The 72,089-nt window shown below is 40.4% G+C and overlaps 1 protein-coding gene across 1 annotated transcript; it reads right to left on the reverse strand.

The window, feature by feature from the left end:
* Positions 1-12,632: 12,632 nt before the first annotated feature.
* On the reverse strand, positions 12,633-56,886 carry MDFIC2 (MyoD family inhibitor domain containing 2). Its single transcript, XM_027700874.1, has 5 exons — positions 56,780-56,886; positions 56,012-56,099; positions 22,298-22,366; positions 17,119-17,340; positions 12,633-13,258 (listed from the first exon to the last, which is right to left on the reverse strand). The coding sequence occupies exons 2-5, from the start codon at positions 56,097-56,099 to the stop codon at positions 12,999-13,001; spliced, it is 639 nt and encodes a 212-aa protein (XP_027556675.1). The 5' UTR covers positions 56,780-56,886; the 3' UTR covers positions 12,633-12,998.
* Between the last annotated feature and the right edge of the window lie 15,203 nt (positions 56,887-72,089).

Below are 72,089 nucleotides of genomic sequence, written 5' to 3' on the forward strand. Positions count from 1 at the left end.
AAGAAGGAAAAAAGCCCCAAAGCTTTATTTTTAACTCCACATCCATACCTTGTCCGTTCCATTAAAACACACAAATGCCAGTGCTGGTCTGTGGGGGGCTGAATTGGAGCCCCCAAAACCCATGGCATGTGGGGTCTGTGGGAGATGGGGCAGGCAAGAAAGCTCCCTGATGTGCTGTGTCTGCTATGGACAGTGTGTAAGAGAGCTTGAGGGAGAGAGAGTTTTAATTTTGCATAATTAATTTTGTATTTTCTTCTTCTCTTAGAGTTACTTGCACCCTCCAGCAGATGAGCACTGTCAGGGTGAACCTGGGGCTGCCTGCAGTGGGTGACACACAATCTCATTTGCTTACCCAACACCCAGGTGAGGTCTGTGAAAGAGAAAAGATGCACCTGCAATTCCCTTCTTGCTCTTTTATCTTTTCCCTTTCCCAACCCAGATGCACCTTTGCACTCCTGGACCACGTGCAGATGCTGATGGAGGCTGTGGGAGTGAGGATGCAGTCCCCTTCCCACCTCACTGACCCTCAGGCAGCTCTCCTTCAATTCACCAGGAAACTGGGTTTGAATCTTTATCCCCATTGGAAAAATGTATTTAACATTGCTGAGGTTTTTGCAGGAGGGGCCATTGTGGTGTATATCTTCAGTTTGAAAAGTTTTGGGGTAAAAAAAGGTTTTTTTAAAATATAGAACCTGTCCATGTTTTGACTTCTGAATTTTTCATTTTTCTTTGAAATTGTCATTACTTTCCTCTTTAGGTTAAAAATAGTAAGAAATCTGTAAGGTAAAAAATTGAAGAAAAGGTTTCAAAATGATCAAAACTAGTGATTTGTTTAACTATGATTTTTTCCCAGCAGAGAAATAGGTTTTTTTTAACAATCCCTCCTTTCTTCATCCTGAACAGAGGCAGAAAAAAACACCAGGAGGTCAAAACTCCTGACAAGGTGGGAGAACCCCATCTTCCCAGGCTCTTCACGGAACAACCCTCCCATGAAGGTCTCAGGGTCTCGTCCTGCTGAGGGTCCCAAACCCCTGTGCTGGAGGACAGGGGATGTAGAAGTATGTTCCTGAAGGTGGATGATTCCTTCCTTCTGCATCTCTCAGGGCCAGAAATAACCTGGCACAGGGTTTGCTTGTCCACTCACCCACCACTTTGCCTCACCCTCTTGGCCTGTGACAGCCCCAATCCTGCTCTTCCCAACGCCGCTGGCAACCCCCCTACTGGCTTTGGCAGGAATGGGCCTTTTGCTGTTGATTTTTTTTTCCCTGTCAATCAGTTACTTTGACATCTAAATGTCAAATGACACCACATGGCATTTTTTTTTCCTTCCTCTTTTTTTTTTTTTGGTGCTTGTAATTTAATTGCAAGTGCAAAATGGTGGGATCGGCGCGAAGGGTTTCGAGAGAATGTATCATTAGCAAATTCAATTAGCTGGCACTTGAGCTTGCTGGCATGGAGGGCTCTGATGGTGCCAGGGAGGCTGCTGTCACGCAGAGGGGGCCACGGCAGAGCGGCAGCATTCCCAGGATTACTGGCTCACCTTTTCTCCCCACCCTCTAGGAGCAGGAGAGACGCCCCTCCTAAACAGCTCAGGATAAGAGGCTGTACAGTCAAATTCTCCCTCTGCAATGATAATAATAAAAGAGCCTCTCCTGCTTCCAGGAATTGTCTTACTGTACCAGCAAATCAGCATTTCTTCAATTGTAACATCGTTCCTGGAAATAGTGTTACATGACATGCCCTCGCTGCCTGTCTCACTGTGAATGAGAATACAGCAAAGCTCATGTTTTCCATTGTTGAAATACGAGCATAAATCTTTCACTAATGCACTGCTGTCTTTTATTATAACAGTCACTGCAGCAGAGAAAGGTACGTCAAATCTCTCCTTGTTGGTACAGTCAGTTGTTGGCATTGCCCTGACATGTTGTTTCTTTCCTTAAAATGGTTTTGTAAAGGGACTAAAATGAGTTGCTCAGCCTCTGGCAGCACCTTTGCATGTTTTGACAAATCTGAGGCTTCAATGTTGTACGTAAGAAAGTTCAAAACAGTGGGGAAACAGAGTTATAGTGATAGGTTTTGACAAAAGTCAGCCCCATGTCAGAAGTGATGGTTCTGGATCTCGTTATCGGGGCAGATTCTGTACTTGTGCCTGCACAAAGCAAGGGAGGTGATGTGAAGGATGAGGGCAGGCACTTGGGAAGGGATAACCTGTTGGTTGTGGGATGGCTGGGACCATTTGTCCTGTGCCTTCAGGATGCTTGTCCATCCTCTGCTTCACCTGTGGATGTGAGGGACCAAGTCCACCCTGGGAGTTGTTAGCAGGAACCCTCACTTCAGCTTGAGGATGACACCTTGCAGGAGCTAAGGCACAGCTGTCTAACTCAAAATCAGCTGCCCTTTGCAAAGGGCAGATTTGGGCTGACCTGTGAGGGTCTGATGTCCCCTGCAAAGCATTTGTCCTAAGTGTGAGGAAGCAGAAAGCATTTGGCAAAGCTCCTTGGCATTTTTTAGCTTTTTTCCCTGCTCTGCACAAGATATTTTCCAGCCTTTGTGAGTCCATAGAGAGGCTGGTTTTTGGCATGGGGTGTGCTGGAGGCTGCAGGCTGTGCTGGAGCCTTGGGAATGCAGCTGGTCTTTAAAACCAGCTTTATAGGAAGGAAATTCTTTGGTCCCACTGGAAGGAGGTACAGTCTTGTGACACTTAGTGGAAATAGAGCAGGTTTAGTTTGGTCAAATGGAGAGTATTTCCAAGGAAACATAAGGCTTTCTGGAGTGTCCCAAAGCCAAGACAAGTCCAAAACTTTTCAGTCCAATTGTCTTGCTTTCCCAGGCTAATTTTATGAGGAGGCCCTAAAATGTGAACGAGGAGTGATCTTGTTCAGCCTGAAAAATAAAATTAACACCAGTATGAAAAGGGCTAAAGCCCAGAGAACTGCAAGTGTCTTATTTTTTTTAATGGAAGGATGGGAAGGCTCAGCTCAAGATGTAACTGAGGTCCATTTGGAATAAAGTATTTTATACGTGTCTATAGATTCAAGCCCTTTTTTGGTGCAATAAAGGAGAATAGTGATGCTCTTTCTCTTCCTTCCCTTTTGAGACTTTCTACTCTATCCTAGGTCATTTTCCCTCAAACCTGCCATTTATATCTCTTTTATGTAAGAAACTCCATCCCTCACAAGTGAGCCTGTCCTTCCTTTTCTTTCCATTTTGTGCTTGGCACTATTACAGTTCTCAGACAAAGTTCAACCAAAAGCTGTATCCCACTAGCCAGGAACAAGCCTGGACTGTACCACCTCCCTCCTCATGACTGCTGGTAATATTTCTCTTCCTTGCCAGCAACTTTGGAGTTCATCTTGTGTCTCTGCACTTTTTGTTTGTGCCTTATAGGCATTTTGATCCCCTCTCTCAATATTTCCCACTCCAGCCCCGCATGCTCTGGCTGTAGGCATTCCTGGTACATCAGCTCTGGGGTTCCAGAGGGATTGTTAAAGAGCAATGATGACAAAACCTGGCTAACCTGGGTTATGATGGATGGTAGCAGTGGCTGCCAGCAGCAGCTGCTGTAGGTAATCCAGAGCACTGATATTTATACCATTTAAGTTGCCTCACTCCCCTGAGTGCATCTCCACAGAGTTGCTTTTCTAGGTGTGACTGTTTAGGGTACAGTCCTCCCTGTAAGTTAGATACTCTGCCATAAAACAGACTTCAGCAACTTCATTCAACTTCTATATATAAAGTTTCCCTCAAACCTTTTTCGAACTAAGCCCTGTCTCCTCCCTAGGAAGCATCTGCTCCCCATTGCCAAACTCTTCTGCGTTCCTGTCCCTTTGGTCGTGTTTTCTTTGAATCCTTTAAAAAATGTGCATTTTGGCTGTGCGGTCATGCCAAGGAGTGTGAGAGTTTGCACATTTCAAGCAGGGATTGGCCCGTCTCGAATTGGTGCATCCAGAGAACCTGTCACAAGTTCCTTGAAGCACTTCTGCCTTCTGTTGCGCTGGCACGGAGCTGACGGGCGCTCATTTTGCATGTCTCGGCTCCGCGCTTGGCTGGGGAGGATATTTGCAAGGCTGGATATTTCTGGTTCTACTCCACAGAAGCCTTAAATGGAGTATTTGCTGTGCCCTGCCTTACGAAAAGGAGCCTCATAATAAAACTTTGGAGGCTCCTGTTCAAAACCCTGATGTCAGACCTGCCTGGGTGGTGGTATGTCTCTCTCCTGTTTGCTGAAGGAGTTTCTGAATTTTTTGGCTGTTGTCACACTCCCTGAGCTCCCCTGCAGTTCTCCTTGCTTTGCCTTACCAAAAGCTTTCATAGGGTTTATTAATGTAATTTCTTCATATACTGCTCAAGCCCTTTTTCCCTCATGGATTCGAAGATTTGGAAGTGGCTTGCAAGGCAGTTTGGACTATTTGCCATTGTGCACTGATGCTGTTCCCTACACCTTGAACCACCACATAGGGCTGACAGCTGAAAGTATTTATGGTCTGAAACCCTAGAGCAAGTCCTCTTCCATGAAATGATGTCTTTGGAACCTTAAAAGCTACATTTCTGTTCAGCCTCTTGGGACTTTTCCATCGAGGCAGAGGAGAGCCTGTGCTGACTGATTAGCAAACATCAGCAGCTGTAGATCACTATCATGCAGTGTGAGCCACATCCCTTGAGGTTACCAAACTAGCAGAGATAGCATAAGGATGCAGGTCTATCACCTGTCTCATCTGTCAGTGGTGACTTAATTATCTGGCACCTGGAATCCTCTTACTTACAGGAGTAAGAGGGAGGAATGACTGATTTAAAACCTCCTCTCTGCAAGTAGATGCCAATCTTATGTTGCCAGATAGTTTTGCTGGTGCCTTCTGACCTTAAGGGAGATGGATTTAAGTTAAATATCAGGCGTTTGGATCTCGGCAAAGTTCAGATTGCCAAAATGAAGAAATACAAATAGCTAGAAAGGCGACGCTGCGCCTTCCCTGGATGGCTGAACAAGTGCCATTAGCGCTTGAGTATATTCCCAACTAGATATAAAAGGAATCGGGAGTGTTAAGGAAAAACAGAGTAAAGTGAATGCCTCTTACAGCTGTCGCAATAGGAAAGTTGCAACATTTGCTTGTAGGAAAAGATGCAGAAGCACACAGAGTACCTGTTAGTGCGAGCGGAGCCAGACTTGGGCAGGATTTCAAGTGTTACAGACACAATCCTGAAGGCTATATGCAGAGCAGCATGACTTTTCCATGATGCTGGTTAAGAAGACGTGCCATTGCAAAATTTTTTTCTTTTTTTTTTAAGGCTGCCTAAGTTTTCTTGGGCCTTTATAGAGCAGATGTAGCTTAGGAGTGTTGAGTGTGCCGGGGGACTGAGCCGAGGGAACGGCATCCTTGGCTGTGTTATAAACACGGCTTGTCCCTTGGCCCCCCTTGCTGCAGATCAGATTTCTAGCTGAGAAATAAAGTTCTCAGAGGGAAAAAAATCTGTCCTTGGTCCCTTTGTTCTGTTTTCCTGTGGCAGACTGTACAGTCCTGTAGTACTCCCTCTTTTGTCTTTAATATTAGGAGCTCTCTACGTCATAATCCCCGTGCCTACAAAACACTGGTTGTGATGGGGACATTGCACTTAAGGGGGTTTTATTCCATCAGAGATACTGGAGTTTGAGTTAAAATACTGATTCAGATAGGTTTCAGGAAATGGAAAAACTCATGTAGAAGGATTGGCAAAGAAAACTCTTTCTGGAAGAAAATGAAAGGTTTCAGTTCTAGTTCTCGTTTTATTTCTTAATGAAATGGAACAGAGGTTTGACTTGCATCTCCAAGACTTCCCAGGATCTCAGGCAAGGCCCTGGTCATTCCTCTTTCTCCGGACTGCCAAAGCCCTCCAGGGAAATGAGCAGTTGCCAACACTACCTTGTCCATGACGCTGCAAGATTTACTTTAGCAAGTGATCCCTCTGTCACGAACAACTGTTTCACTGGAAAATTTCTCCTCAGCCTTAGATGGGATAATTATACAGCTTCTAAGGGTATTAACAAATAATGTTGATTCTGGCTTTGTCTTAAGAAGGTTTCTACCACAATTAATCTTTGCCTACTCTCCATCCTTTCTTGTTTCTTGGAACACAGAGACATTGCTATAAATATCTGAGAGTCTAAATGTGGATTTCTACACACACATATAGACCCAAGTGCACAAATGGACATTTTATCATATCATACCATGCTGTGTCATAGTATTAAATATAGTATTGTCTGTCTGTAATGAGAAGACACATTTTTCTGTCCTGATTAGTCAAAGTGAAGCATCAAAGGTTAATTTCTCTCTGTCTGAAATTTGTATGAAGCAAGTTAGATCTGACTTTACTGTGCCACGATAAACTTTGCATAGTATATCTTGTATAAAGGTAAAATACATTTTCAATGACTTAAACCTTTGTGGATCAGTGCTATGCTAAGGGCAATTTGATTTAACATCCCTGGAAGCTCCAAAGGCATTTTAAAGGACTCGCTCTTTTGTTCCAACTTTAGCACTCAGAGAGACTGAGACATTTTTGGAATAGGTTTTGATGGACTTATATGAAAATTTATATGACTAAGAATTGGATTTGTTCCTCTGGAATATTATGGATTATTTTTATGTTGGAATTACATAAGTGTGCAGAGCTGCATGCAGTTGGCTTAATGTAGCTAAAAATACATATTCTGAGTTCCATTTGGAAAGGTAGCTGGATTTTTCCAGCTTCCCCTCTCAGTGATGACTTTATGGTGTGTACAGGTTATAGATTACAGGAAAAATTGAAATGCATAGTAAAATCAAGGGGTTTAAATGGATTAATATTTGATTATATCTTTGAAAATATGAATACTGATGTGCATCCTTCTCCATTCCTGATTTTGAACTGTGGTGAAATCCCTTACAAATGAAAACTTCTACCAGAGAGACCATCTGGATGTAAATGAGGACAGGAGTGGGCAGTGTGTGAGGAAACAGAAATCTCCAGGAGCTGGGGCAAAGGCTCATCCTGCTTTCATCCCATGGCTCATTTGCCTCTGGCGCAGGAGAAATCACAAAAATTACCCTGACAGGAGAAAACTGTTCCTCGGAACAATCAGAGATGACAACCTAGGAACAATTGCTATCAGTTACATTACCCAAAGCTACCTCACCTCTTTCTGCTTCTTAATCCTTTACCTCTCTCTTTCTCTCTCTCTTTCTATATATATGCAGTAGACCTAGTTAGACATGGTGCTATCCAAAAAATGCTTCTGGGAGAAAGATTTTTCCAGCTGTATTTTTGATGAAAAGTCTCATGAAGTGGAGGCTGAGCTCTCCCATTCCAAAAGAGAACAGATTAGAAAACCTGATCCTTTTATTTTAAACAATTGACTGTCCCATTTAACACCAACCTTTGGTACATTTTGCTTCGCCCTCTCTGTAACGTGTTTTACATCACAACACCCCAAAAGTTTTTAGGAGGTGGAATTGTGGTTCTGTGGGCAGCTTTGCTGTTTCAGTAAAGAGTTTGTGATGAGTGCATCAAGTGATACAGCACATCAACTCTCTGAGGGGATGAATGATGCAAATATACTGCAATAGAGATGAACAAAGGGTGTTGTTCTAAATTATCTGCACATCTGTGACTTACCTAGAACAAGTGGAGTATAAAATTGAAGAGCTGACAGGATGCTTCCATCAGGTTTTTAAATGCTGTTAATATGGAATGTGTCTTACAGCATAAACCCAAAATTCTACTTTTGTTTTGCTTCTTCTGTATGTTTTCTAAAACGGACATGTCGGTTTGGCTGTATAGTCTTATCATATTTAGCTTTGATTTAAATCCTGTCTTTTCTCAGCTGTGCTTGCTAATGGAATCATTCATGCTTTTTATACAGTTGATCTAATAATATTTTCTTCACTGCTCTCTGGCATTATTTTTTACTTTGTAGAAATCACGGCAAAACTGGCAATATAAATTGAGTCTGCATTTTAATGATATTGATGGTGATTTTCTTGTGTATTTGTATAAAGCAGGGTTTTTTTCCTCTCTTTGTACCGTGGTCACTTCAATATACTGTGGTATGAGCATGTGGATGACTGCGATTTGTAAGATTCTCTAATAAGGCTTTTCCAATATTACTTTGTTACTTAAACTGCTTTGCTCAGGAAAGCCATCAACCGAATGTCCATGAGATAACTTCATTTTTCTATTTTCTTTTTATAAACAAGATTCTCAAGTAACTTGTGAACTGGTCTGTTGGAAGTCCCTGTTCCATACAAGGGGAACAATGGCTTACCACTGGAAAGCACTGGGAGATGGTAAGTCAGTGACTTCCAGCATTTTCTGATTTGTAGATTTCTCAGATTTCAAATGAGGTTTCTTTTAGTGACAACATATTTTTTTCTGGATACACTCAGAAAGAGGACAAATTATGTACTGTGACAATGACCATCTCTGTTCCATTTTATATTTGCACAACCTTCATGATGACTTTAATGAGTGTGGGGGGAAGAGGCATCAGTGTGAGCCTTAGAGTGAATATTGTTCTTATTTATACAGAGGATCCAAGATGACAACTGCTACCTCAGGAGAGCGAAGCCCTTTACAGAGGCAACAGATGCAGTTCAGCATTGCTCTTTCTGTTGTGCTTCAACTCTGACCACAGAAGAGTGAGCTCTTGGGACAGAAAGTGCTCTGTTTACACTCAGACCTTAGCATTTTTCCTAAGGGAACCAATTATAGTGGTGTTTTTTGTGATATGGGCACACACCCATTATGAATTGGCTTGCACCCACCAAGTCATTTTGCACGGGCCGTGGAACATCCATCAGATGGCAATGATTCCCGTTTGTGTGCAATGTTAAGGAAATGTAGATCATTACCAGCAGAATAATGAATTCCATAGAATTGTTCCATTGTGCAATTATATGAACTATGCTAAGACAAAGTGCAGTTTCTCAATAATTCCCTCCTTTTTTTTTTTAAGCCACAGGAATGATAGATTATTAATCATGATTAATACTCAGTTACAGTGAATTATAGTGGAGCAGTGCCTGGAAATCCCAGTCTGCTTGGTAAACTCATTTTCTTGCATAATAGAAAACTTACCTTGCATTTAAGAGAATCCAAATAGATGAAGATGAAAGCAGTGGAACCACCCATTTCATGTAATTAAAAGAGAAATTTAATAGATACATACATTCCTAGTCCAACATTATTGAACTTTTTTTGATACTGTACAAGCATAGTAGGAGAAATACAATTGCAAACATTTTGATTGTTCTTGTACTTTGCTTTCTTCCTGAGAACCAAAGTCTTCTAGAGCTCAGCTGTAGCAGTCATCCTGAATCCCTAAGCAGCACTGGAGTTAAGGCAGAGTTGTGCATTGTCTTGACATTTGGAAGATGTTGGTTGTTCTAGTTGATGATTCCTTGAGAGAGTATGGATCATTAAAATGCTTTAGGAAGCAGAGGAAAGTTAAATGAGGTAATATAATATGCTCCATCCCTGTATTTGGGGGTGTACATAGGATAATTTTTTTCAACCCCTCATTTAGTGTGCATGAAGAGTAAGGCACCAGAACGACATTATAGAAGGGCTCATGGTCAGTCAGAGTATTTAATTTCCTTAGAGATAACTCATCTTTAATCTTCTGGAAGCACCCTGAGGCCTTTCCCGTATTTAGCAAACGTCAATTTCCCTAAAGTTTACATCCCAATCTGTGTCGTGTTCTGAGAACAGGGAAAGGAGGTGAAAAGACATGTTCGCCTCAAGGGTGAGACTGCTGGGTCATTTCCAAGAGGAGATCCTTAGAGAGCATCCCATGGGCCCCTCCTGTAGAAGGCAGCAATACAGCTCTTCGTTATTATCTCTGTCTCTCTCTTCCCCCAGCCAATCTGTCGGCGCATCCCTGGTGCTGAGGAGGGAGAGGCGTCGTGTCGGAGCGATGTTCCCGTTTGCAAAATGGTAACTTCTATTTGTTGTTCTGAGGAGCTGGTTTCACACACTGACATCTCCTGGGAGCACAGCTGAGTCCAACATGTTCCGAACAGCCATCCACCCAAACGCCTCCTACTCAGGCGCTCAGACCTTCCTTCCCAGTAAACAGAAAATACAGAGACAGCCTTAAATTGTTCCAAATGTTTCTGTTTCACTGGAATGTCTACCCATGTTCAAATCTGATAAATGGGTATTTTTCTGCCCTAGGAATTCAGCTTAGTGCGGGAATAGGATGGCTGTTCAAAGAGGAAACCCAGTTTCTGGAATAGTTAATGGAAAAGTCGGACTGACTTTCTCTGGTGTCAATATATTAAAATGTTCCTATATGCCATGAAAACACAATGTTGCAATTAACAATTTTATGACAGAAAAGAAAGACATCATAAGCTGCTGCTTCTGCTGCATTGTATGAAATAACACATTTTTCAAGGTCTCATCGTTCATACAGAAGGTCTCTAAAAATCTACTTCCTACAGCAGGAAACTGAGCAATGTGCCATTGTGCATTTTAGGCAAGGAAACATTGCTGCATTATTTAAAATACCACCATTCACTACAACAGCAGCCCTCAATACATCCCACAGTGTGATTCCATTCATGTTGTTGGGACATCCTGTCTAGCCATGGCTATGGCCATGACCACTGTAATTCTGTCTTTGACCTTACCCATGCCCTATAGTAGACATGACCTCAGTATCCCAACCTATGGGTTACAGCATGATAAAAAAAGATCTTTTGAAGAATAGTTCCTAGGAAAACAGTTGAAAAATACTCCACATTTGCGCCAGTAGTCCTTAATTCAGCTCCACAGCTGAATGGAGACCTCAGTTGCTAAGGGTGATGCCTGTGTGGTCAATGCTTATTACCTTACAGGCTCAAAACTGAAACAAGACTTCCTGGCTTGCAAGACAAGCTCTCCATCTCTGGGTCCCTCACTGATAATATTTTGGGGTATGCCACCCCCTGGTTTCCTGTCTTGGGTTCCTTCCAGCCATTGCACATGAAATCTCCCCTTTTGGGCAGCTGCATCAAGAGCAAGGACTACCAAGGGGCATCTCTATTGGTACTTCTCTAAGAAATGGTATGTAGGCCAAATTTTCCCTTTTCTGGCTCTTAAGTGCTTTGGGTCAGTGTTTTTATTCATACGCACCCACATACCACTTTGCCAAGGATAACCTGGGATAGAAAGGATAGAATGATCCAAGGCTCTGTGGCCTGATACGTTGCACTGAGAGTTTAGTTATGAGGCTCAGTATTGGAAAATTTAAGATCAAAAATCTGTGGGAGAATGGAAACTGGACCATTAAAACTCAACATTGCCCAGCCCAGGGTGGGTGTCCCAAACCAGTGCCTCCTAAATGGCAGTGGGTAGTTCTTTGGGGTTTGGATCCAGACCCAGCCAGCAGGCTGGCACTGGTGTGGCAGTGAGGGACTAATGATCTTGTTCCTTCAGGCAGCTGCAGCTCATAATGTGACATTACAATTAAAATAAACAAAACTCTTCTACTCCCCACCAGTGTCCTGGAAGGAGCACAGAAACAAGGCGTGCTGGGCTGCTCCGTGCATTGCTGAGGTTTGTTGTCCTCTGGTCACTAAGCTTTGTAAGACACCTCTACAAAAATTGTTAGTGGTTCTAATTACTACTTTTTGGTGGTTTGAGGACATAAATTTTCCAGAAGTGGGGGGCAGAAAAGGTAATTCATATGAATTTTTTTCTCATTAAATATTTGTCTATCGGGATTACTCTGATTAATAAACAAGAGGCTTCAATGATTTCAGCCATGCTCAGCATTCCAGCCTCTTGCTCAGGACCTTTCCTTGGGATTCCCCAGGCACTTCTGCACTGGGATCAGTGGGGTTTTGGGGAGAAATTTTAGCGCCTGTGCAAAGCAAACACTGTTTCTGGTGTTAGTCTATAAATATCTAATATGAGCAAGCAACTCTGTGTTTTCCTCTGTGCTTAATACCCGTGTTCTGCACCCTCAGGCAGCTGAATTTTCGTGCTTTTGTTGTCATATGTGTAATGTGCAATATGTATTTCCTTTTTATTAATCAGACCTGCCATCAGAAAAGAGATAGAGGGAGTTTGAAAGCACAACCAGGATAGATACTGTCATTTTGTAATCCTTTGTGCACAGGTGGAGATGCCTGTTTGCACTAAAATAGGTGGCAATATTCTGCTGCTTGCAGAAATCTCAAAATGAAAATAAAGCAAAGGAGTTTACTGGCTATCCACGGTGTAATTCTCCTCTGGAAGCATGCAGTCAATTCCCATTTAGGCTAATTACACTTAAGGAGCCCTTTCCTATAACTAATGAACAATAGGCATAACCTGTTATTACATAACCATAGGCACACACATTAATACACTGTCGAATGGCACTACCCTGTGAAAATGCTTCCTCCACAAAACTCACTGGAGATTTTAGCAACATTTGCTGTAATTACCACTAGCATGGTTTCTAATTCATTTAATTTTCTTTTCTGCCTAAACTGAGCATATAAGTGTGTTGTAAGAGATTGAATAAATAAATTTTTAATTATAAAATGATGCTATATCATAAATTATTTATAACAACCAACAATGTGTAGTACATGTTTAGGTATGAATCCATTAGGAAGATGAAGTAATATATATATCAGTCCTAAAATAATGTCCTAATTTGTCCTGTGTTTATGAATGGGGAAACCTGTGATTAAAGGAATTACAGGTTTATAAAAGCCTTGGATTGACTGTGGGTAAAGCATGTGGCACGCTTGGCACTTAGGAATTCTGTTGTCATCTATGGCAAAGGAGAAGACCCTTTTTTGTCCTTTATTGGTTTCAGCAGCTTGTGAAATCACACAACCGGAACGGTACAGATCTACAGACCTCCAGGGAGGGAGCAGCAAGATGCTCATAGTCCTCATTGGCAAAATCTCTGGTTATTATTAATATCTTTAAAAAAAAAAATCTGTTTTGTAATCTGTCAGTTCACTTTCAGGTAGTTTTGAGGAATTTTATCAATTGTTTTCCTATTAGCGATAGCAGACTTCAGAAATTTCCATGGCAAGTTCCAGGCATTCCCCAGTCTCATGGCAGGACTCTAAAAGGCTGCAATCAATGTCACAGTCACAGTTGCAGTCGTTGTTGCCGTGGTCTTCCTCAGAGGTCTGGTAATATCTATTGGATGGACAACAGGTATCTGTCAGCCAATGTTCACAGGTATCAGGCAGCATTACAAGAAAGTCCCAAAATTGGCAGAACAAGCAGGCCAGGATAAGAGTTGCACATTCATCTAAGAGAGAGGAAAAGCAGGGAGACATGAGAACAAGGGCATGCTGGATTACCCAGGTTTAGGCTTGTGTGGCTACACAGAAATGAGATGCAAAGGAGCACACAGGGTGGGCTAAAAATACATTGATGATAACTGCTTCCATAGAGACAAATGAAGTTTGTTTCCTCTGATATTTGTGTCTGGAAAAACAACAGCTGCATGAAAATAATTTGAATGGAAACATTCTGTGGCAGTGGAGTTCAGAGGAATAAGTACTTTGAACCAAATTTGTGGTTGGACTTGATGATCTTAAAGGTCATTTTCAACCTAAATTATTCCATGATTCTATACTCTTAAAGTGTTGGGGCTGTAAGATTCAGGCATCAGGGATGCTCTGAGAGGGGGTTGCAGCCTCCCAGGAGTTTGGAAATGCTGCTGGTTGGTGATGCCACATGTTCTGCCTGACCAACTGTCCTGGTTTCAGCTGGGATAGAGTTAATTTTAGCTGGTACAGTGCTGTGTACAGGATTTAGGATAAGAAAAATGTTGATATAGGACACTGATTTTTTAGTTGTTGATAAGCAGAGTTTATACCAAGTCAAGGACTTTTCAGCTTTGCATGCCCAGGCAGCAAGGAGGCTGGAGAGGCACAAGAAGCTGGGAGGGGACACAGCTGGGACAGCTGACCCCAACTGGCCAGAGGGATGTTCCAGTCCATATGGCATCATACTCAGTATATAAATTAGGGAGAAAATGATCAGGAGTTGCTGCTCAGGAACTGGCTGGACATTGGTCAGCAAGTGGGGAGCAACTGCCATGTGTATCACTTGCTTTGTATATTCTAATTCTTTTTTCATTATTATTTTTCTTCTTTTCTGTCCCATTAAACTGCATAGTGAGCTCTCTCACTTGTACCCTTCTGATTCCCCCATTCTGCAGCAGGGCAGTGAATGAACCGCTGTGTGGGGCTGAGTTGCAGCCTGGGATAAAACCATGACACGAGCACATGTGACACCAGAGTTTATTTTCATGTTCACAAGAATTCACACTAAAAATGCTTAATGACTAGCCAAGGACAGGGAGGTAGAGCAGGTCTGGAGAAGAGCATTCACAGAGGGCAGCGTGATCATCAAGTCTCAGCCCAGGGTCCTTCTACCTCCCCACCGAAATGGGGTTCTCACCTTTTCATTCACAAACGTCAATTTTTCGAAGGAGGAAAAATTTGGAAAATAGGTCACCTAGGTTGTGTGTCTGTAGCCAGTGAATATTCCTGAAAACTTGATCACCATGAGTAAAAGCTTCATGTTATGTTTGTTCCCCTGAAAAATCAACAAATTGACTCCCCACTGCTCAGCCTCCAGCATCTGGGGAGGCTGCTCGGGTGCAGCAGGTGTGAGATTCCGACTGCGTGAATCCAGTTGGAGCGCAAAGACCCAGACCTTTCCTTTTTTTTTCTTTTTTTCCCCCCCCCCTTCTTGTTTTTGGAAGGGAAAAATGCCTTCAACAATATGAATGTCTTTTCATTGGTTCTTTCGGGAAAGCATATGGTTATAACCACATTTCTTGCCCTAGGATGACTAACTGTGAACTCATTCAACTGCATTGGTTCTGTTGTGGCATTTTCTATCTCACGTAACATTAAGTTCACTGCCAGGAAGTTTCCGGAATTATGCTCTTTTTTTTTTTTTTTTAAAAAAAAAGCTTTCTTGCTGAAAAACAAAATTTAAAAAAATCCAGCTTCTTTATTTAAAAAAATAAGCAGTTAAGGCAGGTAGCAAGAATAAATAGCATATGATTGAACTTCTTTCTAAGTGTCATATCATCACCAATGTTATCAATTTTAATACTTATTTAAATATGTCAAGATCTATTTATGTTCAGACAGGCACAACTAACTTCTAAGTCAGTTCTGTCGAATAAGAATGACTAGATTTCGGTGATACTTGGTAAATTCATGCTTATGTTTTTTTTCAAACTAAATGAACTGAAATAATTATAAAATTGAAACATTTAATAAGATGACACCGCTGCATTTAATTGTATGAAATTTACACTGTAGAAAATGTAATGATTTTATTCAGCAGTCCTTGGTGTAATTAAGACTATTCTTTTTAGATCTTTATGTTTATGAAATTTCCTTCCTATACATAGATGTGAGAGACAGAATTCAAAATTATGTATTAATTAAGGATTTTTCAATTTTTTTTTCCCTCTCCAAAGATCTGTTTTCTAATAACAGGTTTTTTCCCTTGAATGTGTTAACCATAATGGTGCTTATGTAATCTGGAGAGAATAGATATGATTCTTAGGGCTTCATCCAGGAAAGAGAGCACAAAAAAAGCACAAAATTTTAATAATAAAGTAATGTTTCAGCACAGACTCTGTGTTGTGCAGTAAAGATGCTTTTAAATTCCCATCAGAGCACACACCATGAACTGTGATAATGGATGTAACACATTTCGAAAAATCTGCATGTGTGAGGCTTTTTGGTCCTGTTTTAAGTGGGGTAATGTATATAAATAATAGATATTAGCAATTAAACATCCATTCCTATGCATTCATTTATATATTTGAAAATAAATTAGCCACAAACTGCATAAAAGAAGATGCAATCTCCTGTTTTCCCCTCTGTTTTCCCTGCTGTTTGCCAAACAGCGTTACTGCATTTATCTCAGTGAGAACAATGACCTCAGCTCTCATTCTCTACATTAGTAGATTAATTAGCACAAAAGAAGAATTTGTAATAATTTTTCTAGCATGCCTCATCTCTAATTTTTCCTGCTCTTGTTTGGTGGCATCTGCTTATGGAGATGATGCTCTGAACAGCCATGGTCCAATGCTCACTGAAGCCACACTGGCCACACTTGGTGACACTTATGTGGATCTACTCCTCCCTGAGTGCACGGAACAATATAATCATCAATTTCCTCATCTATTCCTCTGCTTTTAAGGGTTCTCCATGCACCAGAAAACAGGATTTGGCCTCGTGTGTGTAGAATAAACAGTAAGTTGTCAGAGTAGAGTGAGCTGAGTATGCAGTGACAACCACAAATCTGGCTTCCTTTGGTTTTCTTGGCTTCCATCCAGCCCTTAACATTATTAATTGAGCACAGATTGGGGTTTTTTTGTTGTTAATTTCCTTCACTTTTAGCTTTCTTAAGGAGTATGAAATCTGTTATTTGCATCACATGGTACACACCTGTGTGCCAGTAATGGTTGAGATAGTCAGCGAACTCAGAAAATAGGGAGTGTCTGGACTAGAGCACAAGTCCCCTAAATAAAATAAATGCTTCAGATCCTTCATTAAAATTAAGTACATTCTAATAGATGTATCAGATACATCCCTTTTATACAGGATCAGTGATAAAATAGAGATGTCAATGATTCCTGGAGAGGATGGCATTTTATTGTGCTGATCTATATTTAGACATCCTTAATTTAGGATTTGTTAAATGATATACAGGATAGATCCCAGCTCCATTGCATATAACACACTAATCCATTATTGCAAAAGGCACACATAAGAAACTTCTAAAATACTTCACAGAGCCTTTTTTCACATCCACTGGAGTAATCAGGAATAGCAGTTATTTGATACTGACGCTGGTACCTCTGTGCAAACACTCATTACTGAAGTACAAATGCTCTGTGGCACAATAAGCTCTACACTCCTCTTGTATGACTTTAATATCACTGACAATTTAGGATCATCTTCTAGAGAATCTCATCTACCACACAAATGTCTGCAGGGCAACTTAACATTGCTTTTGGCAATGTTCTTGAACCTCCTGTTCACCACGTAATTTCAAGTCGGATACACACAGTTCTTTTGCAATGGGCATTATTTAGAAATCAAATGTGATCTGTTTTATAAAACGTACCATCACTGTCCCTCTGATGTACTGATGCGTCATCTTCAATGTAAGTGAATTCTCTGCATTTCTCCAGGGAAGCAATGGATGATCTGCTCGCATCTGACAATTTCTTCTCATTTTTGGTGCCCTTTGATGAAGCGTCTGTGATGCTGAATTCTGCGACAGAACTCATAACAATACCTTTCATAGGCTTTTCATCTGTGTGTTTTTCATTTGTAAGCTGGTTGTCTGGTGGGATTAGGAAAAAAAAAATAGACTGCGATACCAAGACAGAGATCTGAAAGAATAACATATGCAGAATTTCCAAGCCTACAGTTGTTTACTTCCAAGGCCTAACCCTTCTTACCTAATGATTTCAGTCTCTTTACAGAGGTCTATTCATAGTATAGGTATTTGTGAACTTGCCTTCTAAGGTTTTGTCTTAAACCCAGTGGACTTAGAAGCTAAGTAATAATTTACATCCACTGGGTGGGATCGGGTTTTGAGAGAGAACAGAACTATTGCCTCAGTTATCATCTATTTTGAGTATCCTATCCTAACTTCAATTTGTGATATAAAAGAATGTAAAACGATTAACTTGTTATTTTTCAACAGCAACTCTCTTTCCCTAAATTTACAGCCAACAATGTACACATAGGGGGTACCTTGATGCAGATGTGCCAGCTCACCATGGCTCATAATCTTGTAGCAAAGAAAGCCAGGTGGTCTCTGTTTAACATCCAGATTCCTTATTTCATAACTTCATCCCCACTTGTGTTGTTGGCCTGGAAGTCAGCTAGGAGATGGGATACTTCACATGCTGTCAGCGTGCCAGAGAGGCAGCTCAAAAACCAGAGGGAGAGCTTAATTTTAAGCCCCAACTAGGGGAAAGGTTAAGAAGAGTTCTGAGTTCAATTTATTCTTGAAGAACTTCTCAGGCACAGATAAACATGGGTTGATATATAGTTTCACTCACTCTCTGAAGTGATCAAGAGGCCAAGAAACACAGTCATTCTCTCTATGGCGGGGATGATAAAACCTCATCAGTTCTTATCTACAGCTGATTAACTCCTGCCCCTCACATCAAGCACAGCGTCACTTTTTATCTTACTTAAATCTTGTGATACGCTTGCTCTTGAGCTACATACAGAAAATCAATCTTTACAAACAACTCAGCTTTGCAAATACTACTTTCTGAGAGGAACAGTAAGTGCTTTAAAGTGGTTAGTTTGCACTTGGCTGCAAGGACCCCGAAGAGAGACTTTGCATATCTCTTGTTTTTCAGGCACCTTTGACCTCCGACATATATTAAAGAAAAGCCAAGGAAAGGCTGGCAGAGAGTGAAACCTTGGTGAGACTGCAGTTGTTCCACTGGTATCCTTGCAGCCAAGAGGAGGAAATGTGGATGGAATGGATGAATTACAAGGTAAGTGAAAAACCACTGGGTCCATAAGGCTTGAAATGGGGACAAGCAAGGATTTGAGGTCTAAGTGGTGCCTGGAGCAAGTCCAGTGAAGGCCACTGAAGATGTGAAGGGTCTGGAAGAACTTCTGTATGAGCAGAGGCTGAGGGAGCTGGGCTTTGTTGTCCTGGAGAAGAGAAGGCAAAGAACAGTACTGGATGCTGTGTTCTACTTCATAGCCAGGGTACTGGAGAAGCCAGACCTCAGCTCATCCCAGCAGTGCACAGAGGCAAAAGGACAAGAGGCCACTGTCACAAGCTGCAGCAAGGGCAATTGGGATTGCACAGGGAACAAATTCCTCATCATGGGAGGTGTAAAGCACCAGAGCAGTCCCCAGAAAAGACAGGGAAGTGTGTAAAGCTCGGCTGGGCATGGGCTCCAGCAACCTGCTCTTACTGCAGTTAACAATGGTTTGTGGCACAAGCAGATGAGCTGACTTCTAGAATTCCCTTCTGAGCTCGTTCTTCTGGGATTTCTATGATTCTATTTATGCATAGAATGAGTGAGCAATTAATTTAAATTTCTGCTCACTGTCTCATTGTAAATTTCATGCCATTTTAGGTCATTTTTGTGTGGTGAAATATGTAGAAAGGTAAAGGTTAGTAGAGTAAGACCTTGGGAGAGGATATGCAGAAATACTAAGCTATCATTTTAATTTTCATTTTACATTTAAATCACTGCTTTAAAATTGTGTGTTGGCAGATGTATTGGCTTGATTTTGAACTTGTAATAATGACATCTACTATGAAGGAAATGTGGAATTACCCTGTCCTGGAGAGCTTACAGGTTGGCCTTAGACAGGGAGAGAACAATGGGATGGAGAGAAGTAGAGGAAAAGAGACAGTAAGATAGCAGTGGCACAGAGAGGAGTCTGAGAAACCTATAACTGTCAGGTTTTGTGAGTGTTATGATGAAGGAAAGCCACAGGCAAGACTTGGGAAGGGCAGGAGAGGTGGTGGCTCCACTGGGTGTGACCCAGCGGTGCAAAGCACAGCACTTCTCCCCTGCAGACTGTGCCCTTGGTCGTAGGAAACCAGCATGCCAGGCTGTGCATATCTGGTTTTGCCCATCTGTGGGGATTTGTTGATGGTTTTCCCATCAGAGTAAGTAAATATAGCTCTCTTTTTTCCCTCTCTGTCTTCTTGGCCGGCCTCTTCAGTCCAAAATGTGAAAACTCATGCATTTTGGATGTACTTACACGTGCAGTAATCACTGCTTTCCAGTGTTTATAAATCAGTGACACACCACAAGTTTTCCTGCACTTTCATTCAATAACAAACCATCTCCAGGAAAAGTTGTGCTAATTGAAGCAGCAGAGCTCTAGAGGAAGCAATGTCCTGCTTTTGCATTGGATTTATTGGATAATAATTGATTTGTGAGTCCAAAAGACACATGCCCCACCTGCTATTCAGGTGCCAATCTTACACATGGATCCTGTTTTTCCAGACTGAGAGCTACACACAAGCTGAGCACACACGGATCAGATCCAAAGGCGTAGGCAAGAAAGACTATAATTTTCCACTTTCATAATTGGCCCAAAAATCCAAACTAGATATGTTTTACTTCACAATATATCTGTTGACTTCCCCAGTTCTGCAACAACACAATGGCCCATGGAATGCATTTAAGCATTCAACAAGCGAGACAGAAAAAAAATCAGACAGAAGTAATCAGTAAATGCCAGACTAACATTTACTGTATCCACCGACTTCTACTATTCATACTTTGAGTCAATTTTTATTCTTGAAGTGCTGTTGAAGAGAAATCAAAACCAGAAATAGAAAGGCATAGACATAACCTGAATTTTTCAATACAGCACCATCAAACAAAAGGATAACAAAAGCTGTCACTCAAGGACTCTTCTGTTTGTTAAAGCATACTACATCTTGGAAAATACAGTACATTTTAGTGTCAGACTCTTAGTTTGAAAAGCTCCCTTTCAGTAATGTTATACTTGTCTTGTACAGCTAGATCAAGTCTTCATGCAATCACCGTAACAAGCAACTTGCTATGACAAGTGAGATCCTTGCTTCCAGAAAACACTGCGGGAGAGGCTAAAGCACTGTACAATTATAGGTCTCCATTTCATTTGTATGCAATTACCTTCAGTTCAGCTGTGGGTCCATCTACATTATGTCTTTTATCAATTTAATGTTTGCACAAAGTGTCTGAAGAAATAAAGATTATGCTAGACCAGCATAAAAAAAAAAGGTGGTTAGCACTTTTTCCCCCCCCCATTATAGTTTGTTGCTGGATGGAACAGTAGTAGGTTGAGAGTTTGGGACAAATAAGTACAGCCAAATAAACTTTAAAAATATATACAAATGATATTATTTATGATTACTGCTAATTGAGAATATAAAAAATTAAATTACAATGAAAGATGGGCAGAGGGTCAAGCTTTGCTGCTTCTTTTACGAGCTTGTGTTCAGCTTCAGCTGTCTGCAAATTTCTGTGTTTTTAACATGTAGAAATCATCCACTGAAGTGAATTTAAAAGAAAAATAAATGCATCACGATGAAGAAATCTCAGACTATTCAGTGTTAGACTGTTAGGCAGAGGCAGCTAAAGGTACACCCCCACAATGTGCCATTTTTAAATAGTATCATGAAGTAGCAACTTTCTTCCTCATATGGGGAAGCTGGGACTCGCCTTGGCTGTTGCAGTAGAAGACTGGGATTGTTCACCCATGTTTGTAATAAAGATATAGTCTCAATACTCACCAGTGTCTAAATTCATGAAAGCACAAAGTAAATCACTTATTTTCCACTGAAGCCAGTCCCAGATCCCTCTGGTTAACAGGGAGGAGCAGTGATACCAAGACTGGCATTTGCAGGAGGTCCCCTGACTTCTATTTTTCTTCATGGGCTTTGGACACAAACCAGTGTCTTGCAGTCCTGGAGAACAGGAGGCTGGGGTTTCCTAGCATGCTTTTGAAATTAGATTTTCTATAGAGGCGTATAAAGAGTCTGTTTTTGATAAGGGACAGGGGGAATAAGGGGTGCTCTGTTCTGCTGGATAGGGACTGTAGCAATGTGTCTAATCCAAATAGCTCTTGGAGCAACTGGTTAGGGGGAGATGCCACTGAAAGAGAAGGAGAATTGATCTATCACCATTGTGGGGCTCCTCCACGTCTTACAAGCAAAGGACAAGGGAGCCTGTGGCTCTACCAGCCAGTGGGATTTGCTCCCAATCCACCCTGGCAGTGGCCCTTTGCCTCACACCCCTATGGCAAGGAGTCCCAAGGGTTAATGCTAAACTGTGTGGAAAACTCTAGCAGTTTAGGACATGTAGCTTTTTAATTTCACCATGAGGCATCTTGGTGTATCAGTGCAGCAGAAGAACCAAAGGAATGCCTGGCTGCTACCTCTGCCATTTGTTATCCCATGCACTGCTGTCACTACCTGTCTCTTTAATATACCACATGCTCATCACTGGAAGAGCTGTGTGCCATGTCCACTCAAGCCCGAGATGAAGCAGGCAGAGCTACATCAGACCTGATGGATGATAACTTGTAAGTATAATGGCTTGATCTGAACTCACTGGGTTTGAAAAGACTCATAGTAAAATGAAACCCAAACCTCAGATTTTGATGGGCAGGTTTAAAAAAAGAAAAAGTAAGAAGAAAAACAAAATACTTTTTCTTGCTAGTTTAAAGGACATTATTGTCTTCCAGCAGCAATGGGAGGGAATGCCAGGGGTCTCTCTGCACAATGTGACACATGCACAGAGCCAGTAGCTTACCTGGATGGTCCTCACTGCTCGGTGTCACCCCAGGGAGTGCCAGGAGAGGCAGGGAGCTGGTACGGCGGTCTTGGTGGGAGAAAAGAACAAAATTGCAGAGGGATAAATGTAAATAAACGTGTTTTGGCACAGCTATCAACCTCAGCCACTCAGTGACAGTCACTGACTTCAGGAGTTGGTGTTTTGAAGTCAAACAGAAGCAAGTGTGCTTCCTTGCAGGGGGAGATTACATGAGATGGTGCACTGTTTCTGCTACCCTCTGTGTCATTTCTGGAAAGGAAGACAAATTAAAATTGCTAAGAGAGAAAGTTTCATCTGAGAAGAGGTGAAGAGGATCACCAGCAAACACAACAGTTCAGGTAGGAATAGAAAATTTGAGTGCTGGGAGGTATGCGATGAAATGTGGGGCATCATCCACACCCAAACACCACAGAAGCCTTACATGAGATTCCAAAATCATCAACAAATGAGGAGAGAGCAAATTTCAGCCTATGCTCCAACCTCCATGGCTTAGCAGTCTTGGTGGACAAAATGCCCAAGGTCCCCATGGTGGCAAGCCCAGGTGCCCACATGGGTGCTGAGCTCCTCCACCTGGGCTGCCCTTGCCACACCACGCACTCCATGCCTCGGGCTTGGAGGCTTAAACCTTCTCTCCTACTCTCTCCAAGTGTCAGGGAGGCAAAGTAGGAGAGGGTGTGGGACTATCCCTATGGTGAGTGCAGCAGACGGAGCAAACTCCATGGGAACTGCTCTTATCCACGTGGGAGAGGCCGGAGGGAGAGCGGGCGCCACAGCCGCCCAGCAGTGAGCGGCTCCAGACCAATATATCACGGGTGCTTTCATAGTTCCGTGCCCATTACATTTTGCTGAGCTCAGGCACAAGGATGCAGGGGATTTAGAGACTGTTTATTTTTGTCGTAAGGAAACAGGAAATAGTACACAAGGCTATAAATATATCTTGGGCTTCATATGACATCATGAACTCGCGCAAGTGCTTCGCTTCTGATTTACGATGATGGACTGGTAATTCACAGGAGCTTTGGGTTTACTTTATTTTGCTGTTGCAGTAACAAAGCTAATGGTGCAATCCCGGGAGGGGGTATTTTATCAATAGTGAATTTTTGACCTCATTGCATACGTTTTAACTTCATGAATTAGTGACCCAGCTAACTGTAAAGCCTTCTATAGGCTTATTATAAATCTATCACAGGACTGGCAAAAACTTTTGGCCCAGATCCTAAGCTCTGACAGGCATGTGTTGATGGACTGCATAGCAAGCACTTCCACTAATATTTCTCACTAATTATACCATATATTAAGAAAAAATGAATGAAGCCAATGTTTATATGCAGCTTTAACTGCTTTTCATATAAGAAAGCAACACAATCCCTAATAAATTTTCACCTTCAACATTTCTATTCATTATAATTTTTACCATGATGAATGAAGTTAGAACTGGAGAGGGAGGGGGTTCATCTTGAAATCTGTTCAGTGAATGACTGAATTTACTTCCCTTCCCCAACTTGTGTCGAGGAAGGAGGGAACAGATGGACACAGGAAGAAGAGGGAGGCGAGTACGGAACGAAGGAGATGGGTGAGGAACAGATGGAGTTGGGGGAAAGTGGAGAGGAGAGTCAGCAAGGATGGTAGGAAAGTTTTCCACTTGACCTTGAGTTGAAATGAAGATCTGCATACAGCATGGGACAGCTAGATTTTTGGGATTCATCTTTTTCTCTCTGTGGCACTTATGCTGCAAAGATTTTTGGGCCATCCCAGCAGCCCGGTCCATCCCAGGGGACCTGCAGAGCCAGGACTTAAATTTTTTCAAGGGGTCAGTTGCAGAAAGGCACCTGCACTGTGTTGAAGTTCCATAATGGTAATGGCAGGGGAGAAGTGTGTGCAAACAGGACCCAAAATCGTTTGGGATGTGATAAGTCTCCCAGGCATCCCAGATGCCAGAAATTGGAGCTTATGGCTTTGAAAGGGTATCCTACACCCAGTTTGTTAGGATCCAATGGCCAAAATACTGAGTAATTTATGATTTTACCTGCCTAAAGTAAGGCATTCGAGATGGCCTGATTTTCAGAATATGCTGAGCATCTGCGTTTTGAGGTGTATTGAATTATATATCCCAAATCACTAGTAAGTCCTGGAAAATCTTGATTATATTCTTAATTCTATTAAATTGCCTGCATATACTCGGTTGGTTCTGGCTTTGCTAGCTGAAGAATGGAAGAGGTGAAAGTTAAATATTGGCCATGTGTGTCATTCCCTTTGAAGAAAATGGGAGCCATGTGCACTCACCTAACAGCAATGTTTGGCCCCAACTATGATTTCACAGCTGGGCCCTAACTTCAGGAATGCCAAAGCACTAAATGACTCAATTGGAGTAATCTGATCAATGCTGTATTTTTGCTGTGGATTTAAATTGCACACACAGCAAGAGCAGAGTTAGTTTTCTTCTCTCTCAAAATCACTTTTCTCCGCAGATTTGATAGCATAAATATGAAGTATTGCTCTCATCACACAACTAAGTGAAATGGCAGAAAACGTATGTCAAATAAAATGCACAACATTACGTCCTTTTTAGTTTTTGGAGGCTGTTTAAGAAAACGGCTTCATTAATTTTGACTGAATAAAAGGTTCCTTTAAGGGATTTCAATAAGTGACATGAAAAATGTTAATACGAATGATCAAGACAATGGAGGTTAAAACTGTTTTGAAAATATGTTTCTTTTATAGATCTCAGCTGTTGGAAGAGTTACAGAATAAATATACGGTAGTGCTGACATTCAGTGCTGTTTCATCTTAGCAAAAGAGTTTTTAATAAAGAAAATTCTTTCCAAGGAATGCTTTCTGCAGCCAGTCTTCAAAAAGAGGTTTTCTCCCCTCCTAGTTTAATAAAAATTAAAGTAATTTATGTCATATTGATATGTCGATATGTTTTTCAATAAACTTTTTCACAGAGTGTTTTTTTTTAAATTCTCTTCACTTTAAAAATTATAATTATATGTCTTCCTCCCACTTTGAAAATGGCACAAGGTGCTCATTTGCAGAGCTCTACTGTTCAAATCTTCCCTGAGAATAGAAATGTCATGACTCAGTTAACAATGCTTTATTATTCACATTGATCTTTTTTTATAGTGTTCTTTATCTCAAAAACATTGTAAATCAGATATCTTCCTCCCACTCTTTTGTTCATTTGCAAATTTTTATTATTCTAGTTTAAAAAAGCAATGGAGTGTCAAGAGTCAGTGTATATTGTTTATGTTCTTTTTGCTTTAAAATTACTTTTAACTATAAAAAGTAAGATGTATAGCAGGGAAAAAAAAAGCTGGATTTAAGGATGCTTAAAAAAGAATTGAAGGAATCGGTGTGAATTTTATGCTGTTCACTTACACCTTGGAGTTGTAACGACTTTGCAAGAAGGGGGACCAAGCACTTCATGGAAAGGGTTTTATGTGCTAATTCAAAAGTCCCTGTTGCATCAGACATCATCATCCACAATGAACACTGGACATAATTCACCCCCTAAATGAACACAAGAGCAAAATTCACAACTGGTTTTGCCACGTGTTCCTTGGGTGGTTTCCAGGTGCCTGCCCAGAGCCCTGCACTCCCATTGCTCCCTGTCAGAGCCTGGCGTCAGGTCCCCGGGAGCCCTTGGCTGATAAACACCAAGATGAATCACGGAATTTTCACAGGAACCTCACAGTTTTGGTATAAAGTGTTAGCTACAGCAGAAACATAACCTCAGCTGGGCAACAGGCAAGGCAATCCCTGAAACCCATGGGTGCAGGATACAGACGTGCATCCTCCGGGAAAGCCACACTGGGGACCCCAGGCCTTGTTTCTAGATTGGATCTCCCAAATTCTCCTTCAGCCAATGTTTTCTTTCCCTATCATGTTTTCCTTTAGGTCTGTATTTCTGTCCTGGTTGTTGTGACTGTATGAAACAGCTTCCATGAAATAAATCCATTGCAGGAATTGGGGTTAGTCCAGAGAGCAGCAGGATCTGGTGATATTTCACGTGCTACTTGTTGTTAGATCATTTTTTTTTTCTTTTGCCTGTTTTGAATTTTCTGATCAGAACATCCTGGCACCCTGTTGTTATTCCAGCAGCTCTTGAAAGAGATCCTACTCTCGGGGAGTCTCTGAGGAGTGGTTGTTCGAAGTTTTCTTTAAGCCCCCAGATTGAATTTTTTTTTAATCTTATGGAATTGGAGAGTAGTTTGGGTTAGAAGGGACCTGAAAGACCATTTAGTTCCAATCACCCACCATGGGCAGGAACACTTTCCACTAGATCAAGTTGCTCCAAGCCCCATCCAACCTGGCCCTTGAACACTTCCAGGGATGGGGAGGATCTTGTAGGTGGTGTGGTGGCTCTATCATATGGAACAGCCATAAAAAGTTTTGTAAAGGAAACTAAAGTCTGCTTTCCATACTCTTTTGTTTCTTCTTTTTGTTTCAATGCTGCACTCTGCTGATATTTTACTAAAAGGGATAATTAAAACCTCAGAGCAGGTAAGTCTCAAACTGAACCTGAACTGAAAACACACAGCCCTGTCCTTCCCCTTTCAAGTGGAGGCCTTAGCAGCCTGTTCGCTTTTATTAGTGTCACCCCAGACACCACAGAGCCATCCCAGTCCTTATTCCCTCTTTGGGCTGTAGGGATTTGGGATGTACAGCACCCCACAGAGGCTGCAAGGACGCCCTGCACTGGGTGCTGGGGCAAGTCCATCCCAGAGCTCATGGGCAAGTGCTTGTTTTGCAGGGTTAACTCAAACCTCTCAAATTCTCTTTATTCTTCACTACAGAATGTGAAACTGGAGGTTTTGATGTATTGTCTTATGTGAATTGATCTTTTTTTCAAAGTAAAGAAAAAACAAACATTATTATCATTGTTATTGTTATTATTATTGTCCTTGCCTTGACAGCACTGCTGCATTAATTCTCTCTTCCTTCCTTCCTCTCATGGTTAATGACTCACCACACAATGAGGTTAAGATTCTGAAAATATGATCAAGTTTCAGAAACAAAATCCTAACCAGAGCAGAGTAGCCAGAAGTGGACAGGGCTTTGTTTAATACACTAGTACAGTAGCTAAAGGTAGGTCTCACCCATGGACATCCTTGTGTAATTGTTTACTGTTCAGTTTGGGAAATTTATAGCTAATGTAAAACAGAAAATGCTGAGTTTATTACAAAAAAAAAAGTTACATGTAAATCCCTGTGTCATTACATTTGGAAAGCACTTAAAATGCTCAGTTTTATTTTTGGTAAGCACCATCTACTGAAAAGTGAAAATATCAGAGGGATCTCTAGGCAGAATTTGTGAACTTTCCAATGAAAAGGCAGCACAGTGTCTTCCCTTCATGTCCCAAGGTCTTTGTCAGTTGTGCCACTTTCTGTATGACACTGAAGTTTTGTGCCAAGAGTTTATTCCCAAAGCAGATATTACACATGGTTATGGACACAAAGATATCCCTGCACAGCATTAATGCCAGAGGAGCTTTGAGGTTGTTAACATTTTGATTTGGTAGGGGGATACACCATCAAAAGCACGTATATTAACACCATCAAACCCATACATATTCTTAAAATAAATCCAAACACTTCAAACACCAGGAAATAGAGCTGCAAATCACAGAAGATGCAGCATTTCTCACAGATAGTCCTTAAAGCTCTACTTGTGGTAAATTGGCTCATGATAACATATGACTACAAACCCCATGTCTGCTAATAAGTTATAAAGCTTTTCTTTGATTTGAACCCAATGGTGAGTGGCAATCTTTGAGAGCCTTATGTGTTCTAGAGACTCTCCTTGCAAACACTTCCATTTGTTTCTCTCTAATCTGCATGCCATGCTGGAACACAACTGGGAGCTAGACTTGTCCAATATAACAAACATTATTAACCTTATTGCCAACTGAGAACCTCCCCAGGTGTTGCAGAACAGCAGTATGGTAGCCTCGTCTGGGTTTCTTTGCTCTTTTCCTCAGGAAAAGTCATAGACAAAGCAATTAGCGATATCTGAAGCAGAAGATGTGCATCTTATCACAAATCAGTTTTTTCCCTGCACCGAAAATGCAGAACATCTATTCTGGGGGCAGACAGATGACATCCACTGTTACTTATGTATGTAATAAGTACTCTTAAAACAGTGTAGTCTTGCCTGCTCTGGCAAAGGCAAACATGGTAACTGTTCTGCTCACAGCATTAAACACACTTCTCTCGCTGTGCAGTGGAAGAATGTGTTTAAACTCGCAGTCTATCACTATTCCTGGATAGTGTAGGAGAGTCAGGAACACTCAAGATGTCTTTTCCTGTGTATATTAACTTGTTCAGAAGAAAATAGTGTTCTTAGAAAACATGAATCTTACAGCAGAAGAAAGTTTCCTTCATGACTGCGTTACAAAGGTTTCCGAACAGCTGCTTGTTCCTTTGGGCACATGAAATATTAGGTTCAGCCTGCTCAGAAGTGCAAACACGTAATTTCTTCTCACCGTGGCACCTTCACTGTGGTCATTTCCACCTGGCCTTGTGATGTTGGCAAGCACAGTACTAGCACAATGCCTTCATTGTACAAGCTTTTGGAGGAGGACTGTAGAACTCCACAGCTCCAGTGAAATGTCACTGTCTCCCCAGGGCCGGCTGTTTATCCTGCTTCACCAGGAACTGTGCTCCCAAGGAGTTTTGTTAGAGTCTGGTGTGAGCAGTGAACACCAGAGGTTTCAGGTGTTGGTAGAGGGTAGGGCAGCACACTGCCACCAGTCTGTGAACCATGCACAGGGATCAAAGGGTTGTTGGGCAACTTTCAACAGACTGGGATTGCCAAAGCCCCAGGAGTGGCACCCCTTGTCTGTCCCTCTCAGGGCTGCCTGGGCACAGGGATGAGTGAGAGCCCAACCCTCTTCTCTAAGATTGCTCAGACTAAAACCATCACTGGAGCTTTTGCACGAGACTCGGGTGTACAACCCCTTTCAAGTAAGGAGGTCACAGCCCAGGCTGTGAGGAAGAAGTGGGTATCAGTGAAATGGAAGAGGTATCACTGCTTTAACACAGATTAGCAAAATCTAACCCCCATTAATCCTTCAGAGCAGGGCCGCTGGTTTGTTCTTTTTTCAATCTGTTCAGTATTCAAAGCAAGTACGTTTTTTTTCTGTCACTATACCACTATTGTTAACAACTATAAATGTATTAAAAACACAGGGGCATTTTAGTATGTGTATTGTGCATAAGAAATATTGTTACATGACAAGCTCCAATTGGCAAGTGAAAAGAGGTTTTATTGAAGGAAATAGCAGTAGCAAACAGTGAACTATGCAGAATAATGGTAATTGTTCCTTTAACATTGGCAGCGCGCGTTCACTTAATATGACTGCTCCTCTGTCTCTGCCTCATCCAGACCCAGAGGACCTGTTAGACAAGCAGGCAGCCACCTCTCTCTGGGATCAAGCTGTCAATGCAAACTTGCTTTCTTTCTATTTCTCGGAGCTAAGCTGTACCCCCAGAGCTCCTGAAGCTTCTCCTGAGTGAAAGCTTTAAAAAAGCTCCATTCTAAATTACATCACACGAGCTGTTCTCTTCAGACTGACAGAACAAAAGCAGGGGGGAGAAACGCCAGAAGTACCATCTGAATGCCTTGTGAGGTGCACAGGATGATTTACCTCCTCATGCTTTATCAGAGCAGATCAATGTTGTCTTGACCTTGCCTACCAAAGCCCAGCAGTGTCCTCTAACTAGCAGAGAAAGTTTGCATCATGTGTGTTTGCACAGTAATAATACAATCATAGAACCAGAGAAAGGTTTGGGTTGGAAGGGACCCTAAAGATCATCCCATTCCAGCTGGGACTCTCCAAATGCCATTATCAGGAATAATTGGAGTAGATGAGCATTATCCATTTCTCCAATGGCTGGGTAGAAAGCAGATAAATTGGCATATCTCCCCTTTCTAGAGGCTTTCAGGTGGTATGAGAACCCTCACTTAGGAAAACATCCTCAGCTGGGAAGGGAGGGGGCCATGGGCCTTGCTCCTTATTTAGCAGATAAATAGAGGGAAGGGGAAGAAGAGGAGCAGTATCATGGCAGTTCTTCAGGTGAGGTGCAGATTTAGCAGCTCTGGAAAGGTGGCAGTTTGGGGGTTACCTGATACCAAAGTAGTCCACTGAGATCTTGCAAAGGGAAATAAGCAGTTCTTGCGTGGCTCCCAGGCTGACCTTATTGGGGTTCCTTCTCAATTTTCATAAGGAGGTGGTGGTGAGGTGAAGAGTTTGTTCTCCCACTCAAAAGCTTCTAGGCTTAGCCTCCTGTACAGCACTTCTGTGCTTGTTCTGCTGCTTTGAGTAAACCTTAAAATGTTTCTTTAGAGTCATTAATACAAACAATATTCTCATTTTAAAGATGGGCTGAAGGCTGAAACAGGTGAAGAGTAAGTATTAAGTAAAAAGTGTTGCTTACATCCCCCAAGGAAATTAGACTTATTGAGCTAATTTTTTGCATGGAATGTGCCACTTCAGTAGTTGAAATGATGTGGTGCCATGCCCTATGTGCTGTAGGGAGGAGATGGGAAGTTGAAGGCCTTACTGGAGTTTTCAAGGGGCTGCCCAGTTTGAGAAAACAAGAATAGGAAAGGAAGGCTTCACTCAGCAGGAAAAGCTCCTCAGCTGATGAGGTGCCTTTGTTATTCCACATATGTGTTTTGTAAAGATCTCTAAACTATATTGTTAAGAGAGAAAAGTCAAGCTATTGGGGCTGAAGACTTAGTCCCCTAAATGACTTCACAAGTATGGAAAAAACAGTTCTTAAGAGAAATTGGAGATACCCCTTTCTTTAAAGAATCTAGTGTCCTCTGGTCTCTCACTGGGATGATCTTGGCAGTGTTTTCCAACCTAAATCATTCTGTAATTCTGTATTTTCCACAGGGGACACGGAGTTTTCATACAGTCAACACTTGTCCCAGCCAGGGGAACAGACACTGCTTGAGGATCCCACTCAGTGATGCAGCATTCAACCCTGAGCTTCTGAGTGAGTAAAGCTTGGTTTTTGTTCTCTTTTTGGTGGCTCAAGTCCGAGTTGTCTTCATGCACCTGACCAGTGACATGGCTCTTCCTCAAGCCATGAGGGACCATCCTAATGCTCATCAAAGGTGATGGAGGTGTTTGGCTACAGGGTATACCATATCAGGTGTATCTGCTTTCTGTGGCACAATGAGAATCTTAATTGGGGAAAATCTGCAGTGAAATGATCTGAGGCAAACACTGGTAGTGACCCTCATCACAGTAGGCTTCATCACATCCCCTGTCCTACCAATGGTACAGATGAAGGTGCTGGACTTGCAAGTGTTGAAGCCAGCAGGTTAAGTTATTAAACATAATACTAGTCTAGTTCTCTGAATCATGGATTTAGAATGTGTTAAAGGTTCAAGTTTAGCTCATGTACCTTTGTTTTTCTGTTTCATCATAGTGATGCTTCCTACTTTTTTAGGTATATTAGAATTTTGCACTGGCTTTCACCACCATGGTATCTGAGTGTCTCAAAATCAATAATGATGGCAAACCAGAGATCTTGATGGTGTCTGTAGCACTATGCATTTCTCCTCTGCTTGGAGGGGAAGACGTAGATCTTATCTATGACTCAATACTTGAGTGTTATTCTGATCCCACTGGATGTGGCATTTTGTGCCACACAGGGGTCACTCAAAGAAATAATGTTTTGCAGTTTCTTTAGTACACCTGGATTTGAATACAAGTTGTGGAAAATACTAGTCTACCTTGAGATTTACAAGTTGTGCTTGTAATAGTGGCAACCAGAAGCTGTCTTGCTTTAAAAAAAATGAGGAAAATATGATTTTGAAATAATTTTTATACAACAGACAGGATACCATGATCCTGCTCCCCCGGCTCTTGATTGAAGCATAACTGGCCTTTCCTCAGGAGAGCAGTGAAGCTTCTTATGGCATGGGGACAAGTGTGTTTGTAGGTGAAGACTTGTGAGTCTCTGACACTGCACCACAAGCAAGACCTGGAGTCCCTTGAGAACTGTGTGTCTGTGAAGAGATTAATTTGCCTGTGCACTGTGCAGACCACACTACCCTCTGCTCCCATCCCTTGGTGATTCACATCCTGTGTTGCTCTGGCTGGTACACTACTAGCTGCAGGCTTTGGGGACAGGGTGAATTCCTCGCTCTCATCTGGACTGAGATCTAGAAAGTTTACTCAGAAATCTGTAGACAACATTTCTCCCTTAAATTCTACAAGACTGTGTAAGCTGAGCTTTATGCTGTCTTTGAGCTTTACTAAAAGAGAACAGAAATGCATGCTTTTTCTTCCCATGCATTTATTTCAAGCCATGATTCTTCTGTTTGTCTTTCCATAACAAATGACAATGGTTCAAGCTGCATCTCTGCCAACCTTTTTCTAAGTGGTTTAAGTAGTTTACTTAGAGGGATTATTTCATCTGCCACAGAATGTGAGGCAGGTCTGAGGTAGTGTCTAGTTTGCGAAGAACAAGACCATGGAACATTAAGGCAGGAAATTTAAGGTTCAGTAGACAGTAGGATCACAAGAGGATGGAGTGATGGTTTGCAAGTGTGCTGCACTTGGGGGGAAAAAAATAATTTGACTTTTCCTTTCCTGATGGTATCAGAAAAACTGGGAAAGGTTTGTGACATTGAATGTGGCAACTGCTTAAATTCTGATTGTCACTTAATGAAAGCTTATACTATTGAATTCTTGTGTGGTTTAAACCTCTATAAAATGGGAATGTGTATAGTTCCTAAGCATATATGATTGGGTGCTGAAGTTGTTGCTATAAGTTAATATATAAGCTTTGTAAATGTCATTGTCAGTGTCTTGTGGTTGCCTTGCTGAGCCTCAGAGAGAGTCTTAAATTTCTATGCAGCAAACTTCTCCAGCTCTCAGAGCTTATGGTCACTAGTTAGCTACAGCAGGAGGGTCAGACTTTGGAGACTGCAGCTTCTTTCCAGCCTGCAGGTTTCCTCCCCCTTCAAGTCTGTTTTCTACTCTTGCCAGTACCCTGCCTTCTGTTTAAAAGCATTAGTAATACCAAATAAAGCTAAAGATGCTTGTTATAACAACTAAGTTGTTTCCATTTTAATCAGAGCACATGCTGATGCCAGGTTTGGCATGAAGAATCTGTGTAAGTGTCTGGTTCAGGGCACAGTAAGCTGATCATTTGTTAGAAGACTAGTGCATTACATATAATTTTGGTTTCAGTTGTACAATTTACTGGGAGGTTGGTACGAACATTGGTAATATAATTTTTGCTTGGTTGGAGGTGAATGAACCATAAAGAATGGGAAATAAGGCTATTGCCATGTGTGCTGAATTGTGGTTTGGTAGCAGCAGTTGTCTGTAGCTAAGTGGCCATCAAAACCTTTCTTGGGGTGGCAATAAATTATAAAAAAAACCCTTCAGAAAATATATCAGTTTTCAAAGAGTAAAGAAAGATGCAGCAATTATTGTGACACAGGTCTGCAGTCTGTTTCTGATTATCCTTTTGGCTGGAGAGTTGGGGTTTCTAATTGTAAGGTTAAGGAATCCTTTTTATCTATCTCTTGCCTCCTAATCCTGTGCTAGACAGTATTGATTTCTGTGCCTTTTGTCTTCTGGGGAAGGAGACAATCTCTGGCTCATGCGAACATCTTGTTAGAGTCTGCTGAGGATTAGGGGGTGTGACAGTTTCCTTGCTGAGCCTTTTTATTGGGGATTTTTATGCCTGCTTTTCTGGGAGGTCTTTGAAATGTCTTTTATGTAGCAATCATTTCACTCTTTCTTTGTTGTCTCAAATGTTGAGGCTGTATTCTTCTCATCTGTTCCTGTTTATATTCCATACTAGCTGGTCATAACAGTTTAGCTTGAAACTATCATCACACCGTGTGCTTCTGAATCACAGGAGTGTTGCTAACTGCTCTAGGAGGACTGCAAATTTGAGCTCTTTTTAGGGCATCTGAAGTTTTAGCATGGTAGTTTAGTCTGAAACACTGATAAAGAGGTTCCAGATGAAAAACAGTCTGGGAGTTGGACTTTTGAAGCATCCACAGCTAGGTATAGGCAAATAAAAATGCTCCCGCTATAAATGCGATAGGTCCCCCTTAGGGTGGTGGTCATGGTAGCAGCTGTGCCTGGCAGGTATAGTAGGTGTTCAGTCTGGCCTAAATGTGTACAAAAATCAATGAAAGGAAAGCCCATCCTGCAGGCAAGTCATCCCACCTTGATTGAAGAGTTCAAGCCAGGAAAAAATTGCTTTTTGGAAGTCTGGTTTTGTCCCTGTTCTCACCCCATTCTCCTGGCAGCTGGTTACAGATAATTATGCAGACCAGAAACCCAACTCCTCAGTGACCAAGGCAGGCTAGATGATAGAAAGACTAAGCTTGGACAAAGAAATTAAGGAACTTAGCTTTTCACAAGAAACTTGGTAATTTCACATCTCAGTTTCAGAAAATGTTGTGGTCAGTCAATGTACTTCAATACAGGTAAAGCACAAGATTTTGTTGCCTGAAATTTTTATGAAATCAGTGCTTCTATGTCTTGAGTAGATATCTTAAAACATATGGACTTCTCATACCTTTTTAAACAGGAGAGTATTCCTGACAATGTCTAAGTTCAGGTACCAGCTGGGCAGATCCCAGATTCAAGGTTAGGCAAGGTGCCAGGGTTATGTAGTCTTGTGATAATGAAGGTATCAGAGATAGGTTTCCAAGACATTCATGTGGGAAAACTGGTTGCATCACCTTCCTCTTTAAGAAGACTGAGGTAAAAACTTTGGGTTTGAAATTCATTACCAAAACTGAGTGACTGAGTGACTAATGTCCATAGGATGCTTTTTCAATTTTTTAATCTAACTAAACAGTGTATCATACCTTTATGGAGGAAGAAGCTACATGCATAGATGCTTATCTTTTACTGCAATACATACCTTCCCAAAAGCTCCCTACCAAAAACTTGCCCTTTCTAACACTGCATTTCCACCTGGTTTTGCTTACTGCCTCTCCAGCCTAATTTTTAGTGTCTAAAGCCATATTTAATATCATTCAATTTCACACTTAACCACAAACCCCACTCTTCCAGATATGACCTCAGTTTGTTTTATATCACACATCTTTTTCCTAAAGTATTTTATACATAGCATAATATGCAATGATACGGCACTGATGTTTATCAAAATTGTTTCACACTGTACTTATTTCTATTTCTGTCTTTTGGATCAAGTACAATACAGCTGCAGATTAATACCACCTTTTAAAATAGACTTAATGTGTTTATTTTCTTACCACATTCACTCCATCCACTAACTTGTTATATGGATTATATTTAATGGGAATCTTGTGGGACTACCAAAGGGCATTTATTTTCTATTGAAATAACAATTAAGATAACACTCCAGCTAATATAGTAATCAAATAAACCTGACAAATAACAAAAACTTTTTTAAAGCTGCAGAGGCATGCTAACAAATCTATTTGATCAATATATGGGATGTGAAAAAAGAGGAGACAAGATTGACTGATGAATAAAATGGAACTGACACAAATAGGCTGACAGCCAGTCGCAAGTCTCTTTAGGGCAAATGCAATTAACTTAGAATAATAGACTCAAATTTGATGGTTAGAAATGCATTTTTATTAACAATCACAGCCTGAATCATTATGTGCTCTTATGAATAAAATTGTAGTTATACTGGAAGTCTGTGTATACATGTATGCATGTGCGTACAAAAAAACCTTGTTGAAGGAGAGCTTTATTTTTGTGACAGAATAGCTATGTGGGATTTAAAATATGAAGCATACACAAGTATAAATCTAAATATTCAAACCAGTGATATAAAAATCACATATGTGGTATGTTAGTGTTAATGATAAAGGCAATAAGCATCAGTCCCAGGACTGCTTGTTCTTTTGGGATGTGAAATTGCAATCAGGGATTTACAGATTTCATTCTGAGGCAGAGAAGTCATTACTAGAAACATAAGCTCATTCTCTTTACTTTAATAGCTATTTTAAATCATTCATTTAGAAAATACATTAACTATTTATTGTATAGGCAGTACATTTCTATTGGCATTCCATTTTCATGCTTTTTTATAATCCTTTTTAACAAATTATTTTATTAAAAGAAGATTAGAATTAGCAAAGGATCCTACCAATTTTTGAAAATGCTACTCTTGAAGAAGGATATTTTCCATTATTAACAGGTATGCAGTATTAAAACTTTAAAGGGAGGGAAGATATTCAATTGCTAATGTGTCCTTTTTCTTTTGACCTTCGTTGCAGTGGCTGATTGCTATTTGTAAATTGCTTTCAAAATTATTAATCTCATTTAATTTCTGAATAAATACATAATTTTTTTCCAAAAAAAATCCTTGGGTTTAGATATGAATAGAGCTGCCTATAGGATATGTTATGGTGCAGGGGTCTCTTATTTGTGGGAAATATTAAAAAACCCCACCGTTTAATGCAGAGAAACTCTACCTGGTATTAGCAAAGTATAACATGAATATGAAACCATGATACCTGCAGTGATTGGTGCTTAAATATCTTGAGAAAAAGGTGTAATGGTAGGAAGCAAAACTGCACTGGAAATGATTTCAATCCAGTGTTCTCCAGGTTAGTGTTTGTAATGGGCAACTGGCTGGAGAGGGACAGGACAGGAGCAAAACATGATGCTCTGTGATTGTCTGAAGCATGAAGAACCTGGTGAAAAACATCACTGTGGCTCTCAGACAGTTTCTGGGGTTGCTGAGAAGCATCCACACTTGGTTTTCTCTGCTTCGAAGGTGATTTTAATCCTCCCCAATTCTCAGAAGTGAGAAGTGCACAGACATACTGGGAAGGCAAACCGCCTCCTGTCTGGTAGGGAGAGGCTCGTGGAAACCATTGAGAACAGCGATGGTGTCTGGCTGGGAAACAGATTTTTCTGGTAAACACCTGGTGTCTGGGGGATTTGTAGGCTGCCATTTTGGTTTTCTGCCTCTAATTAGCCTTAAAGTCATTGCCATGAGGAAAAAACCTTCTTGGGAACTCCAACGGTTGCTGGAGACATTCCAGCCATTTCTTTCTCTCATGATCTATTCTAGATAGTCACAGCAGCCCACCACAACACTTCCTGAGCTGGCTGCTTGAATGGCTGGTATTACCTATTCTTAGAGATAAGATGGATGGATCACATGTTGTTCTAGCACCACCAAACCTGGTGTGTGCCTAAAATCGCAATAATCCTGTCAGTTCTGGCACAGTTGTTTTACTTTGACGCAGAAATCATTGCAAAATACTCCAAGACTTGGATTGCTGAAGATTTCTCACAGATCTGCATTTGGTGCAGAGGGAGTTTGAGTAGTCAAATTTACGTTATCTTTTTAATGTCTCCTTACCATCCCTGTAGACATGTTACTGGAGCTTGATGGAAAAAAAAGTTACTTTTTTGAATGTGATGCCAGAAAAAGAATGTGTTCTTTGACCACAGTTACTTCCCACTTTAAATGAGAAATAAGTCTTACTAAAACTTTCATGTAAGTTAGTTTAGGTAAACAGACTAAGGAAAAAAGACCAGATGATCTATTGATTTAAATGGGACAGGACTGTGGGGCTCTGGGCTCAGTTCTACCATCTTGTTGGTTTTAGGCCACTGAAATACCACACAATATTTCCTGATGGATACTGATGTAAGAGAAAGGAGACTCAGGCCCTGCATGTTGATAGACTAATTCTCCACTGATATAATCATCCAACCAGAACAGGAATGACTCATTCCATCCATAAATATCTTGAGGCCTTTGTCTGATCATTTAAACTCGTTCACACCAACCTCATCTCATTTGCTCGAATGGCCTTACTCCTGAGTTAGAATGATACATGTAAGAGAAAATCCAGGCCCTTAAAAATAAAATCATAATTAGTTTCTCTTAATAGCTGCTCTACTAAAAAAAAAAAATCAGATCTTTCAAAATTATGTTAGAAAGCAAAAGACAGTGCTTCTAAGTACATCAGGTTTTTTCCTAACTCAGCAGCCATAGGCTTGTTGGTGATGTACATACTTGCAATATGTTTCTATTGACATTCACGTTCCATGTATTTTATATTCCCTTTTCAGAACTTATTTTGTTAAAAGAACATTAGAACTAACCAAATGTAACTACCAGGTCTTGAAAATACTTATCCTGAAAAGAATATTTCCCCCCAGCACCTGCTGTGTTTGCTCCGCTCCCTCTTAAACCTGTTCTAGTTCAGAACTCTGATTTCACCACTTCGTGCTCCCAAAATATTAAAAGATTACATTCCCCATCGGTTTATGCTTTCCTCAGTTTTTATCTTCTGCAAATATGGCTTGGCCAAAATGTTCTTGATGAAATAAAAATACTTTTGCTTTGCTTTCTGTTCACCTCATCCTCGAGCAGGTGCCAGGCAATCTGCGGCAGCTCTTCTGCTACCTGGGAAGTGTTCATATATAGAAACACCGGGCCAGCCTCTGTTGTCACGGCATGGAAAGCCAAAAATAGACGACATGAGAACATATTTCTTCCAATGAAAACTTTTTGCAGCTACGCAGAGTCTTCAGATAAGCAGGTTTAATGTTGGAAGAGAATAGTGATGGAATGAAGAATCTAGACTGCACATTTATAATATAAAAATAGTCTCTATAATACATGCTTAATTAGATAAGGATAGATATATTTGAATATTCCTCCTTCCCACAGTGATGAACAGTTGTGGCAACAACTGGTCCTCCATGTCAGGTGCATGATGTTTCCTCCTATTAGTATGGTTGGAAAGCCACAAGAAAGTAAATATCTTACAAAAACCATATTTTTAACTTATTTAATTTGTACTTCACTGGTTTGCTGTGTGATTAAGGGCTGTCCTGAAGGCTGGGTTGCACCAGACATCATGTTGTGTTAGAATCCCTGGTATGGGGGAAGATGGTGTATTTTAAAGCCGAGGAATGGTGCCAAAAAGAATTAGAGGTTATTTGTCTGCAAAGGACCTCCTAGTTCAGCAGTCCCAGTCTGCATGACATAAAAATCTCTGTGGGCTAAACCCTTAGGTGTTTTCCCTCTCATTTCTTCTCAAACATCATCAAGTGACAGTGCCTGAAACACTTCCTGAGGCAGAGCATTGCCTAATCATCCATGCTTGGAAAATATTTCCCTACCATTAAAGCTACATTTTATTCCTCCCACAAATCAGCATAAGGGCAGGTGTCCCATTGTGAAAGTGGAAAGTTTTATAATGGGGTAAGTAATTCCAAGTAGAGTAAAGCAGTCAGCACTGCAGGTTCTTCAAAACATGATATTTCTGCAATAATCTATTTCCTCCTGGTCTTGGTGGAGCCACTTATTTATGCTTTTCTTCACAGTAAAGGGTCACATTTTGTTCTCTTGTGTGGTTTTCTTTTAAATCAAATTACTTTTAAGGACACCCAAGGCAATTGCCATTTCAGTTAGGATCTAAATATGCTAAGGCTCAATGGAAATTTTATTTATACTGGGCAGTGTCAGGGACACTAGAACAAGGGGTTGATTCTGCTTTAGCTTTTATGACAGTGCTAATAAAGTTCTCTGGTTCCCAGATAACATGTAACAGGCCCACTACTGCAGTGCAAAATTATGGTTAAGACTCAGCTGGTGGTTATTGTCCAGTAAATGTTCAACATATTTCAGTAGTGCATTAGTACATAGTTACTGTAGTGACTGGTGATTTCTGCCTTGGCCACGAATCTGTCAAACTAAATGCTCAGTGCAGATACAGGTGAAATGTTTCTGTCCCTGAAAACTTGAGATGATAAGCTGCAGTGTGGACACAGATTTATTTTTTTCTGAAGAACACAATAAGCAACCTAGGGAACTGTCAGGTACAAAACTGTGCTCACTTGAGTGCTAAATGGATAATGAAAAGCATATTTTTCTCCAGTTTTAAATAGTCTTAGTTATAACCTTTATTCTTTATGTTTCTTAAAAATTCTTGTTCCATTTTCTGCTGTCATCACAGAGAGGGCCACGTTGATTCACCTTCTAGGTGGCTTTCCAGATGTTTATGGTGTGTATTTTTAATTCCTTTAGGTTCAGTTTGAATTGTTCATAGAACACTTACGTAATTTCAGTGGAAGTTGTAATGTTCTCCCAAGAGAAGGTGAATTTGTGAGGGTTGTCATTATGCTTCTTTTCAAACAATCTCTCCCAAAACATTAAGGAAGGAAAACCACAAAATTGCACTAAAATGGCAAAAAAAAAATCACCTATAGAAAAATGTTGCTTTCTTGTGAAAATAAGCAAAAGAACTGTAACTACCCTGGAATTCAGAGTAATCTGTAGAGTTTTGTGGTTTTGGGGAGCAGGCTAACCCAGTACAATTCTCCTCTCTGACTGGGGCTCATAGAACCATCCTCAGTAACTTTTCTTTCAGAGGGATTTATGCTTTGCTGCATTAATGAACACAGTCACACCCCAGCACATATCACCAGAGACCCCTGTCTAAATCTAGGTGCTGCTCCCTAAAAGCCAAAGGGAGTTTTGCCATTGACTTTGAAAGTAGGAACAAGCCCTTTATTTGCAACTTAAAGCAAGTAGTTTGGAATTATGAAGAATGACTATTTAAAATAGCAATGATGTAATATCAGTGTCAATTCCATTATTTTAACAGATGTAAATTTGCTCTGCTCTTGAACTCTGGTGAATTTTAATGGCAATATTAAAGAGATACTATTAAGACTACTTAAAAGAACTATTTGTAAAAAGTGTCTCCAGTTAGGGGGGGAAAAGTTTAAATTGCTTTTTTATTCAGTCTGCACAATTATTTATTGAATGGTTTTGTATATTACAAATTAATATGCATTAGAAGCTGAAAAGATCACATAATAATTCCAGTAGTCATTGAATATGGGAGAGCTTGCACTGTTTAGACAAAGCAAATAGACTCTTTATCCAGCTGTAGTTTGGGTAGTCTTCACCATAGAGAAAATAAGGATTTTGTGATGTACAATATGGACAACATAGATGAAGAAAGGAGTTGAAAATCACTGCCTGAGTAACTTTAGGGTAACTTTACACACATTCCAAGGCACGATCCTTGTCAGCTCCAGCGTTGTACCTGGATAATGAATGGCTGGTCTATCTTTCTAATGTTACACAAAACCTACATTCCAGTGGAACAGTGATGGAAAAAGGAGGTCACAGTGATGACCAGCCCTGGAGAGAGACCTCTTAAAACTTATGTACAAGGCTGGTAGCCTCCACTGTCTCAAAAATGTTTATATTCTGGAGGGAAAGCTTAGTTTTTAAAACCAATTCTATGGCTCCAATTCAGAGCTCATAAAATCAACTGAAAGATTTTGGACAGGATGGTATTGCACAAACACAGGCCAAAAAGTAGGTGTTGGCACTTTTTTTTTTTTTTGAAGAGTGATAAATATTAGAATATGAAGATGAGAATCAGGGAATGCCAGATTCTAACAATTCAGTGCTGGCATTTTTATTAAGGGCTCCTTTCTCTCAGTAAAAGCAATGTCAGTCCTCTGTGGTTTTTACATCATCTACAGCTGTTAATTTTGGGTGCTAAAATTATTTCTGTTTGTTTCTTGGAAATATGCAGAGCTCATCTTTATTGAGAAGTACTGGGCACCTGCAACTGCAGTCAAGGGTCTCAGCTACACATAAAGTCAGATATTTAGTATATCTAAGAATTACATATACCTAAAGTAATCACACTTCTAAGTAATTGCTTCACCTCCACTCCTATTAATCACCTTCATGGAGCAAATAGTGTTAGTGCTTAATGGCTGAAAAGGATTTGAGACCTCAAAAGAAAAGTAAAAATTTGTCAGTTGTTTTTTACCAGATAAGGAAAAATACAGTGCCTGAGCAGAGCTGGACGTTGTGAATCATTTGACCTCACAACTGTTTTTCCTGAGTACAGTCTGGGAATACATTCTTGGAAGAATTCAGCTTTGATCCAAGAAGAAATGTCTCTTTCCATTAGTTTTTATTTCCTCTTCTTGCTGCAGACAAACCTGAATATTACAAAGGGCAAACCCATGAAGCTTTCTCCAGCTTTCACCCGGGGGGGTAAAACAGGCTTTTTCATCTCCAAGTGACAGTCTTTCAGTTGTGCAAAAAATGCCTTTCATTTCAGTAAAAGCCACCACATGGGAAGCTCTAGGTTGACCTACTGTAGCAGAAGGGAAGGTGAAGGTGTATTTGACTGTATCTTCCTGTGGTAAACTCATATACAGATAGATTTAGACATCACTGAATATAAATACAATCTCTGAGTGGAAAGAGCTTTTTTTTCTGTTGATGGAAGCACACTATGACTAACACTTTTTTCTGCTGTTCTCTCTGGATCTAACAAGGTTTTCTATGTTATGCAACAAACCATAATGGTCAGCTGCTCAAAGTGCATCTCCTTTGCCACCAGGTCACTGTGTTTTTGACACAGCAGAGTACTCAGTGCAGTTTTTGTAGCACAGTTGACCCAAGCAGCTACAGCTCAGCATAAATTTTTAAAGCAGAGCCAAATGCAGCCTAATAGGCAGGTTTGGAAGAGATCTCCTGCCAGAACTCAAGCCCTGTGCTGCCAGTTTGCTTGTAACTTACTGGTATGGTCCACACAGTGCTCTGGAGATTAATAAATATATAATCCCATATCCCATTACCACACAGTGTTTGAAACATTTCCCATTAACAAAATACAGAACACACAGGTGAAAATATCAATGCATCTCATTAGAGGGGGAAAAATGGAGAACATGTATTATATTAAAGTCAAGTTTTGGGCTCTTAGGAAAAGTTTGGGGGGGGGAGGAATGTATTTCTCCAGGTGGTCTCAAGTGGAAGGAAGGATCCAGTTTCTTGGCTACACCAGCAATTAGAAACAGGGCAACACCATAGCCAAGATATGGCCTCTAATTCTTCATCTTCCTATTCTGTCAGAAGCAGGTTCAGCAACAGGCCCAAGAACAAGCCTAAGAACTTCAGGCAATCCTAGTGACTTTGCTCTTGAAATCCTGGTCTAAAGAATCATATCTGATGTTTGCTTTAGGCCAGCATTTGCATAGGTTGTTTCAGGTTGCACAGCAACCTGTAGAGTCCTGTGCTCTGATTTTCTTCAGCAATAAAAAAAAAACCCTTGAGTGTAACAGAGATGAAGGTGGGGTTAAAGTATAGGGGGATTGAACCTTTGGGGAAAAATAATACAGGAAAACTGTATGTGATGAAATCATACATTGCAGACCCATGACCTGAAAATCAAACAGACCAAACCACTCAAATCTTTGAGTGACCAAACCTTTTTCTACCACTTTATAGGAAAGCTGGGGACTGAAGTCAGCACTGCAAAATACTGTTAGCAGGAATGGAAGAGAAACATTGATATTTTTAATTTCAATGAGCAGCTTATATTCTCTAGGTCTTGATGGCTGGACCATCTGTTGAACTAACTATGCCTGTGCAGATGTTCAGTTTGTGTTCTGGGTCTGGGAGGGATCTTTGTAGTAGCTGGACTCTGCCTGAAAGAGGAGATTCAAATGGACCAAAGTCCTTTTATTCTTGGATAGAGCAACCTGGTGTAATGAAAGATGTCCCTACCCATGGCAGGGGGTTGGAACAAGATGGTCTTTTTAAGGTCCCTTCCATCCCAAAGTAATCTATGATTCTAAGTAGATAAACAGCTCTCACCTACTCGTTCCTTCCTGAAGTTGAAATAATCAAACCCATAATTCAGTGGGAGTATTTTAAGGGAAGCAGCTCTACTTGGTGTAGGCTTAGAGAACTGACTGCCTCATTTCTTGGATAAACACAAGCACGTTGTAAATCCTAACAGGTTTCCTACCATGCTTTAGGGCACCTTAGGCAAAACCTGGTGTATCAGTTTTTACCTGGGGTCTTCCTACCTCGCTGTTAATGTAGTGTTTCTTTAGGGGGGGGAAAAAGGCAGCCAAAGAAATCACAAGCTTGGAGCAGGAGGTCTGTTGGTTTTCTGCTCACATAAATTGCCTGCTAAACACACGTGGCCCTTTAAGGGCTGTGTTGGGGGGGATAATTCCCCTGGCAGTGCAGACCACATGTTCCTGCTGGTCCATGCACTCCGTGCAGCTGTACAACATATCACATAACACGGTCAACTGCAGGCACACTGGCCTGCCATTCCAGGGGGGCCCCCAAAACTGTAAATAGAACAGGCAAAGAAACTCCTGGAGACACAGCACTAGCTGGGGGAGCAGGAATGCTTGAGCCAACTGCCCAAGGCTTGTAGTCAAGGTCACTCATCAGGGGACCAGGCCTGGCCCAAGGTGCTTAACTTGTCCCAGGCTCTTGCCGTGGTTGCATGTCCTAGTCTTGCTGACATTGCACTGAAAAACCTCTTTATGGGCAGAAGGGGCATGCAGTGTTGTGCAGCTAAGATTTTGTTGTCAGTCTAGTCCAAATTCTCTAATTGAGAAAAGCCTTTACTACATAGTCAAATTGTTGTACCAACCTTTTCAGTACCTGTGCTCTTATGTGGTGTTGTGCTCACCCTTTCCACGTGTGACATCCCGTCCCATGTGGTGTCCTGAAGCTCCTGCTGTGTTTCCACCTTGACCATCTTCTTACCTTGTCTCCAGGTAGCCCAGCTAATGCCTACCCAAGGGGCTCCAAAACAAACAAGGGCACTAGGGAGCCAGCAGGGATACCTGGCTGTGGGAGATGTGACCTTGAGTAACGTGCCTGCAAGATTCTTCAGGTTTTGGAGCAGGAGGGAAGGGAGAAGCCACATCTGGCAGGCAGGATGGGAGCCAAGGGAAGGGTAGGTTAGATGTGGCCCAAAAAGCACTACTAGACATGTGCATCATTCGTTTTCCCAAAGCTGATGAGGATACATCATTACAGTTCAATCATCCATTGCTCAGTTATCTGATAAGTTTTGGTTTTTTGTTTTGTTTTTTTTTTTGAAAATGTTCAGAGATTTAAAAACAAAAAAAACCAACTTGGGAAAACTATGGCATTTTACATATAAATCTGTTTTATTTTGTGTGAAATTTAACTGAAATGATCTTAATGATTTATGTAAAGTGAAATATTGGGTTTTCCTTTTTCTTTCTCTTTTAGCCCTGGTCTCACACAGGCATATTAATGATTATTTGTCAAAGTCACACTGTTTGCTTACAAGGTACGAAGGCTTTTTAGACACTATAATGACAGCTTTTGATTCACTTGATAATATTTAGAATAAGCCATAAAAGCCAATCTCTGAACGAACAGACCGCTTTTATTGGCTTTTAGTGCTATTACTGCTATCATAAGTGGTAAATTGGCCTAATGCAAGTAATACTGCTGTGTCATACTGTAAAAACCACTGCTTAGTTTTATATTTTATTTATTTTTTATGAAAAAATTTTAAGGCATGGGGACTGTACTATCCTTCTACAACTCTTGGTGATTCCCTCCAAGTCAGAGCTGGCGAAGCTTCCACTGCTGTTTGGAATTTCTTTGCTTGGTGATTACCATCTCTAATGGAACAGGACTGATCATAAAGTTAGGAACCAAGAGTGTGAGTGAAGCGAATACCTTGCTGAAGCTCATAGGCTGTTTATTTATTTAAATCGTAAATTAACTAGAAAAAAAAGATCATTGCTTAGCTGGAAGCTGAATTGGATATATTTCAAATCCTTTATGCTACATTTTTATATGGCTTATTTTATAATAGCAATAGTATTTTTTTAAATAGTAAGCACTTAAAATATCTGCTGACAATAAATTTGGTCACTACGTCATCCAGCCAGAATGACTACCAGGTGCCATAATTGCTTTTTCCTATGATTCTTTTGGCTTTCTTCCCCTGCTTCTCACCATGTCTTCTATTGTTTTGCCTACTCCTGTAATAGAAGCATGGATTTCAGAGACTTAAAATTCCAATAACGTACAATTTTTTTTCTTTTAATCAGGAAAAAAAGAGTTTATAATAGAATTTTGTTTTTCTTAGTGTTTATAAATAAGGGAAATAGTTGAGAAAGTGAAACTGAAGATATTTGAATTGGCTTTGAGTTTCTGTTCTTTTATCTTCCTCTTTCTTTCCCTTTGCCCATGTGCTATCAAAGTAGACACTTTTCAGCAGTTCTTGTTTGGAAAGGAAAAGCGTAGTGTGTTTTAAACTTAGTTAAAACTTGAATATTCTAAAGTCAAATATAACTTTATCATGATATACTCTGTGGCCATTAAAAAATTAGTCTAATGACAGAGAAAAGTCTATCCTAGTAATAATCGCTAATTTAACTTGAACGCGTGCTTGAAATAATTATTCACATTCAATATGCTGTGGGAACAGGAAGAATCATATTCCAACTTTAATTTTGGCATCTAAGTATTTGTGGATACGTGATAGCATTTTGGCACGTGTTAGTTGCCATGGGTGCGTAACAAAACAACTTGATGTTAAAAGTGCTTAACTTCTTTTTAAGACAACTATCCTGACAAGGATCACACAGAAGAAAAAAATTCTTCCCTAATTCTGATATCTGAGTTTTGTTCAGTTGAAAGATACTGAAGTGGTATCTGAATAACTCAAGTGGTCTTATTTACCCAAAATCTACACTCCTTTTAAATTTCAGGTGTCACGGTATAAGCCAAACAATGTTCCTATCTGCATCTCTGCTGCAGTAGCAACTTCTTTCTTTTGAAACTGTTTGTAGACATATTTCAGCAAGAAGAACATAATCTGTCAGTAATCAGTTCTTTGATGCCTCAACGCTATTGTGGCAATGTTTGTTTTTCTGTAGAGCACAGCAGTGAGAGGTGCATCTATTTCTCTATCTCTGGAGCCTGCTGACGTATTCAGGCACAAGTTTTTCTTCCTGTGCATATTTCTGTGCTGTGTATATTCATTTATGTGTGAGAGAAGAAAACATTATCATGTTTAACTGCTGCAATCATAAGCACATTAAGTAGACAGATAATAAACAATCCATCTGAATTTATGATTAAGTTAATTGTGTCTGTGTTTTTCTAACGTGTTTATTCAGATTAAAGACTGAAATTAGAATGAGACTATATAATCAAGAGACCCTAAGAGACTGTTTGACTCCTACAAAATAAAAATTAGTTTAGGGGGATAACAAAGATCTCTGTAGCACTTAAATATCACTTAGGTGGTAAAGAGACCTTGTGCAATTCTCTTTGAAGAGATGAATCTCAGTAGTAGTAAGAGTTATTAAGGAACTCAGCTGACACTGAGGGTCTCACAAACTAATTTTTGTATGTACCCTTCTGCCCAGCAGGCACCAGACTCACAGATTCAGTTTCTGTACAGCACATGCAGAGGATCAGGTAACTGGGAGCACTAAGCTGATGGGAGAGGCAAGGAAACAAGGAATTAAAGTGGGAAAAGCACTGGAAGGAATGGGGAGAAGGACTGGCCAAATTTACTTACGGCTGCTCCACCTGCACTGGGCTCCTTCACCAGTCACTGCTCTTGAGGCTGTGCAGGAGGAGATGCTCTAGTCCCTGCTGGTGGACTGGGCAAGAATAAGTCTCAAATCCCTCTCTACCTGTGCTCAGCAGCGTGTTACAATCATAGAATGTGTTGGAAGGGACTTTAAAGATCACTCAGTTCCAACTCCCACCATAGGTAGGGACACCTTTCATTAGGCCAGGCTCAGAGCCCCATCCAACCTGGTCTTGAACACTTCCAGGGATGGAGTGCCAACTTCCTGGGATGGAGTATTGAGACCACCTCTCAAAGATTTTCAACTTTTTGCTGGATAGCTGAATAAGGTCCCTGACAGGAACTAGAGCCTTTCATGCAGATGTCCTACTGTCTGGGCTGTGTCATCCTTCCCTTTCTCTCTGGAGCAATGAGCTTTAAGTGCCCCATCCATATGTAGCCACATCTCCAAGCCATGATCTTACACAGATAACTGGGGATGAGAGTTTTCCTCTTGAAGGTGTGAATTTGAATACTTTCATGCATTCATGTGCTCTCAGCCCAGATCTGAAGTCACAGAACTAATCACTAAGCTGTTCTGAGAAGGGCTTTATGTCCAGTATTTTATTATTGGCCATTTAGAGAGGTCACCCTTAGTGTCTGAGTATCTTTCCATTTGGATGTAGTTCTAAATACTTATTTAAAAAATAGATGGAAGAATAGTTCTGTTGAATCTCAGCTAACAATAAATATTTAAACTAATTTCACTTTTCGTCTTTCTCCTAAGTTTTCCTGTAATAGTCTTCATAAGCAAGAGACCACCAGCTTGACCAGGATTTACCCCATCCACTGCATTTTTTTTTGAGCACTGAAAGGCAGTTATATTTCAGAGAATGATTGCAAACCTTCAGTGAGATGAGGGCAGGTCTATTTTTTTTAATATTCTAATTAATCTAAATATTTCATTGAACCCCTCCAATAATAAGGATTTTGCTACACCTCTATGCAACTGTCAGTCTGGCTCTAAATACCAGCATGTAATCTTGCAGGCCTATAAAACACCTTTTGGAAACTGGCTGTGAACTGCTCACATTCATGATTATCCTGCCTTCAAGCTCAGGGTAAAAGTAAATCAGGTCTGAATAGTTGTTGTTTTCATGGGATTTCTATCAAGGAATTAAGCTCTATAAACTAACTAAATGCTCATTAATAGATTTGAAATATCTGTTTTTCATAGCATTTAAATAGATTCAAATGTCTGACTGTCTCCCTCCAGGGGAAAATGGTAATAACACCAAGTTCATTTGTGTTACTACTCCAGATGAGAAGGAATACAAATAATAATTAATTTTTGAGCTTTCCGAAAAAAAGTTGACCAAAGAAAGCAACATTGGGCTTCACTTTTACCTTGAAGAGAAGCAACCCACTCTTGTGAGGGTGGTACATATATTGAATCTAAGGCCAACAATAATCCTGACAGAGAGTATTTATACAAACAGATGCTATAAATTATGAAACTTTTAAATATTTAGTTCTTTTATTAGTTTTGTATTTTCTTTATCAGGTTACTAAATTCTGTTTAGTACAGGCATCTTTCTGGCTTGTACTGCCTTAGATCTAGGAGACCAGTTTGGCATTTGACCCTTCCCTCTATGACTTGAAGCGGTAAAATGAGACATGGTTTCATTCCTCCTGCTGCAATGATGCTCTAAGATGATTAGAGGGATCTGTCTTAAACATACTGGGACAGATCAAATCTTCTGCAAGCCAGTGCAGCTCTGTTGCTTTACTGGAATTACTCATTGCTTTGACAATGACCCTTAGGCTAAGATTTTCCATGCATCAATTTGCCATCTTAAATAGGAAGTGCTATTGAGGCCCTTGGATATGTAGATTCTGCTTTAACATCTATGTTGCTGAGAAACTCAACAACTAAGGAGTATCTGTATCGTTATTTTATGTTTTGCTCTACTTATACAATTGAGGGAAAAATTCTGAATATTTTGCCCAAGTACAGCAAAGAATAGAATTGGTCTGGAAAACTTCCAGGAGTGAATGAAACAATATCTTCAGGTCTTCCCCAGAATTGGCAGTTGAATGAAATAGAATTTTCCTTTGTTGAACAAAAGGCAATCAAACTTACTTAAGGCAATCAAACCTAAATAAACCTTCACTTATTTTTGCGATCAATATCCAGCATAGCAGTGTGACTTTAAACTTAACCCTATGACCCAGAGAAGTATCTCTGTCTTTACTGTACATCCAAAGTCTGACATCTCCAAGGATCTGCCAGCTCAAAGATCAAGGACCCCTCAGTTTATAACACTCTAATTAGAAGTGGTGAGCTGGGACCATTGCAGATTTCATATACTCCCTTGCCATTGGAAGAGTCTTTAAATCTGCTGGTTTACAACTTAAAGGAAGAGTTGTCTTCATTAATTCATTTGGTCATAGTCCTGAAGCTGACAAGGCATCTTCCAGGAATTTGAGCCCCCTGGGATCCTTGTCATCAGTTTTTAAATGTGCTTTTTCTTGTGTGTGTGTGTGGTGTTCTTATCTGGAAACAGTCTGCTTGGATTACAGCATTCATCTTAGAAGCATTTGGCATTTTCTGTTACATGAAACTGAGAAGTCTTTCTTTGCTATCAGTCTCCTATAAAGCTTTTCAATGCAATGACTTAATTCAGGCTGAAAGAAGAGAGTGAAAAAAGCTTCTGGACCCAAGTCAGCAAGATTCAGGAAACAAGTGTCCAAACGTGTATGTAAAATTGCATTCACTAACTTCTGAGACTTTAAAAAGAAATTCTAAAAATGTCATTTAGCTCCCTAAACACAGGGATGAAAGTCAGATCAAAACACTCTACTCAGAATAGTCTCAGCAAAGGTACAAGCCTTGTACTTTTACTCCGGCCCCCGCAAACCAGGTATAAAACTGGAAGGTGGTGAAAGAATTGGGAAAATCCCCGAGTGTCTCCAGGACAACTCTCCTTCTGCAAAACCAGTCTCATGATGTTATGTCATCCTTCCTGCTTTATCACTGCTTGTAAAAGTCTCTCAAAGCCCCTGGGTAACAGAGAGAGATGCGTTCTAGGGAAAAGGCATTTTTGAGTGCTGCCATGTAGAAAGCTTCTGCTCTTACCCCCAGGAATACAACCCCAGGGCCAGGCTGTAGGATGTTTAGGTGTGATACCATCAGGAATAGTCTGCTGGGATGTACCACTATCAGAAATGTGGTCCAATCTCACCCAATGGGATTAATATTGGAATAAAGTGTTATTTGAATAATGTCACTACAGCCAGGTCTATGATATGAGTAAATCTCCCTTTTCATATGAAATGTAGTCCTTTTAAGGGGTGAAATATAATCCTGAACAGAGACTCTATTTACCACTTAAGCCCTATTTTATGGTTTAAGTGTTGACCTTGCACTGACCCTCAGCACAGGGCTGAATTTCACCCTACAGTGAAAATCTGCTGGCTAGAGCAGTGGATTAGAGAAATTGGGGCTAGACATTTTACTATTTGCAAGACAATGAAAACAGGCTTATTTTAGACAAAAATGTTTCTGATTTATGAGAATTTTAGTGCAGAAAGGGGCTATTTTGGAGAAAGTCTTGAGATTAGAATTTCAGTTATATTTTTGGCAGGAGAGCAAGGAAGCCATTTCATTAACTTTTCACTGGAAGTTATATATGGAGGGCATTTGTGTACACAGCTGGGCAGCATAAAACAGGAGGGCTTTGTGTGAAAATATCCTGAAATGAAATTTCATTTCTGTATGACTTGGATCTGCGTTCCTGGGCTGCCGTGGCCAGTTTTGGATGAAACCATGGGAGGGCAGTGTGAGGCCCTCACACATTTTTCCCTTGCGTTTGCAATGGACGTAGAAATAGTGAACAGACCACTGCGGTCTCTGTGCAAAATCAGTGTCACCTTTTATAGCTTTATGTCAGTAGATAAGCTCCTGCCTGCTCCCACGTATCCATATGGCTGTAATCATCAAGTGATACCAAGAGATTTGTTTGTAAAGAACTCCAAAAGCCACATGCTGAGGCTGGTGTGAATTTAGCTCTGCTTTGACCTCCCTCCTTTTCCACCAGATGGCTGCTAATCTGGCACTAAATCACTGCCATGGTGGAAAGAGCCCCTGGTCCACGGGGAAGAGGCTGTGGCTGTGCTGTGCAAAGTGGGACCATCCCTGAGTCAGCCCTTGGGAGTGTTGCTCGTTCTTGAGTATGACCCTACTAAAGGGCATATCTTGTGTAGCTTCCAGATTTTACAGGGCCCTCCAATAACTGTGCTTGATTAGGAGCCCATGCTCTTGCTTGGGGTGTCATGATCTGCTTGTTGCACATCTCATTACAGAATCAGAGTGGTTTGAGTTAAAAGGGTCCTTTAAGGTCATCTCATTCCAACTCCCTGTCCAACACCTTCCACCAGACCAAGTTGCTCCAAGCCCCATCCAACCTGGCCTTGGACACTCCCAGGGATGGGGCAGCCTCAGCTTCTCTGGGCAACCTGTTCCAGGGCCTCACTGTCCTCATAGGGAAGAATTTCTTCCTAATATCTTATCTAAGTCTCTCCTCTTTTAGCTTAAAACCCTTCCTACTTGTCCTGTCACCATCTGTGTGGTCTCGTAGGGACGTGAAGCAGGGAAGACAGAAGCCCCTGCAGAGGACACTTCTCCAATATTACCTCCAAGTTACATTGGTCATTCTTTTCTTATCCACCCATATTCATATTCTATACACTGTCATTTATGTTATTTTGTGCATTTCAGGGCAAAACGTGAATAAGGAGGGATAATACATGCACTGAGGATTCCTGCTCTGGTTTCTCATGGCAGATGACTTTGCAACTGCTTCTTTGCAAATGAACTCGTGTTCCCCTCTGCCCAGAGGTTTTGCAGGTACTGGCATGGGAAACTCTATATGTCTGTCCAAAACTGCCTCCCATCTCCAGCAATGAGCTCTCCCTCATGGAAGGAAGCAAGCAGACATAACTGCCTCCACTCCTACACAAAATAAGAGTCATTGTCTGGTTTTGCTCCTGTGTCCCAGGCTTTCCTTGGGTTGGTTCTCATCAGTCAGTGCTAAGGTCAGACAAGCAGAACTGCCTTTTCTCAGTGCTCATTCATACTGATTCTGGTGGATTCGCGTGTGATGGTCTGATGCATAACCTCCAAATGCAGGGTTTCTCATCTTTAGAAATAGCAGTCTGAAGAATATTCCATACTATCAGAAAACACTGCTGGTGTGTATATATATATATATTTTTTTTTTTCTTTACCCTGAAACATCTTGGTATAGAACTGTGATCATTTCACTGTCCTTGTTCTCACTTTCAAGTCAGGGAGTCTCTCATGTTATCTACATGTGGACTTAAGTGCTAAGTGCCTCAAGAGGTACAGAGACGCTTTAGGACTTCCTTAAACTCTAAGCAAATGTAGAGCATACATTCACCAGTCTGCTCCCCCATGTACATTTTTATTATTATTTGATTCTGTGATCTGCTAGGTGCTACAGACTATCCTTCACCAAAAAAAAAGGCTTGCAGGACAAGCAAAAAACAACAGGAGAAGGCAAATATGGCATTGTCCTTTTAAAAAAATACAAACTAAGGCCATAATTATGTACACGTTTCTCTCCAAGACTGTGCAGACTTGTGCAACATTATTTTTTCCCTGTATCATCTTTAACTCTCATCGATACAAACCTATATTCCTAAACTACTATTTTTCTATAATACTTTTCACAAGGTTGGTTTGGTTTCTCTTTTCCTTTGGGGAGGAACTTTTCCCTCAGAATGAGGTTTTGATTTCTGCTTTTAGATGCTTCAAGACAGAAGCAAACTATCTTCATCCAAGAAAAAGGAGATTATAAATAACTGGCGGCCAGATTAAAATCCCACCCTACCTTGATTAAACAGTTTCTGATGTTGAAAGACAACCAAAAAAAGTGATAAGTACCTTATTTTGGTGTTGACCCACTGTACTACCAGTCCATAAACTTTTACTTTGCAAAGCATTAGGAAAAAATGAAGTCTAGGAAAGACACTAAAGCCACAGCCTAGTCTATATCTTTTTGTTTATTTCTGATACTATGTGGTTCATGATTGTTTCTTTTAGAAGGAACAAATAATCAATACAAAGCCATGAATAAAAATAACTTTTCTTTAACACTGGATGCTAAAAGAACATATAGTCTTCTTACTGTGCCTGATGGAAACAGTACAAGTCTGTTCTCCCCAATTCGTTGTTTATTGGAATGACTGAAATCTATACATGAGGTATTTTTAAAACATTTAAACATAGAAGTTAAGCTTCTGCTCCAGACAATTTGTTTCACCATATTCTAAAAACCCAGTGCATACCACAGAAGTGCTTAAAGCAAGAAAACAACAACAAAATTTTTTAAAAGTAAACTTCAATATTAAATAAAATAATCTCCATACTCTCATCTCAAGGAAAATTTGCTTTCCTCATGAGACAAGTTCAGTTATTTACTGAATCAGCTGCTGTACAAGACCCTCAAGGCCCCAGTTCTCTCTGTGGCACTATGGAAAGATGTGCCAATAGTCAACACTTGGCTCTTCCTGAAAGATTATAGCTCTTCCAAGTACAGAACAATCAAAAGGTTAGTAATGATCTAGAAACTTTGGATAGTGTCTCTCCTTAGGAAATGGAGAAATAAACCACTGTGAATTAGTGTCACTCAGTGAAATGAACTCAGGAATGTGCAGGGATGGCACCTGGCTCCTGGAGCAGGTCTGGAGCAGAGGATAAACACCAATATGGGACTGTGAGATCCCCTGCTCACAGATGTGGACCAGTCACGGTCCTCTGTACTTTTTTACCCCTTTGTAAAGCTGCAAATATCTTGTGTTCTACTCTCCTGTGATGGAATAAATACTCAATTCTGCTACATCTTTGCTGTTTGCAGGGTAAAGTCCAGTGCTATCTTGTGGGCTCAGACCCAGACCTCACTCAATTGTATCTCTCTCTCTGACGCTCAAACTACGAAGCTTCTGCTTGCAGAGTTTTTATTGAAGTTATCTGACCCCTTGCAAGCAGAGGATTTTGGGTGTCCAGCCAAGCAAAACTTCATCTTGGTCAATCAGCTCTGCTTTCATTTCTGCAGAAACACTGCATAAACAAGGAAAGCTGCAAGGCAGGGACATTATTTCAGGCCTAGTGTATTGCAAACTCCCTTGCAGCTAAAATATCTAATGTACAATTAACTGCATGAGCTTAAAATAGTGATGCACATTTCACAGGTGACATAACAGTGGCTAAAAATGAGCCTCTTCCCCAATATCCCCCCTGTTAATGTTTCAAAATATGAGGTCACTTGTTGAGTCTTTCCAAAATACTTTTGTTAGGATTAGAATATAACTGTTCTAATTAAAAACCATGATTTGCACCAACCACACTATGAATATTTAATTTCTGTCTTGGGCATCTTGAAAGTGTCTGCTTTGAAATTCTATTTAATTAGAATTCTACTTGTCTGTATGACAATAAAGTGATTCCTCTATGACCAACAAACATACATAAACACATAATAAGCCATGTCCTAACTTGGCAAATCTATTTTTTCAACAAGAAAATATCCTAAGAAACTTCCCTCTTTATGTGTACAGGAATATGCAATATAAAAATCTTTACAATTTTACGTCTTTTCCTTCTAAAGTAGTTTAACAAACAACATGTAGTACTTGAAATACTGGTATTTGTTGCACATGAGTTACTTAACTCCTGTTATTTTTCAGCCTTTAAAACTGGAAAGGTCCCCATACTTGTCTTTCATGACCTCCACTTTTGAGACTCTATATTTCTGTATATACAAGCCGCTGACAACTGATGCTACTTTATTCTCAGATAGCACACTGCCAAATCCAAAGATTCAGGCTTAACCTTTACTTGTATTTGAGAAAATCAAATTAATATTAATCTAATTCAGTAACAATTTAAGTGACTAAAAACTTTTCATCAGAATTAAAATGATGATCCATACTTCTTACTGGCTCACAGTTCAGGACAAATAAAATTTTCCCAGGAATGTGAGGATATTAGTAAAATGAGCTTTCAGTTTACTTTAAAATTTGGTAATTTAGGCCTTTCTGCAGCGTAAAAAATGGTATGTGCATGTTGCGTAGAAGTCAAGCGGTGGAATTTGTATGGTAGAAATTTCTGGTCATATTTAAGCCTATAGGGTATTTTTTTGCATTTTTCTTTCAAAAAATTATATAATAAATGCAAAATATCTCTGAACACAAACCAGTAACTAATAACTCAATGAAACTTACCTTTCTTCAGCCAAGAAATATTTTGCTTCTCATGTTCAAAACTTTCTGCTGGTTTGATTTTTACCTTGTCTGTCTTGTCTTCTGACATCTGTGGGGGAGAAAAGAATTTTGGGATATCTAGTTCTCTTAACAAAAGTTTGACAGAGAAAGATGTTCTCTGTTTATGTTCCTGCCATAATAAATTGTGCTTACTTACACAGACGCTTTTTTTCCTGCAGATTATCAATACTTTATAATATCTGAGCCATTGAATTTATGTTCTGTTCCTAAATGCTTTATCAATATTACATAGTTGCTGTTTGTAGAGGGATGCTTTTGTAATGTAACTATAAATTACATTGTGAAATAAATTATAAGCTCATAGCACGGTGGTAATAGATAAACATGTAACACAGAGTAGATACAGTCTGGCTAAAAAGGAGGCACCCAGGCTGCCTGTTTGTTCTGGTTCAAAGTTGCTGTAAAGCCTGCTGTCAGAGAGGTATAATTATACAAATAATAATAAATATTTATAAAGGTAATTTGAACAAAGTGTACCCCCCCAAAAAAATAAATCTTCACTGCACTTGCAACAATTTATTTGCTGTAACGCGAACGATCACGAACAGTCACAGTACCTGAGGGCATTGTGTGCACAGGAGCTCTCAGCCCAGGCACTGTGGTTTACTTCCACTGCCTGCTAGGAATAAGATTAGGCTGCCCAGGCTTCTCCTGACTGCTTCATATTTTCACTGAATCCAGTTAGGTAAAGCATTTCTCTATTTTTACCTGTGTATTCCGAGCGGGGGGGAGCAGCAGGGCTCAGTGGCTGAGGAGCAGCGCTTTCGGCCGAATCCCTCGCTGCGTGTGGATGTCCAGCATTCCCACACACCGACAAACCGAAAGGATGAGCAGTGCAACTCCCTGCCTGCCTGCTGTGTGGTGCCAGATTTGTCTTGCTGCCAGAATCAGTCAACTTATTGCTGAGGGTTTGTTTTTGTTTGGTTTGTTGTTTTTTTTTTTTCCTCCTCTTGCTTTTGGTTTGCATGCACTTCTAGAGCTGGGTAGGGTAGAGAAGGAGGGGACTAATCAGCACCCCAACACTAGTGGGGTGATAATAAAATATCAAAAGCTTTTCAAAAAGGAAAAATTGGTTTGGATATGTCATTACTGCAGTTCATAACCCAGTGAATCTGCAAGAGGAGGAGGAAAATAGAAAGGGAACCAGGAAATTAATAGCGACAAATCAGATAAACATGTCAGGTTTTTTGGCTAAATATAAGTTAAGATACTGAAGGATGTAGAAATTAGACACTAAAAGTCTATTTACAGCTGTCACTTTGGCAAAGAAATGGTCTAAGCTGGTGGGGAGCTGGGTGCTGTGACCCTCCCCAGCTCAGGAGAGTGAAATCCATCCTTACCCCAGTGGGAAGGTCAGCCCTCACATCCACTGCCACAGGGCTGAGTGGCCCCTCTGGGAACAGCACAAGGGCTGGGTGGGCCTGACAGCAGCACAGGGAAGGGAACAGTCTGGACTGCCCCATACCTTGAAGGCACTACAAAGTTAAGGTTCTTAGTTGGCTTTAAAAATTCTCTTGACTTAATTACCAGCAATATTGCTCTAATGTCAGTAGGAGCAGGGTGAAGCCTAAAGAGAACAACAAGATTTTAGGGTGTTCAGATGTTTAATCTTTTCTATAGGACAAAAAAACCAAGCCACTCTGCTTCCCACAACTGAATTTTGAAAGTGTTGGGTTTGGAGTAGATGCAGAATTACTCAGTTATCTTACTTTTTAAGCAATATTTACAAAATTTCAAGCAGCATTTGTCACCAGATACTATAATCCAGGATCCCAGTGCTTAAGTGTGGCCAATAAATAATAACATATTCCCTTTGTTATGACAATTATCTTCCTCTACTCTCCCATCACATGTCATTCTTGCAAGAAAAAAAATGTTTTCTTTCTTTTTTTTTTTTAAATCTCCTGTGCCAACATGACTGAGATTCTTCTACCATCTTTAGCTAATTGTGAATTGCATGGTAAGTGCCTACTTACCTCTCCAAATTGAAATGATTAGTCTTGCATGGTTTGAAAACCTATTTTAAGCAGCGTACTTTGGAAATAATTGCAACCACAGGGGGGAAACATCTAGGGGTAATATTTTAAGATCTTTGTTCTGTTCCCCTTGGAAGCAGCTTTGAGAATTATGTATTTTCAATTGCAGTTTCTCTCTCTCCCAGAAACACTTGCCTATTTTTCCATGTTGTTGCATCTGCAATGCTTTAAATTTATCAGTGGTGCTGGTTCTTCAGCTGGATTTGTCAGGGCAGTCTATGGAGCTCCTGGTGGGTCCTAATAAAATCAGCTGGGCTCCACACAGAGCAGTCTAGACCTCTCTGGTTGCAACTTGGACCTGATGCTACTGTGCATATCAGGAGGGCTGTTTAAAATGAAGATATGGGTTGTTTCCAAAACAAACTAGAGAGAAAATTCTCTAGTTCATCTGGCATGCCCTCACTGCTTTTCTAGAGGTTCTGTCAAAATCCCAAGGCCTCCCAAAGAAAGCAAAACAGATGAGAAAAAGCCCCTCTAAAACCACAGCACTGAAAGCTGCTGTCGCTTGATATAACAGCCCCTGAAGTCTTGTCCTGCAGGGTTTTTCTCTCTTAAACTCTCCTTGAAACTAGCAGGAGCTAGAATTGAGCCCAGGCTCAGCCTCCCAGCGTGCAAGAAACCAGGGTGCTTCACTGCTCGAAGGCAGCCCATAGCTAAATGTTTCCTCCACAGCATGACAGTACCAGTTTGGCAAAACCAAGCAAACACAAACCTGACTTTAAATCAGGTTTTACATCCTAATATCTGACCTTATACCAGACTTTGAGCTTCAGCAAAGATAATGCAGGTTAGTGCTCTGAGATGTTCTCTTCACCTGCTGTCCTCAGCTGAGGTGCCCTGCAGGACCCCTGGGTGTTGGTGGCATGCAAACCTACAGAAGCTACTGAACCCAAACCTCAGGAAATATCCCACCAGTGAGTTAAGAAAACGTTAAATAACTGTCCTGTTCTGAGTATTGTCCCTTACTGACATTCGATTAATGGTCGTAATGTTTTCAATCCAGGAGTATTAAATGTAACCTTTCTTAATCTTGGTCAACTCCAGTTTTCTACTGAGATATGTTCCTGTGTGCTATTTTTGGCTTTATTTAATTAAGTTATTCTGGATAAATGCATCAATATTTCCTAATCAATCTTAAAGTAGTTAGAGGAAAGGCAAGCTTGCCATGCATCCTCAGTAATGCCAGGTTTTGCAAGGGAAGAAAAAAACATTATGAGAGAAGGTTATTAAAATATTGAGTAAACTTGTTTCTGTTAAAGCTGTAATTGAATTTTTAAAGCCCTGGCCCATTTTAAACACTGAACTTTAGTTTATGGTTTGATAATTCATTTCACTTTCATTTTATAGGCTTTATTTTATAGCTACTAAATATCTATGGGCCATCCCTTGTTCCTTTTCCTTTCAGATTGTGAAATAGGGCATTCAAATGGAGGATTAAAAATAAAAATCATAATGCCAAAATAGATGTGATATCAATCGGTTCCCAGATAAATGTACTGTATCAAGTGCTTGTTGAGATTTAGGAGTATATTTTTCTGGTCTACTCAACTGGGAGTGCAATCAAGTCTTTGCAGAGTTGGAGAATAGGAAACTTTAATAGGTTGTAATAACCATCAAAGCAGAGGAAAAAACTCGTTGTTGGTCCTAGCAAGAATCAAAACTCTTAGTTTCCTTAATGTTAGGTCAGGAGTCTGGTGCTGGGTCCTGTCCTGAGTCTGAGGGTGGATGTGGAGCCATAGTCGGGAGAGTTTTTGGTTGCGTCCATGGGTACAGCATTTACAATATTTAATTTCACTACCTTTGACTTTTTACTGGAGGATATGAACTGTGTGCCTAAAAACTGATTTTTCCATGTGAATTTTACACAGCCTAGCATGAAATTAAGCAGTTACTTTTTTCTTGCACAATCCATGTAAAACATAGCCACTTGTCCACGGGCAAGCGGCGCTCTGTAGCTTTGGAATACCCCACACTGTAGTAAATGTGGTTTATTAAAAAAAAAAGTGTGATGAAACTATGTCTTTGCTCCCTTTTGCACCCTGAGGTGATCATTTCCAATAATAAAGTGAGTATAATGTGATGTGCCCTGTCAAAGTTAAGGAATCTCTTCTTGATCATGCATCTGTAGGTAGAATATTAAGTTGTGGAAACACGAGATACAGCCAAATTATCCTGGTGATTACATGTAAAATGCATGGTTTTTTAGCCAAACCATCATGTCCTGCGAGTGCTTCAAATGCAAAACAGGCTGTTTATAGAGACTACCTCAAACTGGCACTGACAAATGATCTATATGCTGTAGAGGCTCAGAGCAGTACAAAGACAGGATTTTACTCCCCATCACTCTGCCTTGTAGACACTCCAGATAATTTTTCAATAATTCTGTGTCCTACAAGAGGAGACACAGGGTTTTATTTCACTTTTTCACTCAGTGGCACTGTAGGTCAGTGAAAGTCTGGGAATATGTTTAGACTGGAGGATGGAATAAAAGCTTGAAAAGGGTTGCAAAGGCAGGTTTAGCACAGAGGTCACTAACATGGAGAAAGCCCAAACCCATGAGATTGAGAATGCTTTACTGAACAGTAAAGAAAAGAGAGAGACTGCATGTCTTTCATTGTCCAAGAGGGCAGGAGGGAGGTTACTTGGTGTCCACGTGAAAAAGTGATGATGGGGACACTGCTGGGAGAAGAGGATGAAGGTCAAGTGTGAAATAAAGTTGAGAGGATAATAGTGTGGAACTGGGATGGGGAAGGCAGAGAGACCCTGGAGCCGTGAAAGGCCCATCCAAGTAGGGAAAGGGTCTGTGAGTGCAGCAGTGAAACACCTTGGCCATTTTCTCCCCTATCAGAGGCCCCAGCGAAATTAAAGCCCAGAGTTTATAACACACAAGCTACGTGTGCCTTTGTATATCCTGTCCTCAAGCAGAAAATCCTCCCGTGCTATGTCATGTTTTGTCCCTCACAGGCCATGTTCTCCATGACCTCTATATGTGCTGTTCTGCATTGCCCTGTCATTTGAGTAGAAAGTATCTTAAACCCAAGAGATTTTCAAAACATTGATACATAGTGTTTTATGGGGTTATTTGATCTTTTAAAGGCTCGGTCTGGTGCATTTGGAGAGGCAGGTGAAACAGCTCCCGAGTGTCCCTTGGCCTGGAAGAATCCATCCCTCCTACAGGAGACTTTTCTGGACAAATATTTAAAAGTCTCTTGGGCATTACAACAAAAATGGAGAAAGACTTGTTATGATGAGATGGAAAAAAGCTGAATAATTGCTGCTATATCACAATGTATACTGTTATAAGGGAGACAGGAATGTGACCATCTCATGGAGGCATTGTATCCTTTGGCAGATGGGTGCAACCAACAGAAGTTAGGAGACTTTCATGTCAGGTGTACCAGGTGTAAAAAATGAAGGTTATATTTTCATTGCAGCAGTTCATTACTACTGTCTAGGAACTGGCTACCTTGGATTACTGCAAGGCCCCTGGCTGAATATTTTTACAGGATTTTTAAAGACAGTGATCTTCTTGAGCTCAATGAAGGATTGATTTGTGTCTCCTTGCCAATGCTCAGACAACCTGTTCTTGAAGTCCCATGAAGACATAAAGGTACATGCTCTTTCCAGGCAGTCCAGCACTTTTGCTTCCTGATAACAAATACATAAACTTATCATGATGTCTAACCTAACTCTTCCTTCACTGTAGATTCAACCCCTTAACTTTCATCCTTTCTGTTATGCTTGTGCAAAGCTGAGTTTCCCTTCCCTTTGCAACAATCCTTACAGCAAATAAAGGAACATTATCACATGTTCCCTCAGCTGTTTTCAACACTTACATTTAGATAACATTCTTTAGCCTGTGATCAGTCTAGTGATCTTTGTTGGAGTGTCACCTTTCTGGTAATGAGGTGTCTAAAAGTGGTCACGTTCCTCCTAAGGCTTTGCCCACGTGGGATAGAGCAGTGAGGTTACTGGCACGTTTTACAAGATTTCCTGCTGTTTACACATCCCAGTGTGATATTTGTCTCTTTCATGACAGCATGAAATTATTGACTTATGTTTGGGTTTATCCTGTTCCCCAGCCTCTGTTCTGCAGCATAGCAACGTAACCAGTTGTTTTCCTTTTTAGTGCAGCTGTTTACTCCTACCTAAGCATAGACTTGTGCAGCTCTGCCTCCTGAACTTCACCCTAATCTTCTCCATACTGTTTTATTGGTATGTGATGATCATTTTGAACTCTCATCCTGTCCTTTAAAGTGCTTGTTAACCCTGACCTGTTGTGGTCCACCATCAGGCTGGTGAATGCTTGCAGAATTCCTGTGGAAATCACTTGCCTCTGCAATATATGTGCTTGGAGTAGGTCAGAAATAAAGCTTTATGTTTCCCAAACAGCACTTTCATGGATGGCTCCTGTGCCCCTACAGTTTATTCTCTTACAGAAATTCATCAATATCTCTTATTCTCTGGCTCTTCGTGGTTTGATAAACTACAGAGGCAGCTTCTTGAGTACCAGTATGACACACGTGGGGCCACAGAGAAAAATCCTTCATGTTTTCAGCAAGTGCTTACTGGGATCCTGACAGGCAGATCATGCCATCCTGAGCATTATTTGTGAGCCAGGTAGGAACAACAGTGACTTCTTACATGTTGCATCATATGTAACAAGCCAGTGGCAAGTATTTTCTAATGAAGAGGAATCTGAGCACTTATGGACTCCTTTGCTGACTGGCAAAGCTTGACAGCACCTCCCTAAACAGCACTACCCCAGACAAGATGTCAGTGAAATCACTGTGCTTTTTAAACAGAGAGAAAACCGACTTAAGTGTTTTCCCCTCATGCTTTTAAATAAGCTGATTCCCAACAGTGGTTGAAATGTGGTCGCTTCTCGGAGGTGCTGAGTAGAGCTGAGAAGGAGGAGTTTTTGTCTAAATTACTCTTACAAGAAAAAGACAAAATTAGATCTCTACTTTATTTCAGGAAGCTGTCAAAGGAACTTGTAGCCGTCTTGAAGTCAGCACTGTTATTTCTCAGCTAACCACTACTGAAACGAGTTTCTTGGCTTTTTTGCTAAGTTTGTTTTGTTTAAATCCTGATCAGGTCAGGTAGGAGGCAGTAGCAATGAGAAATGGCAACTTGGTGAACTCTTAGGTTCAGGTTTATACTCTGGGGTATAAGAAACCTCAGGTTAAGCTCTGATTGTTTTCTTCCAGCTGGATCAAAACTGGTTTGACAGGAGAGATTAAAAACTTGTCCTAAAGGAACCAATAGGTTGCTGGTCGTGGGGGCTTCCTGCTAATGCTTCTATGAGATACTTTGTGAGAATCTGTGATTTGGACTGGTGAAATGTTGGTCTGGAAGTGTTCAAGGCCTGGTTGAATGGGATTCTGAGCAACCTAGTGGGAGGTGTCTCTGGTTGTGGAAGAGGAGTTGGAACCAGATGGTCTTTAAGGTTACTTCTGACTCAAATCATTCTATGATTGTCTGAAATGAGAAAAATTGTGAAGTCTCAAAGTTTTGTGTAAGAGGGAATATGTTTCCTGCCCGAGCACATGCAACTGCAACTGAAGAAAACGTGAGAGCTGGGAGTTCAGTGCCCTGAAAATAAGGCCTGATGTCTAAATGAAATTGAACTTCAAAAAGAAAACTAGTTTTCTGGCCCTTTTGGAGCCAAAACAAAGAAGTATTTATTCTATTTGATCAGCTATTCACAAATGATGCCTTTGTATCTTTAAAATAACTACAAACCAAATTTAAAACTGGAAGCTCTCATCTTTGATGTTATCTGCAGATAAGATAGAGCTTTGAAGCACTAACAGAGGCTAATTGGAACAGAATACCAATACAACTGAAAATTAATGGAAAACACAAGAACTGTTTGGAGCACTGTCACTCTAAACTGGGACTGTTCCTTTTCAAATCCTATAGAATTTCAGGAAAAAAGTGCAGTTTTCTGGACTGTAGATGAAAGAGGAGAATTGTCTGATTCAATGCACAATGATACTTCAAAACTAATTGTAGACTTTAGTTACTTGTATGTATTCATTGTATTTTTAAGTATCAAAATCTTTTCCATTATGTAAGAGGCTGTAGGATGTGGGGAAAGGTGTGCCACAGGTGAAATAGTATCAAGTGCGTGTTTTTATTTGGAACAGTCTCTTTTTTTTCCTGTTTTGTTTTGAGCACATCATTTCTTTCCATCCTGAGCTTGAAAAGAATTTGTTAAAGTTGCTGGAAGGAAAAAAAAGATAAAAATTAGTGCTATATATAGGAAAGTATGCAGATAAGAATAGAGCAAAATTATATCTGCAATCAACCCTAGACCTGATAATAAATTGTCATCAGTCCTAACAGTGGCACAAAGGAGACTAATTTACCCTGGAGTTTCAATTTATCTCTCTTAGGCCAAGGCTGTTCTGATTCTCTCTGAGATTGTCGGCTCCTGGTGAGAGAAACCAGGGAAGGGTAGAGCACAGTGGAAAAGGAGCTTGGGACTGTTTTGGGGAACAACTTGCCCCGGTGCATACTCAGGCAGCACCTTGGATGTGCTGCTTTGCCCTGTGGACAACCTCAGACCCCAAGTTGGGATGATCCTTTCAATGTCTGCCAGCAGTGGAAGTAAGATGTGTATGTTTGAATCCTTACTCCTGCAGCCTAAGTAGGCAATGTGCTCTCTGGATTTGTCCAAGAAACCCACTCAGTAGTAAAAGAAAATTACTCTTGTTGCTTAGCCAAATACTCTGATATTAAGCAATGCCAGAACTGAGGTTGCTCAGGCAACCTTATTTCTACTCCCTCATTCATTAACATATTAAGTGATCATATGATTGAAGCTACTAATTTTTATTTCAGGTCATAGCTTGGGTTCAGACAAAGTTTTGTGCAAGGCAGCTTGTCCTGCCATTGAAAGTCTTAGGACGGGGTCTCAGAGTTTTTCAAATACTTCACATGCTTTGCTGAAAGTGTGAGGAGCAGGAGGTATGTGACCATTCTGAAAAAAAATAAATCTGTCAAATGTTAGTGAAATCTCCTTTGAGGAAAACTGCTTCTCTGTGAGGTCCCAGCATGGAGACCCTCTGCCTTCCTGGGGGACACCACTTCACCCTCTGCTTTCCTGCCCTCTCGAGGGTCACCCAGGCAACAAAGCCTCTGTACCCGTGGCCCCATGTGCCCATTTCTTTTAGGTGTGATTCTCACATTAGGCAGCATCTTTCTGACCAGAGGGGTATCCACTAACTTCGGGGGAGCAGTCAGCTCTTTGTCTTGGGTCTGTTGTAAAGCACCATCTATCCTTGCCAAAACTGCAATTGAAAATACTGTTGATGTCATTGCCTGCAGTGTTTCAAACCACTCACCATGGTTGTTCTATCTCCACAACTGGTTTGCTACCTCAATAGTCATTAGTTGTTAGCTAATCCAACAGTGACTCTATTTTCAAATATTACCTAGGTGGTAAAACATAGGATTTATGTATTTTTGCAAAGGTCTCTTTCTGTCGTGCAGTTTGGATGACGAAGCACTCTAAAACTATGCTTAGTTTTCTTCCTGAAAGCAAAAGATATCTCTTTTATCTGTAACAGTGAAAAGTTGTACGGTATCAGCAGCTTTTGTTTTAATGCCTATTGCTTCTCCTTCTTGAGAACTTGGAATTTTGCAATCCTGTTAAGTGCCTGTATTCTCCGATAAATATTCTGCACTGTTGCTATACTTCAGTTGTTAGGTTTCTCAGGGGAAAAAGGCAGTTAAGAAAGAAAATGAATAAATAAACAGCTCAAGGCCTTGAGTGTCCAAAAATATTGCAGTATCTTGATTTGAATAATCGAAAATTGCGACACTTTATTTGGGTACATTTCAGCACATTGGAAGCTTTGCATGCAAATCCGAACTCTACCATTCCCTCCAATTCCTTGGAATATTTTCATTGCTCATCTTTTCCTAATTTGTCTGTTCCAACAAAAATGACAAGCCTACTTGTTATTTTCAAATAAAGTTAACAACTCTTGTATTAAATGAAAAAAAAACGCCCACCAAATAGAATGGGGGGTTTATCTTCCCACAAGTTCACAATGACTAAAAATCCCTTGATTTTCTTCTTTTATTTAACTGCAAGAGTACAAGAGATACCTACACAGGATGCAGATCTATTTCAGAATATTTTAAGCTGTACTTTTCTTAGTCTTAGCTGGAAATGCTGGAAATCTAAGTAAAAACATCAACAAGACCCTTGCTCCAAATACTTTATTTGGAAGTTGGACTTAGAGAGGACTTAATGCTGTCATCCCAAATGAGAGCACTTTAATGGAATTTTGTTTCTACTTAAAATCCAAAACAAAGCCATGTATCAGCAAAGTCTGACTTCTCTCAACATCTGAGAATGCCAGGAGGGTTCATTCAAACTACGTCTTTGGTCCAGATCTGTTCCTTTCCATGTCTGATCACAAAACCAGGGAAAACGTCACAGGCAAACTTGAAGAACGAGGGGAAGGGTCTCATTCCTGCCTCTAGCCAGACCTTGGTTCTTCAGACAAGCTATTCCCATAGGCTCACTGTGCCTAATCCTTTGTTTCACACCTCCATCTCCTTTAAAAACTCTTTAAAACTCTGCTGACCCAGAGTACAGGAGAACCCAGGAGCATTTCTGGACGTCTTCAGATACACCTGTTTTACCAGGTCTGTCCAAAACACAGTGAAAAGAGACCCAAATCCATTGTTTGGATGGGGCAGTGACATGCACAGCCAGGACCTGACCAGGTCCAGGGCTGTTCTGAGCCTGACCCAGCCCTCAGAGGTGGTGGTGGCTGACGTGAGGGCATTGCCATGGGGAGACTCCAAAGGCTCTCATTGCCTGGCCCAGCCTCTTTGACAGTACTTAATTTTTAACATGTGGAAATTTCTGAAATATGAATCTTGAAATATCTGCTTAGCTTGCCTAGAAAGCTTTAATAATTAATGGAAATTCAGACTTGAGGTATAGTAATGATTTATATGGGGAACTGTCTTTACACAATCTGCTCTCAAAGCTTTCTCCCATATTACTCTTAGTGTCTAATTAACTTCCGAAGAGTGATACTGCTACTTTCACTACACTGATTGATCAAGGGCTTAACTGCAAGTCATATTTTCCAAGTGATTCCCCAGTGTTTTCTCAGCTCTTAGGAGTTCTTACTGAGGAACAGACCTGTCTTGGACATCAAGAACTCCTTTCAAGTTTTCAGATACTACATCTTACTCATCAGGGTGTTCCTGTTGCTGTTTTGCCCACATAGCCATTGCACAGAAATTTCTAGTCTTTAGATGCAGTTTTGAATTGTGTGGTCTAAACATCTTTCTCTTCTCCTGTGGCAGTTCTTCCTGGTACATATTTTGGACCATGTTCTTTTCACTCTTTGAGACTCATGATGATAAAGATAAACCAATATACTCAAATACACTAAAAATTCAAGTAACTAACAATGATTTAGGGCTAAGATGTGGCACTGAAAGTACCAGCTAAGGACATTGAAAATAGAGGTTTACTCCCTTGTTTTGCCATTTGCATAGTGAGGGATCTGTGTAAATCATCTATAGAGACCCCAGGACTATCATAATTAGTACCATGTCTGTTTTCATGCTGTTGAGTATTTGTTTAAATCACAGCTGTGTGAGAGTGAACAGAAAAACTGACAGGGCAGTGAACAGCAGAGAAGGTCTCATGCATCTCAGTGTTTGTTCTTCTGTCACTAAATTTGGCTGTCCTGAGTAATGCAAAGCCTTAAAGCCATGGGTATGGGAAACACAAAGTGCAGCACAGTTCTTTATTTTTTGTTCTTTTTTGAACAGTCCCTTCCCAAAATCATTTTTAGGGTCACCAGAGGATGTTGGGGGTAAAAAAAGCACATTGCTCAGTAGTTAATTATCTGTTTAAGGTTTGTCCCACCCTTCCCTGTTCCTTGCTTGTGATCTCAATGGATCTCTTAGCTGTTGGCAGAAGTTGCCTCATTATAGGTAAACAATATGTTTTATAAATATTTTCTCACCCATAGCTACAGTTACATTTGATATTGGCAGCTCATGGTCAGCTGATGCAGAGACCTCAAGGAGGGGCAGTTCTTGGGCCACAGACAGACTCTCCTGACCCCAGGAGATCATGCTGCCACCGGTACCTTTCTTCATACATATCTCCACCTACAATCTGCTACTTTCTTAACCACTTTCCTCATTATTTGTGGTGATTAAAGTCTTCTCCAGCGTAGGCTGCTCTTACAGCAGTCCTGGATGTGCCATGTATTCCCAGGCTAATTTTTTTCACGTGTTTTATCCTTTTTTAAATCCTTTTCACAAAGACTGTGCCTTCACCTTGCACTGAGGGCTTTGCAGTGATCCACAGGCTTCAGAGACCATGTGTTCAGGCTCATCTATAACTGACAGCCACCAGCTTGAGAGCATCTACTTCCTTGGGATCCAAATATTCCTCTGATGGGATTAATGGCCCCACCTTTTAAGAAATTAGCTATACCTCCATTTCCTCCTTCCATCCAAACAGCATTTCTGATACTAATAACACCAGCCAGAGTAAAGGAGGAGATAAAAGCACTGGTGGCAGAGTTCCATGTGTGAAGGAAGGTGTCATAAAGACTTGGAGGGCTCATCCAGAGTTTGTACCAAAATTAATGACTGGCTTTGTCATTTAAATCAGCCTGGAACCCTAATATATTTATTCTGAAACTTCATCAAAAAAAAGTGAGTCTGAGAGTCTTACATTGGAACTTCTTAGAGTATTTAGTTTCTCTGGAGCTAAAATCAAGATACTTAGTGTATCTTCATAAGTTACAAGCAGAGGCTGATAACTGAATTCAGGAACTTTGTGGGGTTTTTTAATTCTTTCTTATATGGAATTGTGTTGTTCAGTTTTCAGCTCATTCTGTTCAGGCATGAGTAAGTTTGGGAGCTGCTTTGACAAATGCCTTAGGCTGGAATTCCCCAAGGAGAGCTACATAAGGACAGATGAACCTGTTGGTTCGGCATTTCTTCCAAACTGAAGCATTAAGACTTCATGTAAATTATGTTAGGAATCCTATGGACATGCTTCCACTAAATTCTGATCTACTTTACCAATAGGAGAGAATACATGGAAAGCATCTAAAGAATAAATAAGGATCTTCCACAATCATTTGTCATATTAAAAAAAAATTGAAAGTATATAATTTTGACATCTGAGTATCAGTGTTTTGTGCTCCTATTTGTATCATTACTTTCAGAAAGAAGCATTTTGCCATGATAAAAGATGTGCTTGGTATAGGTGGAACATGAATATAATGCATTGTAGATGATAATGCTTTGTCCAGTTAGGAAAGTGTAACACTGGAATTGTCCAGTGTTTCGTATTAGCATAGTCCTGATCCTAAAGAAGGATAAAACTAGGGTTAAGTTTTCTGCTGGTTTGTAAGGTTAATCTCACGTGAAAGTCTCACTGAAAATCAGTTGCAGAATTAGTGCCATGTACTCAAAGAATTGTAGGTATATTTCTTATATGTCATCTCTTAGCACTATTGGTAGAAAAACCTTTCAATGTCTGTATCCTAAACCAAAAGTTTACAAAATATGTCATGTCAGCAATGCCAAGTAGGCACAGAGTTTGGTATGTCCCACTTGCTGGTTCTGGTGCTGCTTCCAGCTTCTGAGTGACTACTGAGAAAAAAAATTGTGATCCCCTGTGCAAAAATAAGCATTTTCTGGATAAGAGTAAATATTAGGCCATGTAAGAAAGTGATGTCTTAATACAAATACCTGTGTCTCCTACTAGAGATGCCTTGTTTATCAGCCTGCCTCCCTCCTTGTGGCACAGCAGAGGCTTAGAAACAAAAAAGGTGGGAGGAAAACCCTTACAATTCCAGGCATAGAGTTGTCTTAGTGCACCTATGAATCACTTTGAAATGCCTCACATTCCTATTACAGTAATTTTAATAACAAAATACATTGCCCAGACAGCCTGATGTTAAATGTGTGCAGCTCTTTAGAGGAGAAGGGCTGCAAACAGCAACATTTAAATTGAGGGGCTTCTTCAGGGTGAAGCTACACAAGAGCTGATCAGTAAAGCAAGAAATCACTGCTCTAGTGTGTGCAAGGGAAAGAGGTAATAGGGATGCTGCTACCTGAGGAAAAGGGCAAGTCCTCTCACAGATAAGGGAAGAGAGATCTGTAAGGGGGGAAAACTATGTAAGGAAAGATTAGAATTTTTTAAAATGTGGAAAATTGTTTAACACTGAAGTCGTATCTCAAGCCAGTCCCGTCTACCCCAAGACCACTGCACGTTTGTAACCTCAACTTTGCAGACCACACTGTTTCTCCCAGATAACAGGGATATGCAGATAGTAAGAGGCACAAAAATAAATTAGAAAAGGATTTCTTTAATGCTTCTAATAATGTATTTGGCCACGATTATCATAATGAATCTTGTAAAAGGAATTCACTGTTTCCCCTTTTGTATGATGTATTTCTGACCTTCACCCACTTGATATGCGATTCCTATTCAGCAAAGGTGCCCATAATAGAGGGGCAAGAAGCATGATCAGAGTTCAAACAATAGGGTAAGAAATGCAGAGTAGTGGGAAAAAGCTTCCATTTTCCCATAAGCTGGGGCATACAAGATACTGCAGCCTCAGCTCTACAGTATCTTATGAACAAACAAATTATGCATGAGTTTGCTCAGGGGACTACTCAGCTACTCAACAATAATGGGTAATTGCCCTCACAAACTTATCCTCATATCACTCATACACACCAACACTTATACTGAAAAGAAAAGACGCGAAGAACAAATTTCAATATAAAACACATTATTATTATGAAAATGACACATTTCCATTTAACCCTTTTCTAACAAAAAGAACTCGCTGCGTTTCAAAGAAAATGGGGCTAGGGAATTTTAAACGTTAGTCTCAGTATTTTCCCTTGGAAGGCACACTCAAGATTGTTTTACTTGGCACATTCTGTACTCTTCATTGTAGCAAAGGCTTGCGGGTATCTAATGACACAATCACAGAATGCCATAGAAATTTGGAACAAAATCCCCATCTTCGATACAATTCAGCAGATTCACGCCATATGGAAATCCTGCTGTTTAATGTAACACCATTAAAAGCCACATATTGCTAAATTCATCTCTCAAAGATTTTTGCAAAAGTTGCAGGAACAATATTATTTCTGAGTTTTTAACCTTTATTCAGCCTCCAGCATTCTTAGGAGTCAAACGCATGTTTCATAACTGGAAATCCAACTATTTCACATGCTGGTGATATTTTGATTTCTCAAACATACGTAGTAATATAATTGTCTTGTCTCCTTCATAAAGAACTACTAAGTTACAATTTGATCAATAACTGGGAAAGAGATGAACCATAGCTAGAGCTTGGGGTCCTGAAATATGGTAGATTAATTTAAATTTATTCTATACATCTTCACCCTGAGCATCTTACTCATTCCTTTTCTTTGCTATATGCTATCAGTTCTATGTGGCAAGTTCCCTGGATCTAAGATTGTATGATAACATTTTGATTTGCAAAGCTCTTTGGTATTTCTGGACTGTAAATGAAATTATTGATAAATCTTTTTGCTGCACAGCCACAGCGTTTTCAGTCCATCCCTTTTGGAAAACCTACTGAAGGCAGTGTTAAGGACATGGAATATGAGTAGACAGAAGGTAGTTCTGGCTGCTGTATAGATGCTTTACCCAACATTTTCAACCAAACTGCATAGATCTCAGCTCTCCTTACTGGACTGCTCATAGGTGCAAGGATTTCCCAGCTTTGTCTGCTTGTAGGAATTGCATCAGAAAGGACACAGAAAATGGTAAGGAATCCAGCCCCTTGTTATAGTGTATTTTCCCAAATTCCTGCTGAAACCTGAAGCAATGTTTCTATCCAATGTGATAATGTGACTAGAGAGACATCATGAAAATGGAGTATCTTTTAACTCAGAAGTACCTTGTGTAAGATCTCTGTACCAGG

Source organism: Neopelma chrysocephalum, unplaced genomic scaffold (assembly GCF_003984885.1).
Source record: "Neopelma chrysocephalum unplaced genomic scaffold, ASM398488v2 Primary Assembly neopelma1_147, whole genome shotgun sequence".
Taxonomy (NCBI): Eukaryota; Metazoa; Chordata; class Aves; order Passeriformes; family Pipridae; genus Neopelma; species Neopelma chrysocephalum.

Excerpts from the sequence above, each read along its gene's own strand:
- MDFIC2 (XM_027700874.1), bottom strand. The coding sequence starts at position 56,099 with ATGTCAGAAGACAAGACAGACAAGGTAAAAATCAAACCAGCAGAAAGT. Across the intron at positions 22,367-56,011 it reads TATTTCTTGGCTGAAGAAAG|ACCGCCGTACCAGCTCCCTG; the intron begins GTAAGTTTCATT and ends TCTCCCACCAAG. Across the intron at positions 17,341-22,297 it reads GAGCAGTGAGGACCATCCAG|ACAACCAGCTTACAAATGAA; the intron begins GTAAGCTACTGG and ends TAATCCCACCAG.